The following is a 72,089-nucleotide window of genomic DNA, read 5'->3' on the forward strand; positions in this document are numbered from 1 at the left end:
ACAGGAAAGCCTGGCGTGCTGCATACCATGGGTTTGCAGAGTTGACAAGAGTTAGCGACTGAAAAACATTTAGTATTTGAACCTAGAGTTTTAAATGGAGAGCTTCCACTTGGTGTTAGGTAATCTGGGTTATATCCCGAGATCCAAATTCCCTTCTGTGAGTAGCATTACATTTCCTTTGGTGGCAGCGTGTGAAAAGTTCCTTGATCTTTCTCAACTTTTGCATATTTTGTCTTTCAGGTATTTGCCCTGTGTTCATGACTCTTATTCACCTAAGTCTCTGCTTCTTACTTTAAATCATGGATTTAACCAAATTACTTAATAGTTCCTCTTGTGATTCACTGTGAAATTATCCTAACAAGAAGAATTTTGTCTTTTAGATATTTTTGAAAAATGTTTTGAGGTTAGTGTGAGTGAAAGTGAAAGTGAAGTCGCTCAGTCGTGTCTGACTCTTTGCGACCCCATAGACTGTAGCCTACCAAGCTCCTCTGTCCATGGGATTTTCCAGGCAATAGTACTGGAGTGGATTGCCATTTCCTTCTCCAGGGGATCTTCCCAACCCAGGGCTCGAACTCGGGTCTCCTGCATTGTAGACAGACGCTTTATCGTCTGAGCCACCTGTAGGCGCAGTAAAATATATTCTGTTCTTTACTTACAATCATCCCCAAGCTTATATTGAGAAGTTTTTGCTTTGTGAATGTAATTCTTTCAGTATCAGTGATTGTTAGGTATGTGTTGCTGGCTGACTGCTGCTTGATAGGGTGTATGGTTGAACTTTATTCCCTAGGAGCTCATTACACCCCTGCATTCAACTAGCCATCTTACAGTGTTCATAATGAGAGACCTTGAGAAAAATTGCAAAGACCTCAAGTCAAACTATAATTATAACTGTAAAACCAATAATGTAGTGCAGTAGGAAGAAGACTGAATAAATATACTATGGGGACTTATGTTCGATTTCCAGTTTTGTCTCTAACTACATCACTTCATGGGAAATAGATGGGGAAACAGTGTCAGACTCTATTTTTTTGGGCTACAAAATCACTGTGGATGCTGATTGCAGCCAGGAAATTAAAAGACGCTTACTCCTCGGAAGGAAAGTTATGACCAACCTGCTGCTGCTGCTGCTAAGTCACTTCAGTCGTGTCCGACTCTGTGCGACCCCATACAACCTAGATAGCATATTAAAAAGCAGAGACATTATTTTGCCAACCAAGGTCCGTCTAGTCAAGACTATGGTTTTTCCCGTGGTCATGTATGGATGTGAGAGTTGGACTGTGAAGAAAGCTGAGCACCGAAGAATTGATGCTTTTGAACTGTGGTGTTGGAGAAGACTCTTGAGAGTCCCTTGGACTGCAAGGAGATCCAACCAGTCCATTCTAAAGGAGATCAATCTTGGGTGTTCATTGGAAGGACTGATGCTAAAGCCTGAAACTCCAATACTTTCGCCACCTCATGTGACGAGTTGACTCACTGGAAAAGACTCTGATGCTGGGAGGGATTGGGGGCAGGAGGAGAAGGGGACGACCGAGAATGAGATGGCTGGATGGCATCACCAACTCGATGGACATGAGTTTGAGTGAACTCCGGGAGTTGGTGATGGACAGGGAGGCCTGGCATGCTGTGATTCATGGGGTTGCAAAGAGTCAGGCACAACTGAGCGACTGAACTGAACTGAACTGACACTTTGACCAAGGCAGGTAAGTCATTTAACCTCTATAATTTATTTTTCTCATGTGTGCAATGGAAGGGTTGAATTTAGATAATCTGTAAATTAATTATAGTTCTAATATCTATTATTTGATATTATTAAATAGCAAATTGTTGTTTAATTTGCCTTTTGTCAATTAATCAAAAGCCAAAATTCTTATGCAAGTAAATTAGTAGCCCAGTATTAGCTAATAGATTACTTAGGAAATCAGCTAGGAAATTTTTCAGGATTCTGTTATGGGACTTGGCATATTTAGGATTCTATCTCCACATTTATACCCCCCACCATCTGTTTATCTAAATATCTACATACTGAGCAATTCTCATACACACAAATACATATATTCACACACACGTGTGTGTGTGTGTGTAATAAATATATGACTTTATTTAGAAATAGAGTAAGTTTTTGGCTCACATATTTATGAAGGCTAAGTATCTCAGACCCAGGAGTTCCAGTCAAGACTAAAGGCCTGAGAACTGGGAGGGCTGATGGTGAAAGTTCTAGTCAATCTAAGTTGGAAGGCCAGAAAAGACTAATGTCCAGTTCAGAGACAATCAGGCAGAGAGAATTATTTTCTTAGACTTTTATTCTGTTCAGGCCTTCAGTGATTCAGTGAGGCCCACTCATATTGGGAAGGGCAATCTGCTTCTCTCAGCTGACAAATTCAAATGTTAATCTTACCCAGAAATACCTTATAGACACACCCAGAAATAATCTTTAGCTAAATACTATGGGCATGGTGCAATCCAGTCAAGTTAACATATGAAATTAACTATCACAGGACTGGAAGTTTCAACTGTAAGGAAAAATTAGAAAAAGTTTCTTTAAAATTATCTGAGATAACTATAACTATTTTTCTTTCTGGGATAGTATCTTTCTGGGATACTCCCAGATAACAGAAACGGCATGACTCTGGAGGGGAGCAGCAGTTGACAAGATGAATATTTTTGGAAGTAAGGTGATTAAATAAAAATTAGAGATTGATATGGATGAGCTCTAAATTTTGGGTAAAAATAAATGTAAAGAAAAGCTAGAAAGACCTAAAGAGTGAAACTCGTCTCTTCAGTCATGCTTGTTCAGACAGCCATCATCTTTTCCTTTTATCTTCTTGGACTCAGAAATGCACATTCATTTGTTGTTGATATTGTGGAAAGAGTCCTGAAAGAGGTCTCAGAATGTACTGTTCCAAGGCCTGGTGTTTCCGCTGAAAACATTTTTCTTTAATTCCACTCAAATATTCCTTTAATATCTTTGTATCTCAAGTCCTCATCTATAAAATGGCAATAAATTAATAACTGCCCACCTAACAAGCTATACAATTTTAGTGTTCTTTATTTTCTTTATTACAGACATTTTTTTTTTCTCATTGGGTTACCTTAAACTTTTTATAGTGAGAATAAGAATTAGTGGAGTGATGTTTATTTGCTCCTTACTGTATTTATACTGTTGGCATAATAATTTAATTAGAAATACAATGGAATTTGCAATAAAGAAATTTAATTTTGCTTCATTTAAAGGTGAATAAGATGAAAGGAAATATGGCTTTTTCACATATTTTCCTCTGGAAAGGTCTAATTATGAAAAATTTTTAACCTACAGTTAGTATTAACTACCAGTTGAAGAATCTATAACTTTTAGAAACCTAAACCTTAATGTTGAAAGGTCTTTCAGTTTTCCTTCAGGAAGGATTATATGTTATTAAGAAGTCCAGGAACAGAATATGCCTAAATTACCCCTGCATTCACTGTGGAGTAGAATAGATTTTTCCCCAGACGTGCAGTTTTAGTCTGCAGATTTTAAACAGACTCATATACAGGAGAATAAGAGATAGTTCTTTAAAAGCTACCATTTTTAAGGTGCTTCTTACTGTAATAAGAGCTTGCTGATATGAAGGTATAATTTTCTTTAGAAAAAGAAGTATATGTTACTTATATTTAGGTTTGTCATTTGCCTGGATGCTCCACTAGCATATTTGTGAAAATTTTAGTAACTGTAGAAAATTATAAGAATAATATAATACCATCTAGAATTAATAAACATAACTTGTCTTCAGTTCAGTTCAGTCACTCAGTTGTGTCCGACTCTTTGAGATCCCATGAATCACAGCACGCCAGGCCTCCCTGTCCATCACCAACTCCCGGAGTTCACTCAAACTCATGTCCATTGAGTTGGTGATGCCATCCAGCCATCTCATTCTCTGTCCTCCCTGACTCCTCCCACCCCCAATCCTTCCTAGCATCAGACTCTTTTCCAGTGAATCAACTCGACTCATGAGGTGGCCAAAGTATTGGAGTTTCAGCTTTAGCATCAGTCCTTCCAATGAACACCCAGGATTGATCTTTAGAATGGACTGGTTGGATCTCCTTGCAGTCCAAGGGACTCTCAAGAGTCTTCTCCAACACCACAGGTCAAAAGCATCAATTCTTCGGCAATCAGCTTTCTTCACAGTCCAACTCCCACATCCATACATGACCACGGGAAAAACCATAGCCTTGACTAGATGGACCTTTGTTGGCAAAGTAATGTCTCTGCTTTTTAATATACTATCTAGGTTGGTCATAACTTTCCTTCCAAGGAGTAAGCGTCTTTTAATTTCATGGCTGCAATCAGCATCTGCAGTGATTTTGAAGCCCCCCAAAATAAAGTCTGACACTGTTTCCACTGTTTCCCTGTCTATTTCCCATGAAGTGATGGGACCAGATGCCATGATCTTTGTTTTCTGAATGTTGAGCTTCAAGCCAAACTTTTCACTCTCATCAAGAGGCTTTTGAGTTCCTCTTCATTTTCTGCCATAAGGGTGGTGTCATCTGTATATCTGAGGTTATTGATAATTCTCCCAGAAATCTTGATTCCAGCTTGTGTTTCTTCCAGCCCAGCATTCCTCATGATGTACTCTGCATATAAATTGTATTATTGAAATAATGCTGTTTTTCCTCTCGTAATGATAGAATCAACTACTGTCATTTATTTAGAATGTATCCTTATGATTCATGCATTATTAATAGAATAACTGTGCTTTGTCATATTAGAAATATTTGTGTGGATCTGAACATGCTTTACATATTACTTTACTATCTTACATATTATTTTACTATCTTACTCAGTATTATTTTTGTGATCTGTATATATGGATTTACTTAGCTTTAATTTGCTCACTTTATTGGTTATATAGTATCCTTTGGTACAACTGATTTATTTGTCCATTCCTTTGTTGATGAGTATTTAGGATGTTTCTAGAATTTTGTAGAAACAAACAAGGCTGTGGTGAACAGTCTTTACTTGTCTGGAAGATACTATTGTCTAAGAAATATATGTAAGAGTTTTTCTAGATTATGCATCTGATCGGAATTGCTGAGTCATTGTTAACTGTGTGAGAAAATGCAAGAGTGCTCTGTAATGTGATTTTATACTTCTGTATGAATAAATAAGATTCTTTATGGTTATACCCCCTTGCCAAGTACTGATAATCTTTTAAATTATTTATGTTATAATGGATATGAAATAATATGATATATTCCATTTTATTTCACATTATTTCTGATCATTAGTAAGGTCATCTCTTTTAATTTTTTATTGGTGTTAACTCCCAATGATTTCTAACTCCTATATTTATAACCTTTGGTAATCTCTGCCCCTTGAGTGTGAGCTGGACTTATTGGTTCACTTCTAACAAATAGACCACAGAAAAAGTGGTGGAATGTCATTTTGAGAATAGAGTATAAAACAGTTGTGGTTACCATATTGGTTTCTCTCTGTCTTGTATGTGTGTGTTTTGCATGTTCTGGTAGAAATCATGTCACGAGTAGTCCTGTGCAGGGATGCATATGGTGAGGAACTGAGCCTTTTGCCAAATGTCAGCATGAATGAACTTGGAAACAGATTTTCCAGCCCCAGTTGGGTCTTAGAGATTACAGCTTGGATGTTGAGTCTTAGAATCTATAGTCTGGATGTTGAATCTTAGAGACTATAGCCTGGATAATACTTTGACTAAAGATTTTTGAGAAATCCTAGCTAGTATCAGGAGAAGGCAATGGCAAGCCACTCCAGTACTCTTGCCTAGAAAATCCCATGGACGGAGGAGCCTGGTAGGCTGCAGTCCGTGGGGTCGCTAAGGGTTGGACACGACTGAGCGACTTCACTTTCACTTTTCACTTTCACACATTGGAGAAGGAAATGGCAACCCACTCCAGTGTTCTTGCCTGGAGAATCCCAGGGATGGGGGAGCCTGGTGGGCTTCCGTCTATGGGGTCACACAGAGTCGGACACGACTGAAGTGACTTAGCAGCAGCAGCAGCAGCAGCTAGTATCATGGAGCCAAGTCATTCCAGATTCCTGACCTGAAAAACTCTGTGAAATAATGAATATTTGTGGCCTAACTTGCAAAATTTTAGGAGTAATTTGTTAAACAACGATAACCCCTAGTACAGTATATTGATTATATTCTTTGCAGCCAAAGATGGAGAAGCTCTATACAGTCAGCAAAAACGAGAATGGGAGCTGACTGTGGCTCAGATCATGAACTCCTTATTGGCAAATTCAGACTTAAATTGAAGAAGTAGGGAAAACCACTAGACCATTCAGGTATGACCTAAATCAAATCTTATGATTATTCAGTGGAAGTGAGAAATAGATTTAAGGGACTGGATCTGATAGATAGAGTGCCTGGTGAGCTATGGACGGAGGTTCATGACATTGTAGAGGAGACAGGGACCAAGACCATCCCCATGGAAAAGAAATGCAAAAAAGCAAAATGGCTATCTGAGGAGGCCTTACAAATAGCTGTGAAAAGAAGAGAGGCGAAAAGCAAAGGAGAAAAGGAAAGATATAAGCATCTGAATGCAGAGTTCCAAAGAATAGCAAGGAGAGATAAGAAAGCATTCCTCAGCGATCAGTGCAAAGAAATAGAGGAAAACAACAGAATATGAGAGATAAGAGATCTCTTCAAGAAAATTAGAGCTACCAAGGGAACAATTCATGCAAAGATGGGCTTGATAAAGGACAGAAATTGTATGGACCTAACAGAAGCAGAAGATATTAAGAGCTGGCAAGAATACACAGAAGAACTGTACAAAAAAGATCTTCATGACCAAGATAATCATGATGGTGTGATCACTGACCTAAAGCCAGACTTCGTGGAATGTGAAGTCAAGTGGGCCTTAGAAAGCATCACTACGAACAAAGCTAATGGAGGTGATGGAATTCCAGTTGAGCTATTTCAAATCCTGAAAGATGATGCTGTGAAAGTGCTGCACTCAATATGCCAGCAAAGTTGGAAAACTCAGCAGTGGCTACAGGACTGGAAAAGGTTAGTCTTCATTCCAATCCCAAATAAAGGCAATGCCAAAGAATGCTCAAACTATCACACAATTGCACTCATCTCACACGCTAGTAAAGTCATGCTCAAAATTCTCCAAGCCAGACTTCAGCAATACATGAACCGTGAACTTGGAGATGTTCAAGCTGGTTTTTTAGAAAAGGCAGAGGAACCAGAGGTCAAATTGCCAACATCCTCTAGATCATGGAGAAAGCAAGAGAGTTCCAGAAAACCATCTACTTCTGCTTCATTGACTATGCCAATGCCTTTGACTGTGTGGATCACAATAAACTGTGGAAAATTCTGCAGAAGATGGGAATACCAGATTACCTGACCTGCCTCTTGAGAAACCTGTATGCAGGTCAGGAAGCAACTGTTAGAACTGGTCATGGAACAACAGACTGTTTCCAAATAGGAAAAGGAGTACTTGTCACCCTGCTTATTTAACTTATATGCAGAGTATATCATGAGGAACACTGGGCTGGAAGAAGCACAAGCTGGAATCAAGATTGCTGGGAAAAATATCAATAATCTCAGATAAGCAGATGACACCACCCTTATGGCAGAGAGTGAAGAGGAACTCAAAAGCCTCTTGATGAAAGTGAAGGAGGAGAGTGAAAAAGTTGGCTTGAAGCTCAACATTCAGAAAACTAAGATCATGGCATCTGGTCCCATCACTTCCTGGGAAATAGATGGGGAAACAGTGGAAACAGTGTCAGACTTTATTTTTGGGGGCTCCAAAATCGCTGCAGATGCTGATTGCAGCCATAAAATTAAAAGATGCTTACTCCTTGGAAGGAAAGTTATGACCAACCTAGATAGTATATTAAAAAGCAGAGATATTGCTTTGCTAACCAAGGTCTGTCCCGTCAAGGCTACGGTTTTTCCAGTGGTCATGCATGGATGTGAGTGTTAGACTGTGAAGAAAGCTGATTGCCGAAGAATTGATGCTTTTGAACTGTGGTGTTGGAGAAGACTCTTGAGAGTCCCTTGGACTGCAAGGAGATCCAATCAGTCCATTCTAAAGGAGATCAATCCTGGGTGTTCATTGGAAGGACTGATGCTGAAGCTGAAACTCCAATACTTTGGCCACCTCATGCAATGCTTTGACTCACTGGAAAAGACTCTGATGCTGGGAGGGATTGGGGGCGGGAGGAGAAGGGGATGATAGAGAATGAGATGGCTGGATGGCATCACCGACTCAATGGATATGAGTTTGAGTGAACTCCGGGAGTTGGTCATAGACAGGGAGGCCTGGCGTGCTGTGATTCATGGGGTTGCAAAGAGTCGGACACGACTGAGTAACTGAACTGAACTGAACTGAACTGAACAGTATCTTATCATAGGAACTGTAAATTTTGTTAGAGGAAGATCAGTTCAGTTCGGTTCAGTCACTCAGTCATATCCGATTCTTTGTGATCCGATGAATCACAGCATGCCAGGCCTCTCTGCCTATCACCAACTCCTGGAGTTTACCCAAACGCATGTCCATCAAGTGTTTGATGCCAATCAGCCATCTCATTCTCTGTCGTCCCCTTCTCCTCCTGCCCCCATTTCCTCCAGCATCAGGGTCTTTTCCAGTGAGTCAACTCGTTGCATGAGGTGGCCATAGTATTGGAATTTCAGCTTCAGCATCAGTCCTTCTAATGAACACCCAGGACTGATCATCTTTAGGATGGACTGATTGGATCTCCTTGCAGTCCGAGGGACTCTCAAGAGTCTTCTCCAACACCACAGTTCAAAAGCATCAATTCTTTGGTGATCAGTTTTCTTCACAGTCCAACTCTCACATCCATACATGACCACGGGAAAAACCATAGCCTTGACTAGACGGACCTTGGTTGGCAAAATAATGTCTCTGCTTTTTAATATGCTATCTAGATTGGTCATAACTTTCCTTCCAAGGAGTGTCTTTTAATTTCATGGCTGCAATCAGCATCTGCAGTGATTTTGGAGCCCCCCAAAATAAAATGTGACACTGTTTGTACTGTTTCCCCATCTATTTCCCATGAAGTGATGGGACCAGATGCCATGATTTTTTTCTGAATGTTGAGCTTTAAGATAATGTATATTAATAAATTTTTTTTGCCATAAATAAATTCAAGGCTTAAATTTATGAAGATTTTTACTTATATTTTCTTTGGAGGTTTTTTTTCTCATAGATTCCTTTGTTGTACTCTCTACTTGATTACAGTATATCAAGCTTTTATATTTTTGTCAGGTATTCTTGTTGAGTCGTCAACCATAATGTTGACATTATTTACTTATTTTTATACTGTCTTCATAGATTCCCTTGTGGTTTCTATGTAAAGAAACATGTAATCAGCACATAATTACTATTTCAGATCTTCCATTCTGATATATTTTAAGAATCAGCTCTACTGAGATATCATTTAAATTATAAATTAGTTGATTTTAAAGTTCTGGTGAGTTTTGACATATGTATACAATATGTAATCACCACTATACTCATGGTTTAGGAAATTTGCATAACCCTTGAAAGTCTCCATTTGAAATTAATTGCCTCCTCTTGCCCTTAGGTCTTGGCAACCTCTGATCTACTTTTTAACACTATAAATCCTCTAAAATTTCATATAAATGAACATTTGGTATGTAGTCTTTTGTGTCTGACTTTACTTCACTTAACATACTGTGTTGAGATTCCCATATTATTGAGTATATCAGTTGATTTCTTTTTACTGTTGATTAATATTTCATTATATGAGCATACTACAATCTGTTTACCCACAGAAGATTGACATTTGAATTGTTCCAGTTGGTGATTGCTATGGATAAATCACCTATGGTGATTAAAATTCAAGTCGGGATGTATGTAGACATGTATTTCCCTGTCTTTTGCATAAATACTTAAGAGTAGAATTCTGCCAAACTGTTTTCCAAAATGGTTTTACATTTAGCATCTCCACCAGCAGTTTTTGTTCCAGGTGGTTCCATATCCTTGCCAAAATTTGGTTTTGTCAGTTTGAATGTAATTCATTCAAATTGGTGTGTAGTGATATATCTCATTGTGGTTTTATTTGCTTTCCCTAATGGCTAATGATGTTGAGTGTCTTTTCATGGTTTGTTTGCCATGTGTATATTTTCTTTGGTACATTGCCTGTTTAAATCTATTTCCCATTAAAAATTTGTGTTGTTCATATTTATATTACTGAGTTGTAAGAGGTTTTATATTTTATAACCTTTTGTCAAGTGTACGTTTTGCAGATATTTTCTCCCACCCTGTAGTTTGCTTTTTCCACTCCTTAACGGTGTCTTGATAGTCCTCTAAAAGAACAAGGCATTTAATTTTTGTATAGTCCAATTTATTAGTCTTACATAATTTGTGCTTTTTGAGTCCTATGTAAGATATCTAATTAACCTAAAGTCACTAAGATTCTCGTTGTGCCTTCTTCTGGAAGTTCCATAGTTTTAGTTACCCTTTGGCTATATTCTAATTCAAGTTACTTTTTGTAATAGTAAGTGCTGTGGAGTGAATTGTGGTTGTTTGTGTATAGATACCCGTACGGATACCATTTGCTGAAAAGACACACTTCTCCTTTGAATTCCCTTGGCTCAGAAATAAATTGAGCATAGTAGTGTGGGTCTATTTCAAACTCTTTATTAAGTTTCATTGATATATGTTTTTAAACCATGTTATAAGTAGAAAATTAGAAGCACTTACGTCTTTATAGTTTAAAAAATTTAGATTTTTATTTTTAAAAAAAATTATTAATTTTTTAATTGAAAGATAATTGCTTTACAGAATTTTGTTTTTTTTCTGTCAAACCTCAACATGAATCAGCCACAGGTATACATATATGCCTTCCCTTTTGAACTTCTCTCCCATCTGCCTCCCCATCCCACCCCTCTAGGTTGATACAGAACCCCTGTTTGAGTTTCTTAGCCATACAGCAAATACAGAATTTGCTATCTATTTTACATTTGGTAATGTAAGTTTCCATGTTACTCTCTCCATACATCTCACCCTCTCCTCCCCTCTCCCCGTGTCCACAAGTCTATTCTCTATGTCTGTTTCTCCACTGCTGCCCTGTAAGTAAATGCTTCAGTACCATTTTTCTGGATTTCATATGTATGTGTTAGAATACAATATTTATTTTTCTCTTTCTGACTTACTTTACTCTGTATAAGAGGCTCTAGGTTCATCCACCTCATTAGAAGTGACTCAAAAACATTCCTTTTTATGGCTGAGTAATATTCCATTGTGTATATATACCACTACTTCTTTATCCATTCATCTATCGATGGACATCTAGGTTTCTTCTGTGTTCTAGCTATTGTAAATAGTGCTGCAATGAACAATGGGATACATGTGTCTTTTTCAATTTTGGTTTCCTCAGGGTATATGCCTAGGAGTGGGATTGCTGGGTCACATGGTGGTTTTATTCCTAGTTTTTTAAGGAATCTCTATACCATCTTCCATAGTGGTGGTATCAGTTTACATTCCCAGCAACAGTGCAAGAGCATTCCCTTTTCTCCACACTCTCTCCAGCATTTATTGTTTGTAGCCTTTCTGATGATGGCCATTTTGACTGGTATGATGTGATGTCTCATTGTGGTTTTGATTTGCATTTTTCTAATAATGTTGAGCATCTTTTCATATGTTTGTTAGCCATCCTTATGTCTTCTTTGGAGAAATGTCTGTTCAGGTCACTTTCCCACTTTTTGCTTGGGTTGTTTGTTTTTCTGGTGTGGAGTTGAATGAGCTGCTTATATATTTTGGAAATTAATCCTTTGTCAGTTGTTCATTTGCTATTATTTTTTCCCATTCTGAGGGTTGTCTTTTCACCTTGATTATAGTTTCTTTTGCTGTGCAAAAGCTTTTAAGTTTAATCAGGTCCCACTTTTTTTTTTTTTTCCAGTTTTCTTTCTTTTTATTTTTATTGGAGGCTAATTATTTTACAATATTATATTGGTTGGTTTTGTCATACATTGACATGAATCTTCCCCGGGTGTACATGAGTTCCCCCTCCTGAACCCCCCTCCCACCTCCCTCCTCCCCTTATCCTCCCTCTGGGTCATCCCCGCATACCAGCCCCAAGCATCCTGTGAGAATGGCATTGAAACATGTATATTATCATATGTGAAACGAATCGCCAGTTCAGGTCCCACTTGCTTAGTTTTGTTTTTATTTCTGTTACTCTAGGAGGTGAGTTATAGAGGATCTTGCTTTGATTTATGTCATCAAGTGTTCTGCCTATGTTTTCCTCTAAGAGTTTTATAGTTTCTGGTTTTACATTTAGGTCTTTAATCCATTTGGAGTTTACCTTTGTGTATGGTGTTAGGAAGTGTTCTAATTTCATTCTTTTACATGTAGCTGTCCAGTTTCCCCAGTACCATTTATTGAAGATGCTGTCTTCCCCATTGTATATTCTTGCCTCCTTTGTTAAAAATAAGGTACCTGTAGGTGCATGGGTTTATTTCTGGGCTTTCTTTCTTGTTCCATTGGTCTATATTTCTGTCTTTGTGCCAGTAACATACTGTCTTGATGACTATAGCTTTGTAGTATAATCTGAAGTCAGGAAGGTTGATTCCTCCAGCTCCATTCTTCTTTCTCAAGACTGCTTTGGCTATTCAGGGTCTTTTTTGTTTCCATATGAATTGTGAAATTTTTGTTCTAGTTCTGTGAAAAATGGCATTGGTAATTTGATAGGGATCACATTGAATATGTAGTTTCTGTTTAGTAGTATAGTTATTTCCACGATATTGGTTCTTCTACCCAGGTACATGGAATATCTCTCCATCTGTTTATGTCATCTTTGATTTCTTTCATTAGCGTCTTATAATTTTCTGTGTATGTTTCTTTTGTCTCCTTAGGTAAGTTTGTTCCTAGATATTTAACTCTTTTTGTTGCAATAGTGAATGGGATTGATTCCTTAAATTCTCTTTCTAATTTTTCATTGTTAGTATCTAGAAATGTAAGTGATTTATGTGTATTGACCCTGCATCCGGCAACTTTGACATATTCACTGATCAGCTCTAGTAATTTTCTGATACTATCTTTAGGGTTTTCTATGTATAGTATCATGTCATCTGCAAAGAGTGAGAACTTTACTTCTTCTTTTCAGATATGGAGTCCTTTTATTTATTTATTTTCTTGTCTGATTGCTGTAGCTAGAACTTTCAGAACTATGGTGAATGATAGTGGTGAAAGTAGATACCCTTGTCTTGTTCCTGATCTTAGGGGGAATGGTTTTAGTTTTTCACCACTGAGAATAATGTTTCCTGTAGGCTTATCATATATGGCCTTTACTATGTTGAGGTAGGTCCCTTTTGTGCCCAATTTTTGAATAGTTTTAATCATAAATGGGTGTTGAATTTTGTCAAAGGCTTTTTCTGCATCTATCGAGATTATCATATGGTTTTTATCTTTCAGTATGTTAATATGGTGTATCACGTTGATTGATTTGTGTGTCAATCCTTGAAGAATGAAGAATCCTTGCATTCCTGAAATAAACCCAACTTGATCTTTACTATTGTTTCTTTCACTTCTTTTTCATTCATTTCTGCTTGGATCTTTATGATTTCTTTCCTTCTACTAATTTGGGGATTTTTTTGTTCTTTTTTTCCAGTTTTTTTAGGTCTAAATTTAGATTGTCTGTTCAATGTTTTTCATGTTTCTTGAGGTAGGATTGTATTTCTATAAACTTCTCTCTTAGGACTGCTTTTGCTGCATCCCATAGGTTTTGAGTTGTTGTGTTTTCAATGTCATTCATTTCTAGAAATTTTTTGATTGCCCTCTTGATTTCTTCAGTAACCTGTTGGTTAGTTAGAAATGTGTTGTTTCATCACCATGTGTTTTTGTTTCTTATGCTTTTTCTCTTGCAATTGATATCTACCCTCATAGCATTGTGGGAGAAGATCCTTGATATGATTTCAGTTTTCTTAAATTTACTGAGGTTTGGTTTGTGTCCCAAAATGTGGTCTATCCTGGAGAATGTTCCATGTGCACTTGGGAAGAAGGTGTATTCTGCATTTGGATGGAATGTCCTGAAGATATCAATGAGATGCATCTCATCTAATGCATCATTTAAGACTTGCATTTCCTTATTAATTTTCTGTTTTGATGATCTGTCCATTGATGTGAGTGGGGTGTTAAAGACTCCTACTGTGACTGTGTTACTGTGAATTTCTCCTTTTATGTCTGTTAGTGTTTGTCTTATGCATTCAGGTGCTCCTATGTTGAGTGCATAAATATTTACAGTTGTTACGTCTTCCTCTTGGATTGATCCCTTGATCATTATGTAGTGTCTTTCCTTATCTGTTGCAATCTTCTTTATTTTAAGGTCTATTTTGTCTGATACGAGGATTGCTACTCCAGCTTTCTTTTGCTTCCCATGTGCATGGAAAATATTTTTTCATCCTTCCATTTTCAGTATATATGTGTCATTAGGTCTGAGGTGGGTTTCTTGTAGACAGCATGTATATATGTTTTGCTTTGGTGTCCATTCAGCCAGTCTGTGTTATTTGGTTGGAACATTTAATCTATTTACTTTTAAAGAAATTATTGATATCTATGTTTCTATTGCCAGTTTCGTAATTGTTTGGGGTTGATTTTGTAGATTTTTTTCCTTCTCTTGTATTTCTTGACTATGGAAGTCCATTTAACATTTGTCTGATGGCCTATGTGCCTGATGAACTATTTGTGACTGATGAACTATGGATGGAGGTTCGTGATATTGTACAGGAGACAGGGATCAAGACCATCTCCAAGAACAGAAATGCAAAAATGCAAAATGACTGTCTGAGGAGGCCTTACAAATAGCTGTGAAAAGAAGAGAAGCGAAAAGCAAAGGAGAAATGGAAAGATATACCCATTTGAATGCAGAGTTCTAAAGAATAGCTATGAGAGAAAAGAAAGCCTTCCTCAGTGATCAATGCAAAGAAATAAAGGAAAGCAATAGAATGGGGAAGATTAGAGATCTCTTCAAGAAAATGAGAAATACCAAGGGAATATTTCATGCAACGATGGGCTCAATAAAGGACACATATGGTATGAACCTAACAGAAAAAGAAGATCTTAAAAAGAGGTGGCAGTAATACACAGAAGAACTATACAGAAAAGATCTTCACAACCCAGATAATTACGATGGTGTGGTCACTTACCTAGAGCCAGACATCCTGGAATGTGAAGTCACATGGGCTTTACGAAACATCACTATGAACAAAGCTAGTGGAGGTGATGGAATTACAGTTGAGTTCTTTTAAATCCTAAAAGATGATTCTCGGAAAGTGCTGCACACAATATGTTAGCAAATTTGGAAAACTCAGCAGTGGCCTCAGGACTGGAAAAGGTCAGTTTTCATTACAATCCCAAAGAATGCTCAAACTACTGCAGAATTGCACTCATCTCACACGCCTGCAGTGTAATGCTAAAAATTCTCCAAGCCAGGCTTAAACAGTATGTGAATTGTGAACTTCCAGATGTTCAAGCTGGTTTTAGAAAAGGCAGAGGAACCAGAGATCAAATTGCCAACATATGTTGGATCATTGAAAAAGCAAGAAAGTTCCAGAAAAAAACATCTATTTATGCTTTATTAACTATGCCAAAGCCTTTGACTATGTGGATCACAGTAAATTGTGGAAAATTCTGAAAGAGATGGGAATACCAGACCACCTGACCTGCCTCTTGAGAATCCTGTATGCAGGTCAGGAAGCAACAGTTAGAACTGGACATGGAACAACAGACTGGTTCCAAATAGGAAAAGGAGTACGTCAAGGATGTATATTGTTTCCCTGCCTGTTTAACTTATATAGAGAGTACATTATGAGAAATGCTGGACTGGAAGAAGCACAAGTTGGAATCAAGATTGCCAGGAGAAATATCAATAACCTCAGATATGCAGATGACACCACACTATTGCAGAAAACAAAGAAGAACTAAAGAGCATCAGATGAAAGTGAAAGAGGAGAGTGAAAAAATTGGCTTAGAGCTCAACATTCAGAAAACTAAGATCATGCCGTCCGGTCCCATCACTTCATGGCAAATAGATGGGGAAGCAGTGGCAACAGTGGCAGACTTTATTTTTCTGGGCTCCAAAATAACTGTAGATGGTGACTGCAGCCATGAAATTAAAAGACATTTATTCCTTGGAAGGAAAGTTATGACCAACCTAGACAGCATATTCGGAGAAGGCAATGGCAAGCCACTCCAGTACTCTTGCCTAGAAAATCGCATGGACAGAGGAGCCTGGTGGGCTGCAGTCCATGGGGTCGCTACTAGTCGAACACAACTGAGCGACTTCACTTTCACTTTTCACTTTCATGCATTGGAGAAGGAAATGGCAATCTACTCCTGTGTTCTTGCCTGGAGAATCCCAGGGACGGCAGAGCCTGGTCGGCTGCCGTCTATGGGGTCGCACAGAGTCGGACACGACTGAAGCGATGTAGCAGCAGCAGTAGCAGACAGCATATTAAAAGCAGAGTCATTATTTTGCCAACAAAGGTCCGTCTAGTCAAGGCTGTGATTTTTCCAGTAGTCATGTATGGATGTGAGAGTTGGACTATAAAGAAAGCTGAGCACTGAATAATTGATGCTTTTTAACTGAGTTGTTGGCGAAGACTCTTGAGAGTCCCTTGGACTGCAAGGAGATCCAACCAGTCCACCCTAAAGGAAATCAGTCCTGAATCTTCATTGGAAGGACTGATGCTGAAGCTGAAACTCCAATACTGTGGCCATGTGATGTGAAGAACAGACTCATTTAAAAAGACCTTGACGGTGGGAAAGATTGAAGGCTGGAGGAGAAGGGGATGACAGAGGATGAGATGGTTGGATGGCATCACTGACTAAATGAACATGAGTCTGAGTAAACTCTGGGAGTTGATGATGGACAGGGAGGTCTGGCATGCTGCAGTCTATGGGATCACAAAGAGTTGGACATGACTGAGTGACTGAACTGAACTGAACATTTATTATAAAGCTGGTTTGTTGGTACTAAAGACTCTTAACTTTTGTTTTTCTGAAAAGCTTGCTATATCTGCATGAAGTTTGAATGAGATCCGAGTACAGTAATCTTTGTTGTAGAATTTTCCCTTTCCTTGCTTTCAATATATCCTACTATTCCCTTCTGGCCTGCAGACTTTCTGCTAAAAGGTCAGCATATGGGGTTTCCTTTGTATGTTACTTGTTGCTTTTCCTTTTCTGCTTTTAATAGGCTTTCTTTCTTTATGTTTAGTCTTTGTTAGTTTGATTAGTATGTGTCTTGTCATATTTCTCCTTGGTTTTATCCTTTATGGGACTCTTTGTGCCTCTTGGACTTGATTGACTATTTCCTCTTCCATGTTGGGTAAAATTTCAACTATAATCTCTTAAAAAATTTTCTCATAGCCTTTCTTTTACTCTTCTTCTTCTAAGACCTCTACAATTCAAATGTTCATCCTTTTGATATTGTCCCAGAGGTCTCTGAGACTATCCTCAGTTCATTTTTTTTTCACTTTATTCTGCTCTTCAGGATTTTACACTTTTTTCTTCAGGTCAGTGATGCTTTCTTCTGCTTCAGGTATTCTGCTATTGATTTCTTCTGGAGTATTTTTAATTTCAGTATTTCTGTTGTTTGTCTCTGCATGTTTATTCTTTAACTCTTCTAGGTCTTTTATAATTGATTCTTGTATTTTCTTCATTTTATTTTCAAGGTTTTTGATCATCTTTACTATCATTATTCTGAATTCTTTTTCAGGTAATTTGCCTATTTTCTCTTCATTTATTTGGACTTCTGTGTTTCTATTTGTTCCTTCATATGTGTAGTATTTCTCTGCCTTTTCATTTTGTGTTTTTAACTTATTGTGTTTGAGGTCTCCTTTTCCCAGGCTTCAAGGTTGAATTCTTTCTTTCTCTTGTTTCTGCCCTCTTAAGCTTGGTCCAGTGGTTTGTGTAAGCTTTGTATAGGTAGTCTAGGGTCTTGGAGTCAGTGCTCCCACTCCAAAGGCTCAGGGCTTGATCTTAGGTCAGGAATGAAGGTTCCACAAATGGTTTGTTATAACATTAAGTGAGGTTAAAACAAATATCCAAAAATGAGAAATCCAAGATGAACTTCAGACAAATGGCAGTTACAAAATCAGGCAAATAATTAAAATGATAGAATATACATGTATACCAATGAGCAAAATCAAAACAATCCAACAAAAACAAGGTACAATAGCCTAACCCAGTGAACAAAGGAAATAAAAAATTATTTACCAGTTAAGAGCAAAACTACCTAAAGCACACACTGGAAAAAAAAAACTAAACTAGGTGCTGAGTGGAGAATAAAGCAGTGAAAGCAAAATCAACAAATATGTTAGAGGAAAGGAAAGAAAGTAAAGAAAGCAAGACTAGATATGCAAAGTTAAATAGAGGTCAATAAAGAAGATTTGCATATATTAAAGTTTAACTGCAAGGGGAAAAGAGCAGTAGGAAAAGCAAACAAAGAACTAAATGTAGAAAAAATATAATAGGTTTAAAAAATTAAAATTTAAAATTATAAGGAAGAGAAAAGAAAAAGGAAAACTCCACAGAACTGCAAAAGCCCAACATAGAGGCAGAGGTTTATAACAAAAATAAAATGTGGGACTGAATATACATATATACATATATCAGTTCAGTTCAGTTCAGTCGCTTAGTCGTGTCCGACTCTCCGCAACCCCATGAATCACAGTACGCTAGGCCTCCCTGTCCACCACCAAATCCCGGAGTTCACTCAAACTCATGTCTACAGAGTTGGTGATGCCATCCAGCCATCTCATTTTCTGTCGTCCCCTTCTCCTCCCGCCCTCAACCTTTCCCAGCACCAGAGTCTTTTCCAGTGAGTCAACTCATCGCATGAGGTGGCCAAAGTATTGCAGTTTCAGCTTCAGCATCAGTCCTTCCAATGAACACCCAGGATCGATCTCCCTTAGAATGGACTGGTTAGATCTCCTTGCAGTACAAGGGACACTCAAGAGTCTTCTCCAACACCTCAGTTCAAAAGCATCAATTCTTCGGCAATCAGCTTTCTTCACAGTCCAACTCTCACAGCATACATGACCATGGGTAAAACCATAACCTTGACTAGATGGACCTTTGTTGGCAAAGTAATGTCTCTACTTTTTAATATACTATCTAGGCTGGTCATAACTTTCCTTCCAAGGAGTAAGCGTTTTTTAATCTCATGGTTGCAATCAGCATCTGCAGTGATTTTGGAGCCCCCAAAAATAAAGTCTGACACTGTTTCCACTGTTTCCCCATCTATTTCCCATGAAGTGATGGGACCAGATGCCATGATCTTCGTTTTCTGAATGTTGAGCTTCAAGCCAACCTTTTCACTCTCCTCTTTCACTTTCATCAAGAGGCTTTTGAGTTCCTCTTCACTTTCTGCCATAAGGGTAGTGTCATCTGCATATCTGAGGTTATTGATATTTCTCCCAGCAATCTTGATTCCAGCTTGTGCTTCTTCCAGCCCAGCATTCCTCATGATGTACTCTGCATATAAGTTAAATAAGCAAGGTGACCCACAAGCAAAATCAAAACAGTTAAACAAAAGTAAATACAATAGATTTACCCAGGAAACAAAGGAAACCAGAAATTTTATCTACCAGTTAAGAATGAAACTAACTAAAGCACAAACTGGGAAACAAACCAAAGAAAGGTGCCAGTTGGGGAATAAAGCAATGAAAATAAAGCTAACAAATATGTTGAGAGGAATGGAAAGAAAGAAAGAATAGATATGCAAAGTTAAATAAAGGTAGATAAAGAAGATTTATATACATTAAAGATTACTGCAAGGGGAAAAGAACAGCAGGAGAAGCAAAGGAAGAAATGTAGAAAAACTAAGAATAGGTTTAAAAAACTAAAAATTAAAAAAAAAAAGACAAAAAGAAAGAAAATTCCACAGAACTGCAAAAACCCAACACAGAGGCAGAGGTTTATAGCAACAATAAAAAATGTGATTGAGGGGGAAAAAAAAGCTCAAAACTTAATTAGTTTTCATAATGCCAATGAAATCTACAACTACAGCAGAGGGGAGAAAGGGAAAAAAAATCCATAACAATCTAGAGAACAAGTCAAAACATAAGAGTAATACATGTTTTTATTGAGTCACTGCTGTTAGAGTCCTTTCCCTTGCTGAGAGTCACAGTCCACCTTACCTCCTTAGGATGCCCTCCAATACTGTGCTGATTTCTGGACTTGATATGGTGGCATCTCAGATTCTAATCTGGTCCTGCTCCTGTGTGTTCTTGCCTCCAATGTCCACAGCTATCAGAACTAGTGTGTTTTCTGTTGTGGGAGCTCTCAATGTCCTCTTATATATTCCATAGTCAGAGTCTGCCTAGTTGATATTGTGGATTTAATCTGCAGCTTGTGTAGCTGGTGGGAAGGTTTTGGGTCTTCTTCCTTAGTCATACTGCCTCTGGGTTTCAATTGTGGTTTTATTTCCACCTCTGCATGTGGATCGTCCACTGGGGTTTAGCTCCTGAGGCTGCCTTGGAGGACTTGGGTTTTCCCCTGTGAGGGCCAGGTGTGGAGGTGGTGCAGCTGCTTGGGTTGCAGGGGTTCTGGCAGCACCAGGTACTCAGGGGAGTTGGTGGCTAGGGCAGGAGGAAATATAGTGTTCTAGAAGGGTATGGTAACCAGTATTGACCAGTATGCTCCAGTATTCTTGCCTGGAGAGTCCCCTTTCCTGACAGAGAAGCCTGTCAGGCCACAGTCTACCTAGTTGCAAAGAGTGGGACATTACTGAAGCGCCCCTGTGCACATAGGCACAAGACATTTTTTACCTATGGCAGCTCTGCCCCAGTGGGAGTTGAGCATGAAGGTGGTGCAGCTGCTTGGCTTGCGGGGACCCTGGGGTGCCAAGTGTGCAGGGACATGGATTGCCTCTGGCCCAGGCGTTATGGGCCTTTCAGAGCCTTTTTTCAAGACTTTTTCCTTGTAGCTGGCGATTGGAAGGCCTCTTTGGCCAGTCCCTGCCATCAGGAAGTTTGCACAACCTCTTGGCCTCATCCACCAGAGGGAAAGAATTGTAATCCCACAACCTCCAGAAAGAAAATCACAACCGCAGGGAGCTAACAAAAATGAAAAGCCATAGGATTTTGTCTCAGATGAAGGGACAAGATAAATCCCCAGTAAAACAACTAAATGAAGTAGAGATAGTCAACCTTCCAGAAAGAGAATTCAGAATAATATAGTGAAAATCATCTAAGATCTCAGAAAAAGAATTGAGAAGATGCTAGAAATGTTTACCAAAGACCTAGAAGAACTAAAGAACAAACAGAGATGAACAATACACTGGAAGGAATCAATAGCAGAATGACTGAGTCAGAGGAATTCAAGTGAACTGGAAAATAGATTGGTGAAAATGACTGCCACAAAACAATATCGGAAAAAGAATGAAAAGAAATGAAGACAGCCTAAGAGATCCCTGGGACAACATTAAATGCATCAACATTCACATTATAGGGATACCAGAAGGAGAAGAGCGAGAGAAAGGACCTGAAAAAATATCTTAAGACATAATAGAGGAAAACTTCCCTTACATGGGAAAGGAAATAGTCAGCAAAGTCCAGGAAGCACAGAGTCCCAGACAGGATAAACCCAAAGAGGAACACACCAAGACACATAGGAATCAAACTGACAACAATTACAGACAGAGATAAAATATTAAAAGCAATAAGGGAAAAGTGACAAATAACATATAAGGGAACTCCAATCAGGCTATCAGCTGATTTCTCAACAGACACTCTGCAAGCCAGAAGGGAATGGCATGATATATTTAAAGTGATGAAAGAGAAGAAGCTACAACCAACAATAATCTACCCAGCAAGACTCTCTTTCATATTTGATGGAGAAATCAAAAGCTTTCCAGATAAGAAAAAGTTAAAAGTATTCAGCACCACTAAACCAGCTGTACAACAAATGCTAAAGGAATTTTTCTGGACAGGAAGCACAAGAGAAGGAAAAGAAAAACAAATAGAGCTGTCAAAATCTCTTCCCAGAATTACTCAATACCCCATAAAGCCCTTTAAGGCCTTAAGTCCATAGAAGATATCATGTTCCCATTTTACCAGTGAGAAAACCCAAAGACTGAGGGTAGTGGTTTGTCCAGGACCTGTGAGCACTGAACTACACTGTTTTCCCTTGACGCCCTATTGTTCCTATTCCTCATACATTACTAATATCCATTCATACTGGGAGCAAATTCTTTATTGAAATTGTTTTTTCCCAGTGTATTCTTTAGTATTCCACTTGATAAAGCTAATCAGTACCTTTGTCTTCACTTGGGAAGAAAAACGCTTGGACAGTAATGCCTCAAGGTTTTACTGAGAGTTCTTATTTCTCACAAGTCCTGAAAGGTGATCTGGATAATATACAGTTTCCTAGAGGTTCTACTTTCAAATAGTATGTGCATGATGTGTTTCTTTGTTTTCATTCTCAAGTCCTCTCACAGAAAGACAGCATCCACTTGCCAAAGCTTTTAGCTTTAAAGTTCCTTTAAACTTTAAAGGAACATAAAGTTGCCAAAGAAAAATTGCAGTTTACCCAAACTCAGGTTCAATATTTAGGGCATCTGTTATCAGAGCAAGGCCTATGCCTAGATCCAGATAGACTTCATGGTGTCCGAAGTTTTCCCATCTCCAAACTAAGCACCATCTGCAAGATTTTCTTGAGCTAAATGGTTATTGTCATAATGAATTTCAAGTATCTCTCATCTGGCCAAACCTTTGTGTATTTTAGTAAAAAAAACCCCAAAACCCTGACCCATTCTTAAGAGAAAACTGGACAACAAATTTCAAGGCTTCAAGGAGAGTTTGATAAACCTGCCTGCACTTGGGAATCCCAGTTACCAGATTTTTTTCCTATTTATATATGAAAAGGAAGGGGTTATCCTTGGGGCACTCACCCCAAAACATGGGGACCACCATAGACCCATTAGATTTTGTAGCCAGCAATTGGACCCTGTGGCATGAATTACTCCATTGCTTTATAGCCATTACAGCCACTATTCTTGTGGTTAAAACCACCAAGGAAATTAGGAGATTAATCATTTTTATACCTCATACAGTAAAAGCTTTCCAGAATGTTATCACAGTATTTCTCAGTTAGTGGCCTTATCTCCTATGAACTCCTCCTGTTAATTCCTCCTCACAGAACACTTTTTATTATATATTGTAGTAACCTTAATCCTGCTACTCTTCTCCCTTCCATCACTGACAAAGTGGCTCATGGTTACTTAACACTGGTGGATTACGTCTTGACTCGTCATTATCTATAAGGAGTTCCTGTGGGTAATGCTGACTTCTCATGGTTCACTGATTTAAAAGGTGACACTGGCAAATACTGATCTGGGTTTGAGATGACTATTCCTTCTTATGTTATTGAGGCAGTATCTTTACCTATGATTACTTCAGTCAAAGACAAACTTGCCAGTACTTGTACTGATAGTAAACATGCTTTTGAAGTAGCTCATAGTTTTGGAATGTTATGGAAACAACATGGTTTCCTTACTTCCAGCAGAAATAAAACTAGAGATGGACCCTATTTTCAGGAATTAATAGAGGCAATACTTTTTACTAGCCTTCTTAAGAATTATTAAGATTCTGGGGAATTCTAAACTTGACTCTCTGGAAGCGAAGGGAAATCACCTGGCTGATATTTGCATAAGGAATGATGTCCTTGAAGGAACCAACAGCCAAACCTCTGTCACAGTCCAAAGAAATATTTCCCTGAATGATAAATTAGAATACTGGCTAGAGAAACCAAACAACTGGCTGTCGAAATGGAAAAAACAAGATGGAAATTCAGCAATTGTTGGTTTGATAAAAAAAGTTCTGGCTTGGACCAAAAACCTCCTGGAAGCTCTAAAATTCCCACTCCTCATCAGTGTACATGAATTAAACTTTGATTTACTGACACGGTGATAGCATTCATTGATCAGTGAAAGTGAAAGTTGCTCAGTTGTGTCCTGAGCAACTTTTGTGACCCCATGGACTATACAGTCTATGGAATTCTCCAGGCCAGAGTACTGGAGTGGGTAGCCTTTCCCTTCTTCAGGGGATCTTCCCAATCCAGGGATTGAACCCAGGTCTCCTGCATTGCAGCAGATTCTTTACCAGCTGAGCCACAAGGGAAGTCCCCATGGATCAGTAGTGGTGGAGAAACATTAACGACACTGGAAGAAGTACCAGCCTCACTTGTTCCACTGTGTAAGGTACAAACGAGGGAAGCCTATTCATACTGTTTCTAGACATTTAAAATTGGAGTTCAGACAAATAGATTTACACAGCTTCCTCTGTCTAATGGATATAAATATCTTTTAGTCATTTTAGTCATTTTCACACTGGACTGAAGCCTTCTCTTGCAGACAGGCTACTACCTGTTCTGTGGCCAAAGTCCTTTTGGAAAAGATTATTCTTGCCTTGGATAATCTTGCACTTGATAGTGACTGAGGAACCGATTTTACTGGTCAAGTATTTTGACAAGTTTGTTATGTTTGGGCAGCTTTACAACACTCTCACTAAGCTTCAGTTCAGTTCAGTCGCTCAGTCTTGTCCAGCTCTTTGCGACCCCATGAATCACAGCACACCAGGCCTACCTGTCCATCACCAACTCCCGGAGTTCACTCAAACTCATGTCCATCAAGTCGGTGATGCCATCCAGCCATCTCATTCTCTGTCGTCCCCTTCTCTTCCTGCCCCCAATCCCTCCCAGCATCAGAGTCTTTTCCAGTGAGTCAACTCTTCGCATGATGTTACCACCCTTAATTCTCTGGTTCAGTCTAATACAATAATTACTTAATTACGACTCATTTGGCAAAATTTGTATTTGCTGAAAATACCTGACCAAAAGAACTGCTGTTTGTTCTTCTGAATCTCAGATCTACCCCTTTTAGAAGTCATAAACTCTTACCCTTTGAGATAGTCATTGGATAGATACTCCGATACTGGAAAGACCTATTGGAAGGACTGATGCTAAAGCTGAAACTCCAATACTTTGGCCACCTCATGCAACGAGCTGACTCACTGGAAAAGAGTCTGATGCTGGGAAGGATTGGGGGCAGGAGGAGAAGGAGACGACAGATAATGAGATGGCTGGATGGCATCACCGACTTGATGGACATGAGTTTGCGTGAACTCCGGGATTTGGTGATGGACAGGGAGGCCTGGCATGCTGTGATTCATGGGGTCACAAAGAGTCGGACACGGCTGAGCAACTGAACTGAACTGAACTGAAGTGAATTTCCTGTTTTAAAAATAACCATGTTTTTGTATATGTATGGCTGAGTCCCTTTGCTGTTCACCTGAAACTATCACAACATTGTTAATTGGCTATACCCCAATACAAAATAAAAAGTTTTAGAAAAATAATCATGGTTTGGTAGAGCAGTCTTTTCACAGTGCATTTACTGGAGATGAAGACCTTAAGAATCACGCCTTGAAACTTGGATATTTCATCTGTTAAAAAGACACCTCTAGAAGAACTTTGTTCAACCTTGCTGAAGAGGCCCCTATTAGGTACGCTAACAAATTCTTCTGTGGCCATACTCTAGGGAATGGACTCTTGCATTCCTGTGACACGCATAAAGAAAACACCAAATCCTGACCAGATCTGCATATCATCTGCTGACCTGAAAGTAAAGATTTCCTGGAATTGAAGCAGACGTTTGTTGAGATACCTTTTCTAAGACATCTGGACAAGGCCTATTGGAAGTTTGCCACCAAAATTTTGATGATGACATAGTGATTTAAATGATCCTTAGCACTGATTCCAAATTGGGAAAAGAGTACATCAAGGCTATATATTGTCAGCCTGCTTATTTAACTTAAATGCAGAGTACATCATGTGAAATGTTGGTGACTGGATGACTCACAAGCTGGAATCAAGATTCCTGAGAGAAGTATCAACAACTTCATGTATGCAGATGATTCCACCCTAATGGGGGAAAGCAAAGAGAAGCTAAAGAACCTCTTTATGAAGGTGAAAGAGGAGAGTGAAAAAGTTGTGTTAAAACTCAATATTCAAAAAACAAAGATCATGGCATCCAGTCCTATCACTTCATACCAAATAGATGGGGAAAAAATGGAAATGGCAGATTTTATTTTCTTGGGCTCCTGAGTCACTGCAGACAGTGAATGCAGCCATAAAATGAAAAGGTTCCTGCTCCATGGAAGGAAAGCTGTGACAAACCAAGACAGCTTATTAAAAAGCAGAGACATCACTGTGCTGACAAAGGTCCATATAATCAAAGCTATGGTTTTTCCTGCAGTCACGTATGGATGTGAAAATTGGACCATAAAGAAAGCTGAATGCTGAAGAATTTATGCTTTTAAACTGTGATGCTGGTGAAGACTCGAGAGTCCCTTGGAATGTAAGGAGATCAAACCTTAGTCAATCCTAAAGGAAATTAACCTGAATGTTCATTGGAAAGACTGATGCTGAACCTGAAGCTTCTATATATACTTTGGCCATCTGATGCAAAGCACCAACTCATTGAAAAAGACCCTGATGCTGGGAAAGATTGAAGGCAAGAGGAGAAGGTGGTGACAGAAGATGAGATGGTTGGATGGCATCACTGATTCAATGGACATGAGTTTCAGCAAACTGTGGGAGATAGTGAGGGACAGGGAAGTCTGGTGTGCTGCAGTTCATGGGTTCTCAAAGAGTTGGACATGACTTAGGGATTGACCAACAATATCTAGATAAAATGTGCCTTGAGTGTTCTTCCTTCCCTTCCTTGTTACTCAAATGTGAACTCAATAGCTTTCCAATCTGTGTATTTTCCCTACGATGTGAAACAGTATACCCAGCAAAGATTCTTCCTGGCATTGAGGGAGGAAAACCAAAGAACCTGACAATTGATCAGTGATGCTTTAATAAAAAGACCTTGGTGAAAAGGGGGAAATGTAAAAAATTAAGAAACATAGATCAAATCATAATTGAATAGAGTCAGGAGACCAGAAGGGGAGTTCTCATACCCTGTAATCAAGGAGGGCCCAACAAGGAGGAATAAAAATTTCTCTTTCCTGGCAAGGACTCAACCAATGAAAAGCCATGGGCTATTTGTTTGCTATAACCCTCTCGGCTTCCTTTTCTATAAAAGTCCTTTTTCCTTTGCTCCGTGTACACTTTTGTGTGGCTCATGGCTGTTGACCCCCAAATTGCACTTTTATGTGGTCCCAAATAAACCCATGTTTGCTGGAGATATATCTAGCAGGCTGTTTTATGTTACAACTCATATTCAGCATCCACATTTCTTTTTCCTGAATAAGACAGGAATCTCAAACTCCCTATTAAACCTCTGAATGTGCTTTTCAGTTTTTCTCTGGCCAGTAAAACTACAACACTTCAGTTCATTTGCATATCTATTTATTCAGCAGATATCTATGTATGCCTTCAATGTTTATGTCTTTTAATTCCCTTCCTGTATCTTACCTCCTATCCACTTCTTACTGATTATCACTAGTTTGTTCTTTGTATCCGTGAGTCTGCTTCTGTTTTATTTTTTAGATTCCACATGTAAATGAAAACATGTAACATTTATTGTTTTTTGTCTGACTTACTTCACTAAGCATGCCATTCAGATCCATCCATGTTGTTGCCAATGGCAAATATTCATTATTTTTTATGGCTGAGTATGGTATGCAAGAAGCACAAGCTGGAATCAAGACTGCCGGGAGAAATATCAAAAACCTCAGATGACACCACCGTTATAACAGAAAGTGAAGAGGAACTAAAAAACCTCTTGATGAAAGTGAAAGAGGAGAGTGAAAAAGTTGGCTTAAAACTCAGCATTCGGAAAACTAAGATCATGGCATCTGGTCCCATCACTTCATGGGAAATAGATGGGGAAACAGTGGAAACAGTGTCAGACTTAATTTTTGGGGGGGCTCTAAAATCGTTGCAGACAGTGATCGCAGCCATGAAATTAAAAGACGCTTACTCCTTGGAAGAAAAGTTATGACCAACCTAGATAGCATATTAAAAAGCAGAGATAACTTTGCCAGCCAAGGATCGTCTAGTCAAGGCTATGGTTTTTCCAGTAGTCATGTATGGATGTGAGAGTTGGGCTATAAAGAAAGCTGATCGCCGAAGAATTGATGCTTTTGACCTGTGGTGCTGGAGAAGACTCTTGAGAGTCCCTTGGACTGCAAGGAGATCCAACCAGTCCATTCTAAAGGAGATCAGTCCTGGGTGTTCATTGGAAGGACTGATGCTAAAGCTGAAACTCCAATACTTTGGCCACCTCATACGAAGAGTTGACTCACTGGAAAAAACTCTGATGCTGGGAGTGATTGGGGGCAGGAGGAGAAGGGGACGACAGAGGATGGGATGGCTGGATGGCATCATGGACTCAATGCACATGAGTTTGAGTGAACTCCAGGAGTTGGTGATGGACAGGGAGGGGTCTCACAGAGTCGGACATGACTGAGCGACTGAACTGAACTGAATATTTCATTGTATACATATATCACTTATTCTTTGTCCACTTACCTGTTGATTAACACCTAGTTTGCTTCTGTATCTTCACTATTATACGTAACACTTCTCTAAACATTGGGGTACATATATCATATATTTTTGAATAAGTGAAAGTCACTCCATTGTGTCTGACTCTTTGCCACCCCATGGACTATACAGTCCATGTAATTCTTCAGGCCAGAATACTGGAGTGGGATGCTTTCCCCTTCTCCAGGGGATTTTCCCAACCCAGGAATTGAACTGGGGTCTCCTGAACTGCAGGCGGATTACTTACCAACTGAGATATCAGGGAAGCCTGTGTTTTTGAATAAGTATTTTTATTTTCTTCTCATATATACTCAAGTGTGGAATGGTTGAATCTTATGTACTTCTTGTTTTAGGTTTTAAGGAACCTTCATACTGTTTTCCATAGTGACTGTTCCATCTTGTATTCCCACTAGCAGTGTGTATCAGTATTCCCTTTTATCCACATCCTCACCAAATTTGGATTTTCTTTTTTATAATAACCATTCTGACTGGTGTGGTGTGATATTTTATTGTGGTTTTGATTTGCATTTATCTGACTTTCTGCCATCTGTATGTCTTCTTTGGAAAAATGGCAATTCAGATTTTCTCCCTGTTTTAAAATTGGATAACTTTCTTGCTGATATTGAGTGTTTATGAATTGGTTGTATATTTTGGATATTGATGTTGTTCAGTTGCCCAGTCATGTCTGATTCTTTGTGGCCCATGGACTGTATCACACCAGGCCTCCCTGTCTCTCCCCATTTCCCAAAGTTTGCCCAAGTTCATGTCCATTGCATCGGTGATGCCATCCGGCCATCTCATCCTCTGAGTCCCTTTTCTCTTTCCGCCCTCAGTCTTTCCCAGCATCACATAATTTGGATATTAGCCCCTAATTGTCATATTATTTGAAAGTATTTTCTAAGATTCAGTAGGTGGACTTTTCACTTTGTCAATGGTTTCCTTTGCTCTATCAGTGACTTGTAAGTTTAAATTAGGTCCCTTTTGAAAACTTTTGCTTTTGCTTCCCTTGCTTGAGGAGACAGATCTGAATAAAGTTTGTTAAGATGTATGTCAAAGAGAGAATACTGCCTATGTTTTTTTCCAGGAGTGTTATGGTTTCTGTCTTAGGTTTAGATCCTTAATCAATTTTGTATTTATTTTTGTATATGGTATGAGAAAATGTTTTAATTTCATTCTTTTACATGTGTGTGCATGAGCGCCCAGTTGCTCAGTCATATCCGACTCTTTGCCACCCCATGGACTGTAGCCTGACAGATTCCTTTGTCCATGGCATTATCTGGGCAAGAATACTGTAGTGGGTTGCTATTTCCTCCTCCAGAAGATATTCCTGACCCAGGGATCAAACCCACATCTCCCACTCTCGTGCAGTAGCATGCAAATTCTTTACCACTGAGCCACCTGGGAAGCCCTCTTTTATGTGTAGCTGTCCAGTTTTCCCAGCATCACTCATTGAAGAAGCTGTCTTTTCCCTTTTGTGTATTTTTGCTTCCTTTGTCATAGATCAACTGAATATATGTATATGAGTTTATTTCTAGACTCTTTGTTTTATTTTATTGATCTATGTGTGTTTTTAGTGGTAGTCCCATACTGTTTTCATGACTGCAGCTTTATACTATAGTCCGAAGCTGTGCAGTATGATACCTCCAGCTGTGTTCTTTTTTCTGAAGATTTCCATGTCTGTTTGGGGTCTTTTATGTTCCATGGAAATTTTAGGATTATTTCTTCAAGTTCTGTGAGAAATGTCTGTGGTATTTTGATAGGAATTATGTTGATACTGTAGATCCATGGGTAATATGCTATTTTTAACCGTAATTTTTCCTGTCTATGAACATGAGATATCTTTCTATTTATTCTATTTTGTCCTTGGTTTCCTGTGTTATTGTCTTATGATATTCAGAGAATAAGTGTTTCACCTCCTTCATTCAGTATTCCCATTTTCTTCTTTTTGATGTGATTGTAAGTGGGATTGTTTTGCTTTCTGTTTATGATAGTTCATTATTATAGGATAGAGATATAACAGATATTAGTTTATAAATTTTGCATTCTACAACTTTATTGAATTCATTTATTTGTTCTAATAGGGTTTTCAGTGTAGACCTAGGGTTTTCTATATATATTGTTATATCATCTGCAAATAGTGACAGTTTTACTTCTTTCCTTCCAGTTGGGTTTCTTTTATTTTCTTTCCTTGTCTAATGACTGTGGCTAGGATTTCCAATACTGTATTACAGAGAAATGATGAAAGTAGGCATCCTTGTTTTATTTCTGATTTTAAGGAAAAACTTTCTGCTTTTCACCGCTGAGTATAATATTAGCTGTAAATAGCCTTTATTATGTTGAGCTATGTTCCCTGTATACCAACTTTGTTGAGAGTTTTTATCATGAAAGGGATGTTGAATTTTTTAATGCTTTTTCCCCCCATCTATTGAGGTGATCATGTGATTTTTATCCTTCCTTTTGTTAATGTGGTGATCACATTAATTTGTAGATATTGAGCCATCCATTTATCCCTGGGATATATTCCAATTGTTCATACTGTGTGATGGTTTTCATATGTCATTGAATTCAGTTTGCTAAAATTTATTGGGAATTTTTACATCTATATTCACCAAGTATCAGTCTGTGATTTTCTTTTCTTTTCTTTTTTTCTTTTTCTGGTTTGGATTTCAGTGTAATGGTGCCCTTGTGGAATGAACTTGGAAGTGTTGCATCCTCTTCAGCTTTTTTGGAATCGCTTGAGAAGTATAGACTTTATTTTTTTGTTTTGTTTTGTGCAGTCCCCTTTGAGGGCATATGATTTTGAACTTTATTGGGAGTTTTTAAATTTCTGATTCTGTTTCAGTACTTTTAATCAGTCTTTTTGCAACTGTTTTTTTTTTTTTTTCTTTCTCCTGATTTGGTCTTGGAAGATTGTGTGTTTCTAGGAATTATACATTTCTTCTGTGTTGTTCAATCTTTTGACATATAACTGCTCATAGTATGCTTTAATAATTGTTTTGTGATATCAGCTGTAATTTCTTCTTTTTGATTACTTACTTTGTTTATTTGGGTCCTCTCTATGTTTTTTTATAAAGCTGATTGCTGAAGAATTGATGCTTTTGAACTGTGGTGCTGGAGAAGACTCTTGAGAGTCCCTTGGACTGCAAGGAGATCCAACCAGTCCATTCTAAAGGAGATCAATCCTGGGTGTTCATTGAAAGGACTGATGCTGAAGCTGAAACTCCAATACTTTGGCCACCTCATGCGACGAGCTGACTCACTGGAAAAGACTCTGATGCTGGGAGGGGTTGGGGGCAGGAGGAGAAGGGGACGACAGAGAATGAGATGGCTGGATGGCATCACAAACTCGATGGACATGAGTTTGGGTGAACTCCGGGAGTTGGTGATGGACAGGGAGGCCTTGTGTGCTGTGATTCATGGGGTCACAAAGAGTTGGACACGACTGAGCAACTGAACTGAAAAGGTTATCAGTTTTGTTTGTCCTTTCAGAAGATCAGCTCTTGGTTTCATCGATCATTTATGTTGTTTTTTTTTTTTTTTGTCTCTTTTTAATGTATGTCCACTCTGATCTGTGAAAATACATTAAAAAGAAGCAAAAAAACCCCATAACTTATCAGTTGTCTTTATGTATTTTCACTTTGATCTGTGCACTTCCCTGGTGGTTCAGATGGTAAAGAATCTGCCTGAAATGTAGGAGACCCGAGTTTGATCTCTTGGTCAGGAAGATTCCTTTGAAAGGGAATGGCTACCCACTCCAGTATTCTTACCTGGAGAATTCCATGGACAGAGAAGTCTGGTGGGCTGCAGTCCGTGGGGTAACAAAGAGTTAGACATGACTGAGCACTTTCACCTTTTCACTCTGATCTGTAGCATTTTTCATCTTTTTGCTTACTTTCACCTTTTTTCTTTTAATTTTTATTTGTGATTCCTTTAGATTCCAGGGTAAGTTGTTTATTTGTGATTTTTATTTTTTACTGAGGAAGGCTTGTATTGAAATAAACTTCCCTCTTGGAGCTGCTTTTGCTTTGTCCCTTAGATTTAGGAAAGCTTTCTTTAAAAAATTTTTCTCAAGGTATTTTCTGATTTTCTTTTAAATTCCTTCATTGACCCATTTATTTTTAAGCAACTTGTTTAGTCTCCATTTTTTTGTATTTTTGCCATTTTTCATCCTATAATCGATTTCTAGTTTTATGCCATTATAGCTGGAAAAGATTCTTGATATTATTTTTCACCTCTTAAATTTGTTAAGACTTGTTTTGTGTGTGATCTGTCCTGGAGAATGTTCCATGTGCACTTAAAAATAATGTATTCTGCTGCTTTTGGATAGAATGTTCTATATATTTCTATTAAGCCATTTTATTTAACATGCCTTATAAAGTCCTTGTTTCCTTATTGGTTTTCTGTCTGGATAATATCCATTGATATAAGTGGGGTATTAAATTCTCCTATTTTTGTGTTACTGTCAATTCCCCCCCCCCCCATGATGTTTGTTAGTATTTGCTTTATGTATTTAGCTGTTCTTATATTAGGTACACATATGTTTATAAATGGTATTTCCCTTACTTATATTGATACTTTTATTGAGACTTCTTTGTCTTCTGTTATAGATTTTATTTTAAAATACACTTTGGTTCATATGAGTTTTGCTACATCAGCCTTCTTTTCATGCATTAAATCATTTAAATGATTATTGATAGATATTTACTTATTGCCATTTTATGACTTGTTTTCTGGTTGTTTTTATAGTTTTTATCTGTTCTTCTGTTCTTCCTTTTGTGTCTTTTCTTATGGTTAAATGATTTTTTGTGTTTTATTTGTGTTCTTTCCTCTCTAGTTTTTGTGTACCTATTGTAACTTTTTGATTTGTGATTATCATGAAGTTCAAATGTGTTGACCTATATCTGTGTATATTTGTTTTAACCTGATAGTCATTTAAGTTCAAACATAATTTCCAACATAAGTTTCCAAACGTAAGTTTCCACCCATAATTTCATCATAATTTCTACCTTTGTGTGTCTCTTAAATTTTAGTATGCTTGATGTTGTCTCAGAGATCCCTTCCACTGTCTTTATTATTTGTTTTCCTTTTTGCCATTATGACTGGGTGATTTTTTTATATTCTCCTTTTCAGTTACTTATGCATTCTTCTATATCACCTAATTTGTTTTTAATTCCTTCTAGTATATTTTTCATTTCACTTATTGTATTTTTTGGCTCTAAAGCTGGTTCTTTTTAGTGGTTTCTAGTTTATTAATATTCTCACTTTTTTCATCATTTCTTTTCCCATGTTCATTTAACTTTCTTATTACCATTGATTTGAATTCTTTATCAGGTAAATTATTTGTCTCTATTTTGTTAGGGTTTTTTCCCAGTGATCTTTTTTCTTGTTCTATTGTTTTAAACATATTCTTTCTCTTATCATTATGTTTAACTTTCTCAGGTAGTTACCTATCTTGGTCTTGAATGTGTATTTCTGTGTGGGAGTATCCTTGTGCAGTCTGCACATGCCTGTTGGCATTGTTGAGAGAGCTGGATCTGAAGCAAGCATTGACTGTGTCTTACCCTTGGGTGTGCTGGCAAGGGGAAGATAGAGCTGGAGTTGGAGATATTAGAGTCAAACTAGGTAGGAACCATTGGAAAAGGAAATGTCAAACCACTCCAGTGCTTTTTCCTTGGAAGTCCCATGCTCAGAGGAGTCTGGTGGGCTATAGTCCATGGGATCACAAAAGAGCTGGACACGACTTAGCAACTAAACACAGTAGCAACAGGTGGGAGCTGTGGTTTTGTCTTATGCAAAATGGCTGGTGTGGCTTTACTAGGGGAAGAGTGAGGGCCAAAGAGATGGAAGAGGAGCCCTGATGGAGTTTTGTTTCTCCTAGGTGTGATGTTAACATCTATCTCACTGACATTTGAGGGCTTAGGACTATGTTTTGTGCTAGTTTCACTTTTTCCTCTGGTGTGGATACTTGTTAGAGCCTGGATCTAGGCTAAGAGATGCTGCCCCACTACTGAGCTGGTTTTGCTCCCACTAGCAATTTCAGCCTCTATAATGGAGATAGTTGAGTCCTTCCAGATGTGAGCAGGGACACACTTGTAAGTGGGTACCCATTCCCTGGTCAGAGGCAGGATGGGGGTCTGAGTTGGCCCTGTTTTCTCTAAGGTGCATAGTGACATTGACAATAGTGGACTTTGCCCTAGTGGAGGAAAGTACCGAAACAAGAGGAGCCTAGTAAGGGCTGGACAGCACACTCTTTGGGAGTTCTAATGAGTCTACCAGCTGCTGCTGCTGCTAAGTCGCTTTAGTCGTGTCCAACTCTGTGTGACCCCATAGATGGCAGCCCACCAGGCTCCCCCCTCCCTGGGATTCTCCAGGCAAGAACACTGGAGTGGGTTGCCATTTCCTTACCCGAAGCAAAAGCATGGCCTAAAATGGCAAATAGGAGACCCAGGGGCTCACACATGCTGTAGTGGAAGTCAAAGAAGGAAGAGTTCTGATGGACTCAAAGAATCCTGGGATCAAGTCTGAAGGGCATCTATGGTGGTAGACATAAGTTAGAGGCCATGGCAAAGACTACAGCGTTATCAGGTGCTAGCACTCATCCTAAGAAAATGGGTAATCTTGTAGTTTCTGGAGGAAACAGAGAGATCAGAGACAATTCCCAAAGACTAGCAGGATGAGGCTGCATAGTTGAGGCCAACACAGATCTAGAAAATGAGAATAAATTTCTTTATTTCTAAGATGCTGTGTAATGTTCTGTTTTTACCCAGATACCATCCCAGTAAAGAGGAGGAGTGGAGAGAATCCACAAAGCAAGGGAGTTCCAAAAAAACCATCTACCTGTGCTTCATTGACTATGCTAAAGCCTTTGACTGTATTGATCAAACAAACTGTAGAAATTTCTTAAAGAAATGGGAATACCAGACTACCTTACCTGTCTCCTGAGAAAGCTTTATGCAGGTCAAGAAGCAACAGAACTGGACTTGGAATAGCAAGTCCAGTTGATTATTGGACTTGGAATAACAAGTCCACTTGGTTCAACATTGGGAAAGCGGTGTGTCAAAGCTGTATATTGTCACCCTGTTTATTTAACTTATACACAGAGTACATCATGTTAAATGCTGGGCTGGATGAATCACATGCTGGAATCAATATTGCTTGGTGGGAGAAATATCAGCAACCTCAGATATGCAGATGATACCACTCTAATGGTATCATCATTAGACATTAATGTGTATGCTGCTGCTGCTTAGTCACTTCACTCATGTCCGACTCTGTGCAACCCCATAGATGGCAGTCCCCCAGGCTCCCCCATCCCTGGGATTCTCCAGGCAAGAACACTGGTGTGGGTTGCCATTTCCTTCTCCAATGCATGAAAGTGAAAGGTGAAAGTGAAGTACACTGCAGCCTTCCAGGCTCCTCCATCCATGGGATTTTCCAGGCAAGAGTACTGGAGTGGGGTGCCATTGCCTTCTCCAATTAATGTGTATAATGGTATCTAATTAGATACAGGTTAAAGAAGAGAGTGAACAGTCTGGCTTAAAACTCAACATTCAAAAAACTAAGACCATTGCATCTGATCCCAACACTTCATGGAAAATAGAAAGGGAGAAAGTGAAAACAGTGACAGATTTTCTTTTCTTGGGCTACAAAATCACTGTGAATGGTGACTGCAACCACGAAATTAAATCACACTTGCTCCTTAGAAGAAAAACTATGACAAACCTAGACAGTGTATTGAAAAGGAGAGACATTACTTTGCCAACAAAGGTCTGTACAGTCAAAGCTATAGTTTTTCCACTAGTCATGTACAGATGTGAGAGTTGTACCATAAAGAAGATGAAGTGTCAAAAAGGTGATGCTTTCTGAACAAGACAAGGGTGTCCACTTTCACCACTGTTGTTCAACATAGTTCTGGAAGTCCTAGCTACATCATTCAGTGAAGAAAAAGAAATAAAAGGAATCCAGGTCAGAAAAGAAGTAAAGTTCTCACTGTTTGCAGATAACATGATACGGTACATAGAAAATCCTAAAGATAGTATCAGAAAATTACTAGAGCTAATCAGTAAATTTAGCAAAGTTGCAGGATACAAAATCAATACACTGAAATCACTTGCATTTCTATATACTAACAATGAAAAATCAGAAAGAGAAATTAAGGAATCAATCCCATTCACCATTGCAACAAAAATAATTAAATATCTAGGAATAAACTTACCTAAGGACCTAGATAGCATATTAAAAAGCAGAGACATTACTTTGCCAACAAAGGTCCGTCTAGTCAAGGCTATGGCTTTTCCCGTGGTCATGTATGGATGTGAGAGTTGGACTGTGATGAAAGCTGATCACCGAAGAATTGATGCTTTTGAATTGTGGTGCTGGAGAAGACTCTTGAGAGTCCCTTGGACTGCAAGGAGATCCAACCAGTCTATTCTAAAGGAGATCAATCCTGGGTGTTCATTGGAAGGACTGATGCTAAAGCTGAAACTCCAATACTTTGGCCACCTCATGCATTGAGTTGACTCACTGGAAAAGATGCTAGGAAGGATTGGGGGTGGGAGGAGACAGAGACGACAGAGAATGAGATGGCTGGATGGCATCACCGACTCAATGGACATGAGTTTGAGTGAACTCTGGGAGTTGGTGATGGACAGGGAGGCCTGGCGTGCTGTGATTCATGGGGTCGCGGAGAGTCGGACATGACTGAGCGACTGAACTGAACTGAACTGAAGGAGACAAAAGAACTGTACAAAGAAAATTATTAGACACAAATGAAAGAAATCAAAGATGACATAAATAGATAAATAGTCCATATTCCTGGGTAGGAAGAATCGATATTGTGAAAATGACTATACTACTAAACGCAGGCTACAGATTCAATGAGATTCCTATCAAATTATCTTCAATAAATGGTGCTGGGGAAACTGGACAACTACATGTAAAAGAATGAAATTAGAACACTTCCTAACACCATACACAAAGATAAACTCCAAATGGATTAAAGACCTAAATGTAAAACCAGAAACTATAAAATTCTTAGAGGAAAACACAGGCAGAACACTCAATGACATAAAGCAAGATCCTGTATTACCTGCCTCCTAGAATAACAGAGATAAAAACAAAAATAAACAGGTGGGACCTGGTTAAACTTAAATTTTTTGCACAGCAAAGGAAACTAATCAAGGTGAAAAGACACCTACGGAATGTGAGAAAATAACAGCAAGTGAAACAACTGATAAAGGATTAATTTCCAAAATATACAAGCAGCTTATACAACTCCATGCCAGAAAAACAAACAACCCAATTAAAATGTGAGAAAAAGACCTACACAGACATGTCTCCGAAGAAGACATACAGATGGCTAACAAACACATGAAAAGATGTTCAACATCACTCATTATTCAGTTCAGTTCAGTTCAGTCGCTCAGTCGTGTCCGACTCTTTGCGACCCCATGAATCACAAATCAAAACTACAATGAGATATCACCTCACACTGGTCAGAATGGCCATCATCAAAAAGTCTACAAACAATAAATTCTGGAGAGGGTGTGGAGCAAAGGTAACACTCTTGCATTGTTGGTAGAGGTGTGAATTGATACAGCCACTATGGAAGATGGTATGGAGATTCTTTAAAAAACTAGGGATAAAACCACCATATGACCCAGCAATCCCACTCTAGGCATATACCCTGAGGAAACCAAAATTGAAAAAGACACATATATCCCGTTATTCATTGGAGCACTATTTACAATAGCTAGAACATGGAAGCAACCTAGATGTCCATCAACAGATGAATGGATAAAGAATTTGTGGTACATATACACAATGGAATATTACTCAGCCATAAAAAGGAATGCATTTGAGTCAGTTCTAATGAAGTGGATGAACCTAGAACATATACAGAGTGAAGTAAGAAAGAGAAAGATAAATATCATATTCTAATGCATATATACAGAATCTAGAAAAATGGTAATAAAGAATTTATTTACAGGCAGTAGTGGAGAAACAGAAAATAGACTTAATGGACATGGGAGAGGGGAGGAGAGGGTGAGATTTATGGAAAGAGTAACATGGAAACCTGCATTGTCATATGTAAAATAGATCGCCAACGGGAATTTGCTGTATGGCTCTTGAAACTCAAAGAGGGACTCTCTATTAACCTAGAGGGGTGGGATGGGGAGGGAAATGGGAAGGAGGTTCAAAAGGGAGGGGATATATGTATACCTATGGCTGATTCATGTTGAGGTTTGACAGGAAACAACAAAATTCTGTAAAGCAATTATCCTTCAAAAAGAATTGATTGAAGATTCTTGAGAGTTCCTTGAATAGCATGGAGATCAAATTAGTCAATCCTAAAGGAAATGAACACTGAATATTCATTGGAAAAACTGATGCTGAAGCTGACACTCCAGTACTTTGGCCATGTGATGTGAAGAGCTGACTCGTTGGAAAATACCCTTTTTGGAGAAGAAGGGAGCAACAGTGGATGAGATGGTTGGATGGCATCACTGACTCAATGGACATGAGTTTGAGCAAACTCTGGGAGATGGTGAAGGACTGAAGGACAGGGAAGCCTGGTGTGCTACAGCTTGTGGGATTGCAAAGAGTTGTACGTGACTTAGAAACTGGAAAACAACAACAACCTTGAAGAGAAATTTGAACTTTGAACTAGCTGAGTTTACATCCAGAATTAAGTGACGTTTCAAACCCAAAATGTATAATGTAATTATTTCAATTATTGTATGATGTAATTATTAAGATATTGGTTCTAGAGCCAAGATGTCTTGACTGAAGTTCCAGAACTGACCCCTGCTAGTGATATAACTTTGAAGAAAACTATGTATTTCTCTGTTCCTCTGTTTTTTCGTTATGAGGATATTTGTTAATATTAATTAATATTTGTTAATATTACCATATTCATATGGTAAAATGCTCAGAATAACACATGGTAAAGAATGTGTCAAGTTATGTTAAGGACATACAGGAAAACTGTTTGTGTGGTAAATCAGTATAGATTTTCTGATTCAATATTTAGTTATTTCTATAAAGTTTGGTTAGGCCAGTTCCCATTTTGCCATGGGTCAAGCACTATTTTCCAGTGAAAAATAAATGCAGCACAGGTAGCTGAATGAAGCTGACTAAATTTCTAGTTAACATTTCTCTTATTGATTTATGCCTCTGTGACACAGCGAACTCTAGATATTTAACTGGAAATCCAAGAACAATGGAATTCCTTCTAAAATTTTGCCATTAACTCTACTTAGAAGATATATATTAAACATGTTTTTGATGACATACTTTTACTCATCTCATTCAACCATGATTTTTACTGCTGCTGTTTCTTGTTTTAAACTCATTATCTTCTGGCTTGATGGGAAGACATGGAAATTTGTTCTATTTAACAAACATTGTTGAGCAGCTACTCATTTGTCAATCACAGTGCTAAACTTTAATGTGGACTTTAGATATCTTGATATTAAAAGGAAATGATCCTTGCCTAAGAACTCACCTGCTAAGGCATTGTTCAGTGCAGTACTGTCATAGTTCCATGCTAACTAACATTGGCAGGAATGTGCATGTGTGTGGCTTGTGGAAATGGGTATGTCTCTGTTTTATCTTGTGGTGTAATCACTTATTAATGTTTTCCCCATATTCCCCTAATTTTTTTCTGTTTTGGAACCTCACTTTCCAAAGTTTACCTAAAATTTGTAAATTTCCTAATGTTCCTATTATTTTTGTAAAATTTGACTGATAAAAAAATGACCATAAAGAAGCTCTGTTCCCATCCACTGACTTGGTATTCCATCCTCATCTCTTTTCTGTTTCATTTCCCACTGTGAAGTGAAATCCTGACAACCTGCCAAATGCTGAGGGCCAAGATTTTGGATAAATCTGGGGATAGTCTTTAACATAATAGAAATGTAACATATCATAAAAGGCACTATGATGCCCCTTAATACAATGCCCCACATGTTATCTTTTTCTTTAGTTAACTCTTACTTCTTTTAAAGAGATAGATTAGGATCACAATTTCCAGAACTTTGACTAAATAGAGATGAACATGCGGCTAGTCTTGATGCTGTCCCAGGGAGACTTGGGGCCAATTCTTTGAGAATTAGGACCTCAACTATCTCATTTCATCTCTGCCCATGCTTGAGAATCCCTCTCCTACTGTTGAGGGCTTGTGATTATAAGAAAAGTAGATTCACGTTGACTGGTATCAGGAGGATTCTTTCCTTTTTCTGCCTTTAGAATTTGTCCAAGTCCTCTCAGGGCCATAACTACATTGGATCATGCTGTTTTTTTTCAGACTTGTAAAACTTACACTGATTGCAAGAAAGGCAACCTAGATCCTCTAGTTACTGTCTTGGTTGGTCATTCTGAATCACCTACCTACCTTCCAAATTACTGGTGAGATAGATACTAATCAAGACCTTATTTTCAGGTAGAAAAACCTATTTTCATGACTGAATAAAAATAAAAAACTGTTTCAGTTTTTGAGCAATTTGAATCATTTTTTAAAAATTATAAACAAAACTTTTTTTCTTCATATTTTTTCTTATTTTTTAGGGCAGCTCCATTGAGGATTTTAGGGTGATTACTATAAATAAAAATGATTTCAAATCTACTTTGGTTGCCAGTTGTTCAGTTGCTGAGTCATGTCCGACTCTTTGTGACCCTGTGGACTGCAGAAGGCCAGGCTTCTCTGTCCTTCACTATCTCCCTGAGTTTGCTCAAACGCATGTCCATTGAATCAGTGTTGCCATCCAACCGTCTCATCCTCTGTCACCCACTTCTCCTCTTGCCCTCAGTCTTTCCCAGCATCAGGGTCTTTTCCAATGAGTCATCTCTTTGCATCACATGACCAAAGTATTGGTGCTTCAGCTCCAGCATCAGTCCTTCCAATGAATATTCAGGGTTGATTTACTTTAGGATTGACTGGTTTGATCTTGATCTTATTGTTGCCCCAGGGACTCTAAAGTCTTCTCCAGCACCACAAATAGAAAGCATCAATTCTTAGGTGCTCAACCATCTTTATGGTTCAAATCTTACATCCATACATGACTCCTGGGAAAATCATAGCTTTGACTGTACATACCTTTGTTGAAAAAGTAATTTTTCTGCTTTTTAATGCGTTGTCTAGCTTTGTCATAGCTTTTCTTCTAAGGAGCAAGCAGCTTTTAATTTCATGACTGCAGTTACTGTCCGCACTGATTTTCAGTTCAGTTCAGTTCAGTTCAGTCGCTCAGTTGTGTCCGACTCTCCGCGACCCCATGAATCACAGCACGCCAGGCCTCCCTGTCCATCACCAACTCCTGGAGTTCTGGAGCCTCCCAAAATGAAATGTCACTGTTTCCACTTTTCCCCCTTTTATTTGCCATAAAGTGATGGGGTCAGATGCCATGATCTTAGTTTTTTTAAATGTTCAGGTTGAAGCCAGCCTTTTCACTCTCCTCTTTCACCCTCATCAAGAGGATCTTTAAGTTCTTCTTCGCTTTCTACCATCCATTAAAGTGATATTATCTGCATATAGGAGGTTGTTGATTTTTCTCCCAGCAATCTTGATTCTGGCTTGTGATTCTTCCAACCCAGCATTTTGCATGATGCGCTCTGTATATAAGTTAAATACCAGGGTGACAATATACAGCCTTGAAGTACTCCTTTCCCATTTTGGAAGTAGTCTGTTCTTCCATATTTGGTTCTAACTATTGCTTCTTGTCCCGCATACAGGTTTCTCAGCAGGCATGTAAGGTGACCTTGTATTCCCATCTCTTTAAGAATTTTCCATATTTTGTTGTGATCCACACAGTCAAAGGGTTTAGCGTAGTCAATGAAGCAGAAATACATGTTTTTTTGGAATTCCCTTGCTTTTTCTATTATCCAGTGGATGTTGGCAATCTGATCTCTGATTCCCCTGCCTTTTCTAAATCCAGCTTCTACATTTGTAAGTTCATGATTCATGTACTGCTGAAGCCTAGCTTGAAGGATTTTGAGCATAATATTGCTAACATGTGAAATGAGTGCAGTTATACTGTAATTTGAACATTCTTTGGCATTTCCTTTCTTTGCGACTGGAGTGAAAACTGACCTTTTCCAGTCTTGTGGCCACTGCTGAGTTTTCCAAATTTGCCAGTATATTGAGTGCAGCACTTTCACAGCATCATCTTTTAGGATTTGAAATAGCTCAGCTGGAATTTCATCACCCCCACTAGCTTTATTCATAGTAATGCTTTCTAAGACTCAAGTGCCTTCACATTCCGGGATATCTGGCTCTAGGTGAGTGACCACATCATAATTATCCAAGTCATTAAGACCTTTTTTGTTCAGTTCTTTTGTGTATTTCTGCTACCTCTTCTTAATCTCTTCTGCTTCTGTTAGGTCCCTACCATTTCTGTCCTTTATTGCACCCATCTTTGCATTAAATGTTCCCAAATGGCAGTGGCAGCCTGAAGAGGTAGCACAGGCATGGGAAGCTGCTTTGCAGAGATCACCATGGAGATGGAGGCATCAATATGGCAGGAGACTGAGAACTGTGCACCCCCATCAGGGTGGCCAGAGTTGCCAGCCCTGGACAAGAATACTGAGAAGCCGGAGGAGAAGAAAGGCTGGGGCCAGAGCTTGGCCAGCAGACCATATGGGAGGCAGATCAGCCCCTTGGAAGTCAGTGGCAGCAGTGAGGCTGGAGAGCCCTTTGCTTCTGGGTATCCAACATTGGCTCCAGCCACCCTGTACCCTCTTCCTGGCAACCCACTTCCTGGTGACTCCAGTAGACCCTTTGCCTTGGCCTCTGGGCGATGTGTTGAACAATGTCCCATGACCAGTGAAGCTTTACACACTCAAGGAGGACTAGCAGTGGGGCAACCAGGATGCTGGGTATGTCATCCAGCTATGTGGAGCAGCTGAAGGGCATGTCCTTGCTAGTCAGGCTCTGACAAAATATGGTTCCTTAGAAAGGGAATAGCAAACCACTTCACTATTCTTGCCTTGAGAACCCCATGAACAGTATGAAAAGGCAAAATGATAGGACACTGAAAGATGGGCCCCTTAGGTCAGTAGATGTCAAGTATGCTACTGGAGAAGAGTGGAAAAATAGCTCCAGAAGGAATGAAGAGGCTGAGCCAAAGAAACGATCATCTAAATTAATTTCACCTTCCCATTACCTTCCAGCAACGCAAGAGATGACTCTATACATGGACTTCACCAGATGGTCAATACCAAAATCAGATTGATTATATTCTTTGCGGTCAAAGATGTGGAAACTCTATACAGTCAGCAAAAACAAGACCTGGAGCTGACTGTGGCTCAGATCATGAACTCCTTATTGCATAATTCAGGCTCAAATTGAAGAAAGTAGGGAAAACCACTAGGCCATTCAGGTATAATGTGAATCATATCCCTATGATTATACAGTGGAGGCATTGAATAGATTCAAAGGACTAGATCTGGTTGACAGAGTGCCGAAAGATGTATGGGCAGAACTTCAGGCCATTGTTCAGGAGGTGGTGACTAAAACCATCCCCAAGAAAAAGAACTGCAAGAAGGCAAAGTGGTTGTCTGAGGAGGCCTTACAAATAACTGAGAAAAGGAGAGAAGCAAAAGGCAAAGGAGAAAGGGAAAATTATTCTCAACTGAGTACAGTTTCAGAGAATAGCAAGGAGAGATAAGAAAGCCTTCTTAATTGAACAATACATAGAAATAGAGGTAAACAGAATAGAAAAAACTAGAGATCTCTACAAGAAAATTAGAGATACCAAGGGAATATTTCCTACAAAAATGGTCACAATTTTGGTGACTGAGCGGACCCAAGTGTCAGGAGGAAAAAATCAACTGTATTTTTGTTTTAGCAGGGAACAAGGGAGTTCTATTAGCAAGCCCTTCAGCCAATTCATTCAGTTGAAGAATATGGCTTTGTGATTTTATGCCCCTGTTGGGGGCAGCAGTGATATCTGAACACACTGAATCTCAAAATTATGGGGACAGAATAAAGCTAAATTTAAATGTGAGGTGCCTGAAGATCTGCCTGCCAATTTAACAGAGAAGGTGGGCTTTGGGTAAATTTTGATTTCTGTGCTCACAACTTTTTATTATTTCAGATATGTATTTTGCATAATGTAGCATTGTATATCTATAAAGTAAGGGAGACTAGAAGTTTTTCGAAGATTCAGGTTTAGGATGCTATAATTCCATGATTCTTTAACTTTTGAAGGAATTAGAGAAATAAAACAACTGTGATTGCAAATTGTGCTTTTATCACTTTAGACTTGTGAAATGGCAGAGCTTGAAGTGACTTTTTTATCTGCTGTTTTCTTTTTGGCCCAGTGTGTGTTGCTATTTAAATGATCCTGGACTCATGGATTATACCTTATTGGTAAAATTTTATGCCACAGCTCTTCCTGGCAACACATCCCAGTGCTTCACAAGTCTTAAGGTAAGGGAGTTTTCCTTATGGCCAAGGTTAAGTGCCTTTGAATGTATTGCCATTACCTATACTTTTTGGAAGTCTCAAAGCCCTTTGGAAAAGCATAAACAGACTATCTTTTCTTTTATTCTTGTGCATGCTCTATCAAGATATACATTTCTCTTTGAAATATTATTGTATCAAACCTCTGAATCTTAACACTGGGCTCCAAAATCACTGCAGATGCTGATTGCAGCCATGAAATTAAAAGACGCTTACTCCTTGGAAGGAAAGTTATGACCAACCTTGATAATATATTAAAAAGCAGAGACATTACTTTGCCAACAAAGGTCCGTCTAGTCAAGGCTATGGTTTTTCCCATGGTCATGTATGGATGTGAGAGTGGGACTGTGAAGAAAGCTGATCACCGAAGAACTGATGCTTTTGAACTGTGGTGTTGGAGAAGACTCTTGAGAGTCCCTTGGACTGCAAGGAGATCCAACCAGTCCATTCTGAGGGAGATCGATCCTGGGTGTTCATTGGAAGGACTGATGCTAAAGCTGAAACTGCAATACTTTGGCCACCTCATGCGACGAGTTGACTCACTGGAAAAGACTCTGATGCTGGGAAAGGTTGGGGGTGGGAGGAGAAGGGGACGACAAAGAATGAGATGGCTGGATGGCATCACTGACACTGTGGACATGAGTTTGAGTGAACTCCGGGGGTTGGTGATGGACAGGGAGGCCTGGCGTGCTGTGATTCATGGGGTCGCAGAGAGTCGGACACGACTGAGCGACTGAGCTGAACTGAACTAAATGACTGGAAGTTATACTTACCTTCTGTTTTTCTTTTCAAAAATTTACTAATCTTTCTTAGTCTCTTTCAGAGCTCCTGCATCATTGACTAAACGTGAAGTTAAGTGTCAGTTCCATACCAAAGCAGCGTTTAGAGCTAGATAGATTAATAAAGATAATGAGAAGAAATTTATTAGCACTTACCATGGAAGGCCTGTGGGGTTCATATTATGGTTCATTTTGGAGTCTATTTTACACTGATAAGAATTACAAGTAATGATTTTACATGTAAATTTAAGGAAAATATATTTGGATGGACTTTTTAAGCAATGTCTTGATAAGTTATAAACATGCACTGAGTTATAATGAGCAGCTTTCACTATAAAGTAACCAGTTCCATGACGTTGCCCGTTACTTCTTCCCCTTTTCTTGCTGGACTGTACAGTTGCTACTCATACCACTTTCTCATTCTTTTTCTGTATAATGAATAACATATGGCAAATATCAGCTTCACTCAGGTTTCAGTGTCTCATTGCAGCTAAAGCAACTTACCAGATTTTCATGTTTATCTGTCGCTCTTGTAGTCACTTTTACAGTGTTCTTCCTGCTTCACAAGTATTAAAAGAAAAGATGCACGAGTGGATACCAATATTGGCACTCATAGATCAGGTATTGAGTTGGTGACCCCTTCAGGGAGCAGTTTTTACTTTCTTCCCTCCTAATTCAGTGCAGGCAAGAAAATTTGAGCAAGAGCCAGGACATGTGGCAGCCTTTAAGTTTCTTCCAAATTTTATGAGCTCAGAATCTAATATGGAGTCCACCCTTCTATCACTGGCCTTGACATCATAGAATTTTCACTACCACTCTGCCCTTGAAACTTGGAAATTGCCTATTATCCAGGTCATTGGAGGAGTTTGCTTATTGATTCTGAAGCTGCTATTTGGTAACAATTCAAAGTGTAATGGAGAGACCTCATCTCCCAAATCCTGTTTTGTGTGCTCTCTTCTATACAGCAGGGTGTAATTTTGCTTGTGTTATATGTAAGCACCTTTTCCCAGCATGTCCTCATCTATACATGCCTTTCTTTGTGCCAAACACTATTATGCTCTATCAATTTACTCTTCTCAAGTCTTTAGTTATGTGATTCTGCCAGGTATGCCTAATTTTTCTGTTCATCTAAAATAGCGTTATGTTATTATAAATAGAATGTACATTTGGAGATGGAAATACACTGTTCATTAGGTATACCAGTACAAACCACTGGCTTATGGCCATGCTCCTCTAATGGGGTAATTTCCATACCTCAAGGGATGTGGTTATGTATCCTCTCTTTATTTTGAAGGCTATAATTGTAAACACATGTCTTTGACTGGATACCTTGTATCAATAGCCTTCATCCACGTTGCCAGAAGACATGAACAGTGCAATGCAACATCAAAGGAAACCCAATGAAACATTGTTCTATTATTTGTGATATATTTGAGTTGGGCTTATACTAGTTTATTTCTAGATTTGAGAATCAAACCTTAGGCTTAAGGCTGAGAGGTTTTAGGGGAGCAATCTTAGTACCAAATAGACGAGATAAAAAATGACAGAATAAAAAGAGTTCATTGTAGTCATCTGCATGGCAAAACCATCAAATCTAACATACATAAGCCGGTGTCTGTTATCAATCACATGCATTTGGTTTATTTACTTTATAATTTTCCAGATATATCTGGACTAATTTATGAATTTTGAATGAAAAGAAATTCCTCTGGTTTCCCATTTTTCATTTAGAGGGCATTGTTTGTGAACCTGGCCTAGTTATATTCAATAAAAGCAAGTTACAAGTAAACAAACATGAAATGCTTTAGTGGTCACTTGGCTTGGAGCATGAATTTTAAGACTTAACTGATGGTTGGTCACTCTTGGATATTATTAGTCTTCCTTCTTGTACAAATGTTCTCTTAAACAAAACTCTATTGAATTATTTTCTTAAGAGAAAAAAAAATCTATTAACAGTGAGTAGTAAAAACTGAAATATCTTTTTTGTCTTTACATGGAAATCAGTGGTTCTTCCTTTTTTTTTTTTTTGTATTATAACTTCTTTTATAGTTAAAAGTGTCAGCTGACCATATTATGTTATGCAAAGGAGGCTGAATCTGACTCCCCACCTTCCATTCCAGGATCAGTATATATTGTTTAAGAAAGGTCTCTTAACCAAGAGAAAGGCTTTTTTAATTCTAATGTGGAAAATTAACTTAGAATGATTGACATTCACCAACTAAAATACTTTATTTCCCAAATGTTTCATAATTTTTTTTTTTTACTGATGTAAAGACAGGCCGAGTGACACAAACTTCTATAAGAATTTAGTTACATTGTGGCTGAAAAAGAGGATGCACATATAATTTAGTTATAACAGGGAATCAGTATTTTAAGAAAGTTTCTGAGGAAAGTTTAGGGAGACTCACAACATGATTAAATTTGTGGCATTAATATACCTAGCAAACCTTACAAGTTCTTGCAGTATTGTTTCTTACATTTTTCATGTTATGGCACCCACATAAAATTGTACTGTTTCTATGCTCCATTAGAGTAAACAAAGCTAATAAGATTGAAGACTGGGGTGAATTGCTGCCCACTTGCCCTGAAAATTACAGGACTGACATCTGTGTGTGCCCTTAGACTGCTCATTTCTTTCTGACCTTCCTTCTTTTCTTTCCTTTTGTGTGTGTGTGTGTGTGTGTGTGCGTGCACGCTCAGCCCTGTTTGACTCTTTGTGACCCCTTGGACTGTAGCCTGTCAGACTCTTCTGTCCATGGATTTTTCCAGGCAAGAATATTGAAGGGGGTTGCCATTTCATTCTCCAGGGGATCTTCCTGATGAGGGATCGAACCCACATCTCCTGCATTCGCAGGCAGATTCTTTACCACTGTGCCACCTGGGAAGCCCAGTCAAATCACATAAGCCTATTAACTTGAGAAAAAGCTTGAAATAAAAATAAAAGGGAGCTTAGAAAACACTCTAATAGCTTCCCATCCTACATCAACAAATGGACAATGGCAGACAGATATAGAAACCACGTGCAATTTCCTTTTTGTTAAATAATACAAAAAAAGCAATTTAGAAATGCAGAGGAAATACTCTAGAAAATTTATATTATTGTCTTTTCCCTCTCTCTTGATGTTATTGGAGCTTCAGAGATGAATGAATTGGCAGTGATTCCCCAAGAAAATGAACTAACCGACTCTATTTAATAAATAATTAACTATGCAGTCATACCCATCAATATCTTCAGGGGATCGGTTCCAGGACCCCTCATGAATACCTAACTCTAACCCATTCATTAGGGATGACTTTCATGTGGTTACCTTCTATTGTAATAAATTCATAAAAATGGAGAGCCATTCAAAATGGAGTTTTATTAGATTATGAATAAGGTTAATATTTTCAGTGTATATTTTGCTTCAGGTAATCTTTGGACACAGTTTGATTTCATTCAGTTTATTTCTTCAAACATTTTACATTTAGTAACCTCAAAAAGTTATTATTCACTTACTTCCCTTATACACTCATCACCTTGGTCCCTGGGTGTATTTACAACCATGATGCAATTTTAATTAATACAATATTGTTTGATTCCTCCCCAGCAAGTAGATTTTCTTACCTCCATCCTGTAGTCACCATGAATCAGGAGAATAACTAGTTAAAACAGATGGACCGTGTCACTGGGCTTTAAAGGAAAAATTTAAATTGATGTTATACCTAGAGAGGAAATGAGTATGTGCAGAGTATCTTTTTCTTGCTGGTCAGGTGGGTGGAATCTCCAACAAGCATGTATTCTTGATCTACACAGCTAAGGTTATGCATCCTTCATCTCCCTGAAAAAGAGCCAGGATAACAAAAATAAATTTTATAATACTTCATTTATGTATTAGGCAGCCAAGAAGCACTGCAATGCAAGTGGCTTGAGCCCTGTACAGCCAAGATCTTTGAAATGGTGCTTTAAAAAAAAAATTGTTTTTCAGACTGAAAAAAAATTTTTTTCAATATGAAGTTAAATATATACAACTGGAGTCATCTTGTTTTGGCTTAAATACAGGTCTTTCTAAGGCTTTTCATTTGTAAAATGAGGATAATATAGCACTTAATTCTCTGAATTGTTTTGTGGATTCAATGAGGTAGTGCATAAAAAGTCTCTAACTCATTGACACTATATAGGAACAACTCAGTAAATGTTGGTTGCAGTTTCTCATGGAATTTAGAGAGTTGGCTCAGTGGTAAAGAATCCAGCTGCCAATGCAGGAAATGTGGGTTTGATCCCTGGTTTGGGAATATACTCTGGAGAAAGAAGTGGCATCCACTCCAGTATTCTTGCCTGGGAAATCCCATGGACAGAGGAGCCTGACAGGCTACAGTCCATGAGGTTGCAAAAAGTTGGATACGACTTACTGACCAAATAACAACTGTCTTGGAGGAGACCTAAGCATCCCTTTTTTGGATCTTATAGCACATTTTATAAAGTACAAGTAATGTCCTTCTGTCACTGAAATGTTTTCCCTGACTGATGAATATCGATGAAGTTTCTGGATAAACTCATTGTGGTATTACCAACATAAAATTGATTGTCATGAAGATTTTAACACAGTGTTGAAAATGATGTTGACATAACATGAACATAAAATTTCTGGGTGAGTAATGCTGATCACCCTCACTAAACATTTGCATCATCTCTACATGATAAGAGATAAAATACATTTTATGTATAAGCAAAAGCATTCATTGCAGCTCTGTTTACAAGAGCCAATATGTAGAAGCAACCTAAGTATCCATCAACAGAATAGTGGATAAAGATGTGGTCCGTTCTGGTCCGTTCTGTTCCGTCGCTCAGTCGTGTCCGACTCTTTGCGACCCCGAGGACTGTAGCCTACCAGGCTTCTCCGTCCATGGGATTCTCCAGGCAAGAATACTGGAGTGGGTTACCATTTCCTTCTCCAGGAGATCTTCCCGACCCAGGGATTGAACCCGGGTCTCCCTCATTGGAGGCAGACGCTTTAACCTCTGAGCCACCTACAGATATACAATTGAATATTACTCAGTCATTAAAAAGAATGACAAAAATGCCATTTTCAGGAACATGGATGGCCTGGAGATTATCATATTGAGTGAAATAAGTCAGAGAAAGGCAAATATCATGTGCTATTACTTATATTCAGAATCTAAAAAAAATAGATATAAATGAGCGCATATACATAACAGAAATGGTCTCATAGACTTAGAGAGCCTACTTATGGTTACTGGGAGGAAGGGTTGGGGGGAGGGATAGACTGGTAGTGTATTTTAAATACACTGCTGTATTTAAAATAAAATGCTATGCCATGAAAAAAACTGGAGTTAATTGTTCATGATAGGAATGAGTTTCATAAAGTGAATTTTTGGGGCTGTGGGAAATATAGTAATAAGTAAGAAACTTTAGTGCATATTTATTTTATCCTGTGAAACATTATTTTGAGACAAAAGCCACTAGGTCACCACCTAGGATATTTAGTCTCCTTTATTCCCAACATTTTCTCTACTGCTCTATTTGTGTCTGTAGGGATACGGATCTGATTGAGAAAAGCCCTCTCAGCTCTAAAGGAATTTGTGAAAACTGAGCCTGTCCTCAGACCTAGTCTATAGTCTGTGGTTTAACTGGTATCTCTGGGAAAATTGAGGGGGAAGGCATTCATGCCCTTGTTACTTTTGATTTTTTTTTAGAGCCCAGTTATAAGATCTTATTTCAGCATTACATAAGAAGGAGGAAAAAATTAATTGAATAATGTGGCTTTATTTGTGTGTGCATGCTCAGTTGTGTCTGACTCTTTATGACCCCATGGGCTGTAGCCTGCCAGGCTTCTCTGTCCATGGAATTTTCCAGGCAAGAATACTGGAGGGGGTTGTTATTTCCTTCTACAGGGGTTCTTCCCAACCTAGTGATCGAACCTGCATCTCCTTCACTGACAGGCTAATTAATTCTTTTATCAGTGTGCCACCTGGGAAGCCTTGGCTTGCTTTATCAACTCAAAATGTTTATTTAAAAAGAGAAAATTAATGTTGTCTGGTTATTTGCTGTATACACATTTATAAATAATTATATGAGTCCTAAATAAATTTCCAGGTTTTTCCCACATAATGTACTAGTAGTACTTCCTTTTTTTTCTTATTTGCATATCAAGTGTAAAGTATACTCATATCTCTCGTTCAAATTCTGTGATTCCTTTTGTTGGGATATAAAGATAGATTTTTCCTACTTGCCCCTTACAAAGCTGGGACTAATTGATCAGATTTTTGTTAGTCATTTTGACCTCCAAGAAAACTTAGAGTCCTTTGTTACTCCATGGATTACTTCCAGCGCTAACACACTGCATTCTGTAATCAAGAGGTGAGAATACAACTCTGGATTGACAAAAATGGCAGCCCATGTAGGAAAAGAGTGCTCTTTCCTTTTCCATGAGTCTAGGTAATATAGGCTTGGAAACATCTCCCTTGCCTCTTTCCCTTCCCCTTACTTCAGAGAAAGATCTGGGATGTGTAGTATGTGAGAGCCCACTCTAGATAAGGAAAAAAGTTCTTGCACGATTCTTCCATTTAGCTCTCTATATCTTACGAAGGAAGACTCTTAATTCCCTTACATGTATCGATTTGGGATTTGGGTCTGGCCTTTTTGTGAAGATTGGTTCCTTAGATCAAGCTGGGAAATTAGATTCTTCCATGAGGTGTAGTAGATTATCTCACTGGAATTCTGTACTGGGATTAGAGGACCCAACATGTCTGCTTAAAATAAAGGGTTCCTTGGCCTAGGTATTTGAAGATTTTTTTGTTTTGTTTTGTTTTAAAGGGGTGGCTGGTGAGGGGTCAGAATTGGGATATTCTATGATTCCTGAAAGAAAATACAAGTTACTCAGTTGTGTCCGACTCTCTGCGACCCCATACAGTCCGTGGAATTCTCCAGACCAGAATGCTGGAGTGGGTAGCCTTCTCTTCTCCAGGGGATCTTCCCAACCCAGGGATCAAACCCAGGACTTCCACATTGTGGGTGGGTTCTTTATCTGCTTAGCCACAAAGGAAGCCCAAGAATACTGGAGTGAGTAGCCTATCCCTTCTCCAGCGGATCGTCTTCACCCAGGAATCGAACCGGGGTCTCCTGCATTGCAGTCAGATTCTTTACCAACTGAGCTATCAGGGAAGCCCTACAATCCCTAGACAACTCTCTCTCATTGTAAGCTGTATATCCTCATCTATTGCTGTATTAATAGTGGGCCCCAACTCCTACTGAGTGGGCTGGATATAGATTTTTGTTTTTTTTGTTTTCAGTGTCATTCTTTGGGAAAATAAGACTAAAATTCACTGGTGATTATTATGTTCTCTTGCTTAGTAATTTTCAGAATATGGTTGATCTGACTGATTTCTATTATCTCTATCTGCATAGAAAATAGGGCTTACTACTTATGTAAAGAACACTGTGTAACTGAGCCTACAGTAGACAAATCAGTGAGGAGGACTTTTATTGAGATGGAAATGTCTGGAATATGTAGCCATGGGAACATGTATAACTTCTATTAAGGGAAGTCTATGCCTGGAGAATCCCAGGGATGGCGGAACCTGGTGGGCTGCAGTCTATGGGGTCGCACAGAGTCAGACATGACTGAAGCGACTTAGCAGCAGCAGCAGCAGCATAGGGTCTGCTTGGTGCTAGTTCACAGAAGGAAAAACATTGCAATTGTATGTGAAAGACATGGTGGAAAATTTTCTTCTTGGTATTTAAAATTTTGTGATTAAATCCTAAATCCAGTAGAAGACAGATGAAGACTTGTATAAATGTATGAAACTATTTTTGAGTTTGTCCCATGTCTAACAACATAACATGAGATAAGGGAAAGCATCCCTATGCCACCAAAAAGCGTGATTCGTTAACAAGAACTAGATGAGAGACCAAAAAATGTGATTCTTTATCAAGCACTAGATGCGAGAGGGTGTGATCCTTATAAAGAGTTCTAGTCAGACAATTATTGTAAAGTAGGGTAATTAATGTCTTCTTGTTCTCATGATTCCGCCTGGAATGCATGAGACCTGGGTTCAGTCCCTGTGCTTCAAGGTCCTGGAGGAAAGTGAAGCTGGTGAGATCAGTCTTAACCTTTTCTGTATTCATTAATTTGTTTAGTCGTTTGACAAGTATCGTGGAATGCTCTCTGTATGCCAGATTGTGTTGTCATACTGTTGCTGCTGATAATAATAAATATCATTCATTGAAAGTTTATTGCATATATAGGTGTATGTGCTCAGTCGTGTCCAACTCATTGCAACCCCATAGACTGTAGCCTGCCAATCTCCTCTGTCCATGGAATTTTCCAGGCAAGAATACTGGAGAATCTATTTCCTACTCTGGAGGACTTTCCTGACCCAGGGATTGAACCCACGTCTCCTGCATTTCCTGCATTGGCAGGCAAATTTTTTGTCACTGAGCCTCCTTGGAAGCCCTATATCAGGGATAGATCATCTCAATTTTCTTAATAATTCTATTAAGTAGGCACTATTAGCATCTCAGTTTTTCACAGTTGAAATACTTAAGGCTTAGAGGAGTTAAGAACCACGTCCAGGGTCAGAAAACTAGTAAGAAGGAGAGCAAGAGATTTTTCTCTTTGGTTATTTGATTCTCATCTGGGACTCTTAGACATCATGCTTCCTCCCTATAATGTGAAACACTAATATTAAGCCTACCATGTTCCAAGCTAAATGCTTTTACATGTACTCTGTTAATCAGCTCAAAAATTCTATGTGCTAACATTATTATTATCCCTTATTTTTATGTTTAGGGCAATGCAAGCAAAAAAAAAAAAAATATCTCCCTATTTTCACAAACCAGGTGGTGGTGGAGTTAAGATGTAAACCAAAAAAAGCATGTATGTTCTTAAATACTGGTCTTAAATAAAAAAAGTTCATATTCTTAGTAAGTTAGCTAATGGTATCTTAGATATGTTATGCAGATTTAAAAAATGTATTATAATTAAATGGTTATCTCACTGGAGGTATAGACAAATGTTTTCAGAATATTAATTTTAACCTAGTGCCCTAATGGCTCCCGTCCTAGTTGTAACCTAAGTAAAGCTTTGCACATGTTTTTTTATTAGCTCTGAAATTCGTCCATCCTGCTTCCTACCCTTCACTTACAACCTTTGGTAGCTTTTGCTTGGTTTCTCTGATTTTCTGTCCTATTTATAAAAATTTCCTCTTTAGCTGTCTCAGAATAACACATATTTTAATAATCAACCTGCTCTTAAGTGCCTGCTGTATCTTCGCCCATTCCACTCTAGCCTTTCACCCAGATGTGAGATCTGCAGCCTGCCCCTGTGCCCTGCTCTTTCCTTGGGTGGAACACTCCACTCTGGGTCAGCAGTTTAGTAGGCTCTTTGAGATCTCACTGGATAATGGAAAAATTTCCAGTTCACTATGCAGTGGTAGGGAAGCTTTCACAGTGGAAGTAGTAGTTTGATAATACCAGAGGAATGAGTAGGGGTTTTCTGGGGGTGGGGTTAAAGATAGTATCTGTATTAGGGTTCTCAAGAGAGAGAATAGGAGATGTATATGAAGAAATGTATTATAAAGTATTGGCTCATATGATTTTAGAGGCTGAGAAGTCCCTCAGTCTGCCATCTGCAAACTGGAGACTCAGGAAAGCCAGTGGTGTCGTTTGAAGGCCTGAGAGTCAGAGAGCTGATAATATAGGTTTCAGTCTGGTTCTGAAAGCCTGAGAACCAGGAGTGTCAACAGCAGATCAGTGTCCCAGCTCAAGTAGGCAGGATTAATTCAACCTTCTTCCTTTTTGTTCTGTTGAGCCTCTCAATGAATTGGATGATGCCTATCCACACTGGAAACGCCATCTGCTTTACTCAGTCCACCGTCCCAAATGCTAATCTTTTCTGGAAACACCCTCATAGACATAACCAGAAATAATGTTCAACCAGCTGTCTGGGCATATTGTGGCCCAGTCAAGCTGACACATAAAATTAACTAGCATAGCATTCCATGCTGGGAAACAGCATGTGCAATGGCATAATTGGGGAACTACTAGTTCAGTTTTTTCTGGAGCATAATATGTGAAAGAGACAGATGGGTATGGTGGTTTTAAACCATGATTGTAATTCTTTGACACTCCTCCCATCAAGTGTACCTTGAATGTGGGTAGGCTTGTGACTATTTAGTCCAAGGAGAGTTTTGTAGAGGTGATACTGACTTCCAAGGCTAGATTATAAGACCATGCAACATTTATATCCTTATGAAACCCTGAGCCACCATGTAAGATATTTGAATAACCTGAGACTGTCATGCTAATATGCATTAGGATTCATTGAAGGGCTTGATAAGGAAACCATGATATTTGCAAAATGATTGGCAGGGTAAGGAAGTTAAAAAAATGTATGTTTGAATAAAAATGATAAGGTTTTAGACTAGGAAAGTTATTTGGAATGGATAGAATAATTGTGAAAACCACTTAGGAAGTAAAATTTGCAGAACTTGATTGATGTAAAGATGTGATAAAATATCTCATTAGGATGTGTGGATTATTGGAATTGCCATTTATAAAAAAACAGGAATGTAGAAAGAGAGATGCTTTGTGGGAGAGAATGAGTGTTTGTCTTGGGACATACCCAGTTAGAGACATATAGATAGCAATTGGGTTTGGACTGATGCTGTTTAACATATACATCACAATTTCAGATGTACTCTTTTACTCTTGCCATTTTTTAATAATTGGTGGTGGCTGTCTGGAAGGGTGAGTTGAGGATTATGATAGTGATCTTGGCTTGATCAGTGATTGACTTTTACCTGGAGCAAAGCCAAGGAGATTGTTTGCCTGATGTATATTTGCCCACTTTGATAGTAATGGTGGGAAGTGTCAAGATTTTAGGATATTGAAAGGTAATGAAAATAAAATCATGGTTACATGGAGGAACAACAACCTTTATCTGTTTTTAAGCCTTCCTATACTTTGTTGAGTATGATGAAGTCTGAAAAAAATATTGATCTAATCCATCATTATTTATGGCATGATGCTGTGTGGGGATTGACCCACTATGATTCTGGATAACTATAAGAGCTGGCATTGGTGAAGAAGTATCTCAGGCTTCCATCTAAGTAAAAGCAATGGAAAGAAGGAGGATCATGGAATTACAAAATTGGAAAAAAATTTCAAGTTTGGTCATTCCAGCCCTCTCATTTTACTGAGAAGGAGACTGAAGCTTGAGAAGATGTGCCTTGCCTAAGATCACTTAGCTTTATAAGCTCTGCAATTGCTTTGAAATCTCTACAATAAATTGTTCTTCTTATGGCAGAGCCAGAACTGGAAGCTAGCTTAACTGCATGGGATGACATTGGCTTATGACGAACTGGATCGATTGCACAGCAGAAAGAAATTACTGTGCAACTGCCCAGGGTGAATTAAGGATTCCTCCCACATTGAGGATATCTTTTCCCACCCATGGCTATCAGAAGCTGGTCTGCTGCTAGCTGTGTAGCCCAGAAGATAGCTTCAAATTTTCGTGGAAGGATAATAGGTGGTTGGGAGAGTTTCCAGAATGGTGGTTTCTGTACCATCTGTAGCCTCAGAACTGAGGAAGAGCAAGTAGAAAAATGTGTTTTTGCAAATGTTTTTCATGGATTTAAGACCTAACCTGTTTAACAGATTGTCTTGCTTAAAAAACATGACTGGTTTTAGCTGACAAGTTGGGTTTTATGAAAAGATTGATCCCAGCTGCCAGTTGTCAAGGCCAGAAGATGTTCCAAATTGGCACTTCCCAAAAACCTTGAGTTGACTGGCTTAAAGTGGGTAAAGGAAGATATGGGGGTGGAAAAACATAATTCTATAAAGCTAGTATAATTTGAAAGTATTTGAAATACAAACATCCATTAGAACACACAAAAAGTCAAAATAGTCTTAGCTTGATTCTGCTTTGTGGGTTGTTCTAACGCTTTCTAAGGCTGTAGGTGCCCTCCTTCATTATTTATTTGCTTCTTACTGGATTTTCTAATAGTAAAATCCTACTCATATATAAATAGTGGAAAGGGTGTATATGTCTTGAATGCTTCTAAGTTTGAATTATATGCTTTTTAAGGAGGAAAGTATGTTTTAAGTTCATGAAAGTATTCTTATTTTGACAAAAACACCAAGCATCTATCTATCTGTGTCTTAAGAAAGACATGGTGATATGTTTTACTTGGGTAGATTCTTGAGTCGTAAATGAGACAGTTGTTTGAAATTCAATTTTTAAACTTTATTGTGAGATCTAAGCTCATATTTGAACACATCATTGTTTTTAACAATGCTAATAATGCTAATGATACTTTGACTCTTTATGCCTTATCTCACATGATTTGTACCAGTCTTATTGAGTTATGAAGGTGAAGTGAGCTAACCCATGCAAAATGTTTAGATTAATGTTTGTTACATAATTAATGCTTGATAAGCGCTATTACATTTACAAATCATAGCAATGTACAGGTAATGCTTCAAATATTATTGATCAAGTACACAATAAAGCTGAGTTAGTTGTTAAAGTACAATCTACCTAAAAAATCAGTGATTACTCTTTAAAAGTGTACGTGCTTAGTATTTTAAACAGTGTTTAGAAAAGATCATCTATGATTGCTCTAACTATATGATGATATTACAAATATTTAGTTAATACGTGTTGGCATTTCCACTCGTGACTGTGTTTTACAGTCAAAGTGGTCTTGATACTAGGTTTTATCCTGGCACTGAGTTTCTAGAAGGGATCCTCTGCTTAAAGCATAAGTTTCCAAAACATCAATTAGGTATCTATAATAGTTATTTGGGTTGGGGATATTTTCTTATCTTCCTTCCTGTTGCTTAAAGGAATGTAGCTATCTCTTTTAATTAAATCTACATGGCCCCTTTGGAAGAAAAGACAAACACTTTTGGTATTGGATTAAGTAAATAATGACTGGGCACTGTCAGTGCCGCTTCATGGCAAATAGATGAGGAAAAAGTGGAAGCAGTGACAGATTTTATTTTCTTGGTCTCCAAAATCACTGAGAATGGTGACTGCAGCCATGAAATGAAAAGACACTTTACCCTTCCAAGAAAGGCTATGACAAATCTAGACTGTATTAAAAATCACTTTTGAAGCAAGTGATGTCACTTTGCTGACAAAGGTCCATATAGCCAAAGCTATGGTTTTTTCAGTAGTCATGTACAGATGTGAGAGTTGAACCAAAAAGAAAACTGCCAAATAATCGATGCTTTTGAATTGTAGTGCTGGGGAAGACTCTTGAGAGTCTCTTTGACCACTAGGATATCAAAGCAGTGAGTCATAAAGGAAATCAATTCTGAATATTCATTGAAATATTCAGTCTGATACTGAAACTGAAGCTCCAATACTTTGGTCACCTGATGTAAAGAACCAACTCATTGGAAAAGACCTTGATCCTGGGAAAGTTTGAAGGCAAAGAGCTGCAGTCCATGGGATTGCCAAGAGTCAGACACGATTTAGCGATTGAGCAGCAACAGTTGTCAGTGCTACTAAGCTTGTTTCTTTAAGGGAAAGCATGAAATGGCAGCTGATCTTTGTTATTCCCTCACTTAGCCCAAAGAAAAATTTCCATTGAAAGGAAAACGTTATCAAATCTACTGAACAATAAATAATTTAAGAAATTAAAATATCTTGAGAAACACTGTCCATAAAGTATGCTGCATTAAGTGAGGTATAGCATTATGTAGGTCAATTAACATAAATATATAGTTGGGTGTTAAAAGCCTGTAATCTGGATTTTATTATTTAAAATGCAGCTGATGGAAGTAAAATCAGTGATGAAATTGTTACACTGGGGGGGTGTTGGTTCAAATTATATCATAGCCTTATTTTTGACTTGTGACTCTGAACTTATTACACATTTCTTATTTCTTTGTGCCTGATCACATAGATAATAAATGTTTGGTAGTGGTTGTTTTATTATTTGGAGCTAAGAAAGTCAAATTCTGAGAGTATAACTAAGTACATTTTATTATTTAAATATAATGCCTAGACTCGGTTTAAAGTTCAGTTCAGTTCAGTCGCTCAGTCGTGTCCGACTCTTCACGACCCCATGAATCACAGCACACCAGGCCTCCCTGTCCATCACCAACTCCCGGAGTTCACTCAAACTCATGTCCATCGAGTCGGTGATGCCATCCAGCCATCTCATTCTCCGTTGTCCCCTTCTCCTCCCGCCCCCAACCTTTCCCAGCATCAGAGTCTTTTCCAGTGAGTCAACTCGTCCCATGAGGTGGCCAAAGTATTGGAGTTTCAGCTTTAGCATCAGTCCTTCCAATGAACACCCAGGACTGATCTCCTCTAGAATGGACTGGTTGGATCTCCTTGCAGTTCATACTCTAGCAGAAAAATCATGCTATTTCACAGTCAGGGTAGTACTTTCCATCACAAACTTCCTCCCCTCCCCTCTCTGCGTTCCCTCTCCTCTCCTCTCCTCTCTTCCTGCTTTCCCTTACTTCCTTTCTCTCTCTCTTTCAGTCTCTCTTTCTCTATACACATGAGCATGTGTGTGTGTTTGTGTGTGCGCACATGCACACACACACGTCCATATTGGAAAAGGGTGTTAACAGGAAAAGAAAAATTAAACCAACTAATTATTTTTTTATTGTACAAAGAGCTTCAATGCAATTATTTCTTGCAGGAATCATTGGGAAGGCCAGGTGACTCTACTACCTCTTCCAAAAATATTTTGTATAAGAATATTACAAAGAAACATACAGGAAATCTAATGCAATAAAGATTGGATACTTACTAATATATTACACCGATCAGTTTACATTCAGCAACTTTAGCAAATGGGTGCTATTATTATAAATGTTTAAGAAATAAACATTAAGTAAATTTCTAGGGTCACAGGGTTTTAAATTAGACAAGTATAATTCAAACTTAGGTTTGCCTCTGTGCTATAGTTTAATTCACCAAATGATAGAATGAATTAGAAAGTTAAAAATTCAGAGAAAGAAGAAATCTACAAGCTGGAGTGATCTGGGGAATCTCAATGGAGGAGGCATGAGGTCAGCTGTGTTCCAAAGGACAAATATATGGTATTTAATTTGAGAGGATGACTGCAGGAAAATACAGATGCAGAAAGGTTTGCAATACATTCTTCTGTTAATTAGTTGACCAGTTTGACTCAAGGAATGTGTTTAGAAGGTGAGTGATCAGAGATAAGATTTTCCCTTAAACAGCTTTTTATCTGAGGTATAATTGACACGCAATATGCAATGCACTTAATGTGAATAGTTTGGTGAGTTTTGAACATATGTGCATAACCATGAAACCATCATTGCAATCAAGATGATGGACATGCCCATCACTGACAGAAGTTTCTTAGAACACCTTTGTAATTCCTCCTTTCCAGTCCTTTTGCCTTCCTACTTCTGGATTCCCAGGTAACCACTGATATGCTTTCTGTCACTATGCATTAGTGTGAAGTTTTAAGAACTTGATAGAAGTGTTTTTGTCTAGCTTGTTTCACTCAGGACACCTTTTCAGATCTTCATCTATATTATAGTTTTCTTCTATGCTTCATTAGTTTTATACCTATGCAATATGTCTTTGGATGGATATAGTATCATTGTTTACCCATTCACCTTTTGATGGGTGTTTGGATTGCTTTTAGTTTTTGGCAATTATAGATAAAACTACTATGAGTATTAACTTAAGAATCATTATATGGACCTATGCTTTATGTAGATGTTTTACACCCAGCCTCAGTTCCACATTCTTTTGGGTAAATAATTAGGAATGGAATTTCTGAATCATATGATGCAAGAATGTTGTTAAGAACTGTTTTTTTTCTAAGTGATTGTACAATTTTACATACCTCCAGTAGGTTGTAAGGGTTCTTGTTCCCCCAACATTCTCCATTACTTACCAACACTTGGTGTGATTATAAAATGAAAAGATAAGTAGAAGGCAGATAGAGACTCAGATGGTCACCTGAGGAATTTGATCTTCCCACAAAGACTCATTAAAAAGTTTAGAATGTTGGAGAGGTAAGATGTATGAGGTGATTTAGGAAGGTAAGTCCCTTATGGTGTATGCAAGGTAGACTAGGGTAAGGGAAAGCCTGAAGGTTGGGAATTCAGCTTAGGTGGCCATGTTGAAGGTGCTTGTAGTAGTTTAGGCATGAGAAGATAAATGTCGATGTGGGTGAAAGGGGAAAGGAAGAAGCACATTCAAGAGGGAGTTTGAAGGAAGAATTAACGAGGTAAGTTTTATTTGTTTTTATTTCTTATAGGAATGGAAAGAGAACTTTATTTGGAAGCTTATATTTGGGAAACTTTCCCCACAAAACTGTCAGTTTAAGTTAAGAGCTATGGATGACCACTCCAGAGGTCATTCATGGTATTTCAGAGGACCATTTCAGGGGTGGTTTATTGAGAATCCTGTTCTGTTTACGATTTTCATCATTTTGCAAGATGGTTGGCACGAACTATGTCAATCTCTGTCCAATTCTTTCTTCTTTGCTGATTTTCCTCAAATCCCACCATTGCTGGGAATGTCCACATCTGTTTTATTACCTAGGGTCCGGTTCTTTACTACTAGCACCACCTGGGAAGCCCCCAACACACACACACACACAGACACACAGAGTTACACACACACACACACACTCAGAGTTATATGGCCAGGAATTTGATTCTACTGTTGTATCTTTAAAAGATGTTTCCAGAATTCAAACCAGTAGTGTTGTATGCAGTGTTATAGAGCCATAGGGAAATGTAATTTAAAATTTAGCATCGGGGAAATTACTCTTTGGGCATTTCTTACTGCATTTAGAATTCATATTTAAATGACTGATGCCAAATAGAAGAAGAAAAGTCTCTTAGATTTTATGAACTAGAGAAATTTTTATGGACTGCTGGCAAATTGTGTGTGGTAGTCAGGGAGTCAAGCTATGGCACCCTTCATGTTGCCACAGAACAGATCCTTGAGAATGCCTAAAATGATCATGATGATGCATCTTTTGATGAGGACTTCCCATTCTGTTCTTGCACACAACTAGCCACACAGCCTAAGGCCATTTACTTCATCATGAAACTGTAATATAGTGAATTTTTTTTTAACAGTTTGTAAGAGAGAAAGTGTTTAAGTGTGATTTTTTAAAAAGCAAACACACTGTAATGATGCCCCAGGAGACATAATGAGCTATGTTGAATTCCTGCCAGTACTTTCATACTAAACTGGTTCATTTAAATGTAGTGTTTTCTGTGGATTGAGAGAAAAATAAAAATGTTTTTGTTGTTGATTCTTCTTCTATTTTCTTTGTTTTAGGTAGAATAACATTCTTTATGTCAATATTAGCATTTAGTCAAAACAGTATTTTTTACTTTGTATTAGAATAGGATTGAATGCAACTGTCATTTGTCTCCTGATTCCAGTTTGTACATATGCCTCTTAATGGCCTTAACAACCTTTGCTCTGGGTCAGGTATGTTCCAATTTATATATTAATCTGTTCATATTTATTGCATATTAATATTTTATACTCACCAATTAGAGTATTGTTATATAGGATTAGAGCATTACAGGTGGCCTTGCTTGGGATTGACATGTGCACACTGCTGTATTTAAAATGGATAACCAGCAAGGCCCTATTGTATAACACAGGGAACAGCTCAATATTATGTAACAACCTAAAAAAATTTTAAAAGGAATAGATGCATGTATAACTGAATCACTTTGCTCTATACGTGAAATTAACATTGTTCATCAACTCTGCTGCTGCTGCTAAGTCGCTTCAGTCATGTCCGACTCTGTGCGACCCCATAGACGGCAGCCCACCAGGCTCCGCCATCCCTGGGATTCTCCAGGAAAGAACCCAAATATAAAAAGTTTAAAAAAAGTGGCACTATTAGGGTTACAATTTTCAGCATGTTTATTTAGCCAACTTTGTAATTTTAGTGTTCTACTTCAGTTTTATCATCATTCCCAAAAGTTTGTAATTGAGCTCAATCATGAAAAGTGCCAAAAGTAGTAGAGCGTGACAGTTCGAAGCATGGGCCTAGAATCAGACTATACTGCTGGAAGATGCTCCTTCAGTGAATAAAAATTTTTGAATTTTGGTAGTTATTTAACTGTGCTTTAGTTTCCTCAGATGTACAGTGGCAGTAAAATAGTAAATGTTTCAGTGAGCTTTTGGGAATAATGATATGTTTTCAGAGGAAGCAGTAAGTGAAGTTAGCAAATAACAAGAGCAAAAACAAATGAGAATTTTAACCAGCTCTAAGGCTTAATCTGAATGGTCTAGTGGTTTTCCCTACTTAATTTAAGGGACTAGATCTGATAGATAGAGTGCCTGATGAACTCTGGACGGAGGTTCATGACATTGTACAGGAGACAGGGACCAAGACCATCCCCATGGAAAAGAAATGCAAAAAAGCAAAATGGCTGTCTGAGGAGGCCTTACAAATAGCTGTGAAAAGAAGAGAAGCGAAAAGCAAAGGAGAAAAGGAAAGATATAAGCATCTGAATGCAGAGTTTCAAAGAATAGCAAGGAGAGATAAGAAAGCCTTCCTCAGCAATCAATGCAAAGAAATAGAGGAAAACAACAGAATGGGAAAAACAAGAGATCTCTTCAAGAAAATTAGAGATTCCAAGGGAACATTTCATGCAAAGATGGGCTCGATAAAGGACAGAAATGGTAGGGGCCTAACAGAAGCAGAAGATATTAAGAAGAGGTGGCAAGAATACACAGAAGAACTGTACAAAAAGGATCTTCACGACCAGGATAGTCACGATAATGAGATCACTGACCTAGAGCCAGACATCTTGGAATGTGAAGTCAAGTGGGCCTTAGAAAGCTTCACTATGAACAAAGCTAGTGGAGGTGATGGAATTCCAGTTGAGCTATTTCAAATCTTGAAAGATGATGCTGTGAAAGTGCTACACTCAATATGCCAGCAAATTTGGAAAACTCAGCAGTGGCCACAGGACTGGAAGAGGTCAGTCTTCATTCCAATCCCAAAGAAAGGCAATGCCAAAGAATGCTCAAACTACCGCACAATTGCACTCATCTCACACGCTAGTAAAGTCATGCTCAAAATTCTCCAAGCCAGGCTTCAGCAATATGTGAACCGTGAACTCCCAGATGTTCAAGCAGGTTTTAGAAAAGGCAGAGGCACCAGAGATCAAATTGCCAACATCCGCTGGATCATGGAGAAAGCAAGAGAGTTCCAGAAAAACATCTATTTCTGCTTCATTGACTATGCCAAAGCCTTTGACTGTGTGGATCACAATAAACTGTGGAACATTCTGAAAGAGATGGGAATCCCAGACCACCTGACCTGTCTCTTGAGAAACCTGTATGCAGGTCAGGAAGCAACAGTCAGAACTGGACATGGAACAACAGACTGGTTCCAAATAGGAAAAGGAGTACGTCAAGGCTGTATATTGTCACCTTGCTTATTTAACTTATATGCAGAGTATATCATGAAGAACGCTGGGCTGGAAGAAGCACAAGCTGGAATTAAGATTGCCGGGAGAAATATCAATAACCTCAGATATGCAGATGACACTACCCTTATGGCAGAAAGTGAAGAGGAACTCAAAGGCCTCTTGATGAAAGTGAAAGAGGAGAGCGAAAAGGTTGGCTTGAAGCTCAATATTCAGAAAACAAAGATTATGGCATCTGGTCCCATCACATGGGAAATGGAAAAACAGCGGAAAGAGTGTCAGACTTTATTTTTTGGGGCTCCAAAATCACTGCAGATGCTGATTGCAGCCATGAAATTAAAAGACGCTTACTCCTTGGAAGGAAAGTTATGATCAACCTTGATAATATATTAAAAAGTAGAGACATTACTTTGCCAACAAAGGTCCGTCTAGTCAAGGCTATGGTTTTTCCTGTGGTCATGTATGGATGTGAGAGTTGGACTGTGAAGAAAGCTGATCGCCGAAGAATTGATGCTTTTGAACTGTGGTGTTGGAGAAGACTCTTGAGAGTCCCTTATACTGCAAGGAGATCCAACCAGTCCATTCTAAAGGAGATCAATCCTGGGTGTTCATTGGAAGGACTGATGCTAAAGCTGAACCTGCAATACTTTGGCCACCTCATGCCACGAGCTGACTCACTGGAAAAGACTCTGATGCTGGGAAAGGTTGGGGGCGGGAGGAGAAGGGGACGACAGAGAATGAGATGGCTGGATGGCATCACCGACTCTGTGGACATGAGTTTGAGTGAACTCCGGGAGTTGGTGTTGGACAGGGAGGCCTGGCATGCTGTGATTCATGGGGTCGCGGAGAGTCGGACACGACTGAGTGACTGAACTGAACTGAACTGAAGGCTTAATCACAGATTTTCTTTCTGCGTGTAGGTGGGGCACCATCCATTCAGGGACACATGCTGGATAACTTCTGTGAAAGACTTCCGTATCCGTTATCTGTTGCTGGGTAACACACCACCCCAAGCAGTAGTGGTTTAAAGCAACACAAATGATTCTTTAAAATCTCAGACGGCTTCTTTGGTCAGGAATTCAGGAGTGGCTGAACTAAGCTAGGCAATTTTGGCTTGAGTCTCTCATGCCACTGTGGTAAGATCGTGTCTGGGAACAAGGATCTCTTGAAGGCTTTTTCAGTCAGGTTGTGAGGACTGAAGACTCCCAACAGTTTGGGGCTGAAATAGTGAGGTTTCCTTTGACATCTCTCTATCTGTGTATTTTATTCATGGCATTTTTCTAACATGCTAGCTTCAGGATATCCAGGCTTCTTAAATGTTGCCTCTGAGCTTCCAAGATAGGTATCCTAGGAGAGAGAGAAAGAAGTGGAAACCATATCATCTTTTATGACTATGCCTGGGAAGTCAGTGTTCCTTGCAGCATAATCTAGTACGTGAAGCAGTTATTAATATGAAGATCCAGCAGGTTCAAAGTGAGGGAGTATAGACCCTGCTTCTTTGTGGAGAAGTGTAAACATCATGTAAGAGAGAATGTGAAATAGAGTTCATATTTATGTACTTTAGGAAAATAAAACATGCTACAGCTGCCAAACCTCCTGGTATTTATACTTAGGTGGTTGTCTAACATGAGTAAGTGATTTTTAAGAATCTGGTTAATTAATATGGCTTTAAATTCTCTGCTGCTCTGTACTCATCAGAACTTCAATTGTGAGAAATAATATTCAGAGAGGATTTTAAAAAATTTCTTGCCTTTTATCTTTTGATTAAACTAGACCATCAGAGAACTCTTTGAATCCTTCCAGAAATGATTTACCTAACTTGACCTTTGACCTTAACCCCCTGGCCTGCTTTTGAGGAATCTGGCAGAAATGGCCACATGAAAATTACTCATGCACTGAATATGAAGATGCTTAATCCTTACTACTCCTCTTCCACTAATGTTCTTCTTCTCAATTCTTATAAACCCACTTCCTTAAATTATAAACTTGCGTGTCTTCTTTGAGTTTACCCTTTGCTGCTGCTGCTGCTAAGTCACTTCAGTCGTGTCCGACTCTGTGTGACCCCATAGACGGCAGCCCTCCAGGCTCTGCCATCCCTGGGATTCTCTGCAAATTCATGATCAAATTTTCTTGTTACACTGTTTGAAATTTGTATCCCTTTTTTCCTGCATATACCTGGAGATGTTCTTGCAATGAAGGAGATCAAGAGCGCAGATTTGGTTTTACTCTCATTTTGGGATTCAAATTTAGGAGAAAAATGCAGAGAAAAAGAAACAGATTTTGGGCTTCCCTGGGGGCTCAGTTGGAGAAGGCAATGGCAAGCCACTCCAGTACTCTTGCCTAGAAAATCCCATGGATGGAGGAGCCTGGTAGGCTGCAGTGTGTGGGGTCGCTAAGAGTTGGACATGACTGAGCAACTTCACTTTCACTTTTCACTTTCACACATTGGAGAAGGAAATGGCAACCCACTCCAGTGTTCTTGCCTGGAGAATCCCAGGGACGGGGGAGACTGGTGGGCTTCTGTCTATGGGGTCACACAGAGTCGGACACGACTGAAGTGACTTAGCAGCAGCAGCAGGGGGCTCAGTAGTAGAAGACGTGGGTTTAGTTCCTTGTCTGGGAAGATCTCACATGCCAGGGAACTCATATGTCACAGCTATTGAGCCTGTGCTTGAGAGCCTGGAAGCCATAATTACTGAGCCCTTGCACCCTAGAGCCCATGTTTTGCAACAAGAGAGTGGCCCCCACTTTCTGCAACTAGAGAAAAGCTCACACTGCAACGAAGCAACAAGAGAGTAGCGCGTGTTCTCTTCAACTAGAGAAGGTCTACGCAGCAACAAAGACCCAGCACAACAAAAGATAAATGCATAAATAAAATTATTTTAAAAAAGAACAGATTTTAAGGAGCATTTCTCATTTTTTTTTAGAGGGGAATGAAACTTGTTTTTCATTGGTTTTTGGCAATGAATTACTTAGTGTCCTGAACCACAAGCATAGGATCACTGGCCTGATATAATTGCATTTCATGTTAAACTAATTAAGCATTATCTATCTTATTATCCCTGTAGTTAAACTTTTTTTGGTCACATTTACATTTTAACTTTATTGATTGTGACTGTAATATTTTGGACTATAGTGCATAAGGTATAATCATGTTTTTTAGCTCATAGTACAGTGCCATCATTGATCCATGCAAGGCTTATTTTAAAAAATTGATTATCTTCATTCTCTTCTTGTCTCCCTCACTACCATAAATAGCTATTCTAATTCATTCACTGTGTAGCCTTTTAGTTTGATATATACTCTTACTAAATTTTGTTGTTGCTTTGTAACATGTATTTTACATTTACATAATTGATATTCTGCTATTGATCTTATTCTATTTTGTCCATTAAAAATTGCCCTTGCTGCTGCTGCTAAGTCACTTCAGTCGTATCCGACTCTGTGTGACCACATAGATGGCAGCCCACCAGGCTCCCCTGTCCCTGGGATTCTCCAGGCAAGAACACTGGAGTGGGTTGCCATTTCCTTCTCCAATGTGTGAAAGTGAGAAGTGAAAGTGAAGTCGCCTAGTCGTGTCTGACTCAGGTCCTCCATCCATGGGATTTTCCAGGCAAGAGTACTGAAGTGGGGTGCATTAGGAGTTTGTTTTTAAGATGAACCTAGGTTTCTGTGAGTAAATCCAGTTCATCGCTTCAAACAGTTTTTAAAGTAATTATATTTCTTTTCACTTAATCTCAACTATGCTTCATTTTTTTCACAAATGAGGACAAAAATCATTGGTCTGTTGTTCCTTAAGTGTAGTTTAAACTTATAGCTTAATTATAAAGTTAATTAAAGTTCTTAATAATTTGAAAAAATATCAGTCACTTTCTTTATTCTTTTGTGCTGCATTTGTTCTCATGTTTATATTTCAGACTTATCACTGAAGGATAGCTATCTTTCCTCTAAGAATCATTCCACTGTTTAAAATCTTTCATTTAATTCTTTCTTACTAAGTAGATGTTTAAAAAGTATCAAAAGCAGTGTCACACTGAACTCAGGGATCTGACTATTGTTATCTGAAACTGATTTCAGGACACCATTTAACAAATACTCTATAAATTTGTGTCTGGCATTTTAATAGAATTTTTTTTTTCTAATCATGGAATTAAATCATCAGCAGCTATATGTTTATTCATCCTGAATATTTACCACCCTCTTGACAACACACATGTGTAAAGGGAGGTCATTTTCCCCTTTGGCTTGTCTTGCTGTATGTTTGCTGGCTTTGATTAGCAGCATGATGAAGCAATCTGAAATAAATTAGTATCAATGGAATGGAAATCTTAGCGGCTTAAGTATCACTATTAATATATACTGCATGTCTGAAACTCTGCGTTCCTTTCCTGGCTGCATCTCCTTGTTCCCAGTCTTTCCAAGTTTCTGTCAATAAAGTCCTAAGTAGTTGACTACTTGGATGAGATCTGGAAATCAAAAAGACTTTCAACTTTTAGAAAGAAGGGTCAGTTTGTGGACCTGATGAAAGTTTAGGTCTTGGTGGGCCCACGTTAAAACAGATTAGAACCTCAGGTTGAAAATGAAGTTTGCCTACAGTTCATCTTAGTCTTAAATGGAAGAATGTTAATTGCATTGGTCTATCCTACAGACAAATAAGACAGGTATTACTTAAAGATTTTTATGGGCAGACTCAAATGGAAACACAATTTCCTTTCAGTCTTGTACTTCTCAAAGCTCTACTAAAAGTAGGTAGGAAAGGCAGAGAAATTAGCACAGGTTTAGTGTTGACATGAATCAGTCGTTTGTACATGACAGATTTTTCTTTACCTGCTGCCCTTTCTCTGGTTTCCCTTCCTTCCCCTGCTATTTTCCGTGCCCTCTCCTTTCCTCCTAGCCCTTCTACTTGGAACAGAACTCTGGATAACCATTAGTGAGCAGTATGTCAGGTTAGAATTGCTGATTTGGACATATTTGTTAGGCAGACAACAAAAAAGTCGTAAACACTGGCTTGCTGGCAAGTAGAGAGCTGACGGAAAGGAGAGCTAGCCTGTGTTTTCACTCATGCTCTTCTTACTCAGAAAGCATACGGCCATTGACAAGTTAGGAAATGTACCTCCCCTCCACCTCTCTTGCCAGGAAAAACACAACCTTTGGAGAATAGGGGCATAAGAAACGGCTGGTGTAAGACCTTTCTGTGCCTGCTGGCACTTGAAGTCACCATTGCTGTGGTTCGTTTTGCTGCTCATTCTTGGTCTTCATGCGCATGACTGGCCTGATTTATCTTTCATTACTTTAGGACTTTGTAGCTCAGGAGGATTTGAGTACAAAAAAAGTTTCTCCCGAGATTGCTGAAAGGTCTTTCCCTCTTGAACAGAAGCAGAATTAACTGTTGATGACTTTTGAGTTTAAACGGTACTCCCCCTGTATAGTAGCAACAACCACCCTGACAGTTACAGCAGCAACTCACAACCCGGGATGTAAGTTTAGGTTGCTTTCAATTTAATTTCTATTATGTCACTTTATTTTTTAATAGGTTTTATGATATCTGTGTGAACCATGCAGCCAGTTAGAAATGGACTCTTTCTCAGATCAAGGTGGAAGGTTTCCTCCCCACCCCCAGATAAAGGCACGTAAAGTGAGTATAAACATGCAGATTCTTAATCAGACTCACCCATCAATCAGAAATTTTTAACCCTGTAATTTTTTAAAAGAAATAGGTGAAAGGACATTAAGTGCCTATCAATGCTGGCTTTATACTAAACCTTTGAAACTATAACCTAAATGTCAGTGCAGCTCTGCTTCTGTTTTTTAACCTCTGACTTCATAGATACAGCACTGAACTAACCGATTCCCAAAGGTGCAACCTGAGGAAACATAGCTATCTGAATCATCAAATAGAGATAGAATTATATTCTCCATGCTGCATTTAACAAGTCAGGAAAACAGACTAATGCATTTATAAACATTTTTGATCCTGAGGGTTGGAATAAGAAGGGCTTTTCTATTCAATTATGAGTTGACCAGAAAATCCAACGACCCTAGAACATCTCCTCCTTTCCTGAGAATTTCAATCAGCTGTGGTTTTGGAGTATTTACATGAGGTTCATGTTGCATAAGCTGTATGGGATCATACTGAACAGAGTCATGTCCTCATATATCAGGGAATCTAAGTATAAAGACTCTAGCTTAGCTTTCCAAAGGTGAGTGAGATTAAACTTCTGCCTTGGGAATCAGACCCATATGCATATTAACGTCACCGGGGATTCATACTCTCTTCCCCACCTTCCAGTGTGGGGTTGCAGGGGGGAGGGGGAACACCAAATCTACCCCAAACTTAGGCTCTTTGCCTCCTTTTTCCAGGACTCTAGATTTTTCTCTCACTGGATTAATTACTTTATATAGAGATATTAAACCGCTAAGGAAGGTTGTATTTGAAGTCCATTATAGGATAATATTCCAAGAAAATTGTTCTTTTGAAGTTTGATTTGAAACTCATGCTCCTCATTAACACAGGCAGCAGGAAGGCGGGAGACATGGCTCTGAAAAGGACTTGTTTTGAGCTGGGGAAACAGCTTGAATCCTCAGCATGGATGTACAGAGTTAAAAGCAAAGCCAGGCAAGAAATGAGATCAAGCCTGGAATGATGTATCTGTTAGTAATTCAGATCCGCGTGACTAGTGAGACAGCATGTTTGTTCTCTAGCTGTTATTTTTTAAAAGAGACTGATCAGTGTAGATTTGAAGCAGGATTTTAACTTTTGACTTTGATTTTAATTTCAAGATTTTTCTTCTTCCTAAATTTAGCCTTGCAAATATCCCTGTGAAATGCTTGAGTCAGGACACAATCAGCTCTTTTCACGTATCATCAGATTCTCTCCTCAACACGAAGAAATAGCAGAGTAGGAAAGAATTCCTTTGGGGACAGA

The sequence above is a fragment of the Moschus berezovskii genome, chromosome 19, assembly GCF_049115385.1.
Source record: "Moschus berezovskii isolate FMDL1 chromosome 19, NW_MosBer_1.0, whole genome shotgun sequence".
Taxonomy (NCBI): Eukaryota; Metazoa; Chordata; class Mammalia; order Artiodactyla; family Moschidae; genus Moschus; species Moschus berezovskii.